Here is a 72,089-nt window from a genome sequence, read left to right as displayed (position 1 = left end):
AAGGGTACAGGAACACTAAATACTTTCATAATTCTACGTTATAGAATAGATCTAAGAATAGAATCACAAGTGTTAAAAATCAACAAGGAATCTTGACAAATAAACCTAGCAAAATAGCGGAGACCTTTGTCAATCATTTTCAAAATATTCTAAACAACCATGAAGGATCAAATAAATTAGCACAAGATAATCTCTTGAAAGCTATCCCTAAAATTATATCAAATGAAGATAATAAAAATTTAAGCAAACCTATTACTTTGGAAGAAGTTAAAAAGGTCGTATTTGAAATGGACCCAGATAAGTCTCTAGGACCTGATGGTTTTCAAGCCTTTTTCTTTCAAAAATGTTGGGATATTTTAGGAATTGATTTATGGAAGGCCATTGAAGCTTCCAAGAATGGAGGATCCCTTCTGGCTGAAATAAATCATTCCTTTATCACTCTTATCCCTAAAAAGTCAGACCCTGAAACGTCAGTAGATTACAAACCAATCGCTTTATGCAATATTGTTTATAAGGTCTTCTCTAAAGTTTTAGCAAATAGACTCAAAGATGTTCTTCCTAAAATTTTTGGTTTTATGCCAGGTAGGTCTATCCTAGATGGCATCATCACAAACAATTCACTCTGCTTTGTCCAATAAAGAAGCGTGCATGTTCATGAAATTAGACATACAAAAAGCATATGACATGGTCGATTGGAGATTTCTATGAAAGACTCTGGAAGCCTTTGGGTTCTCCAAACAATGGATCAATCTTATATTCAAATTTATCTCTACACCTAAGATATCTATTCTTATTAATGGATCGCCAGAAGGTTTTTTCAAAGTCTCTAGGGGTATCTGCCAAGGAGACCCCTTATCTCCCTCACTTTATGTTATCATGGTAGAAGCTTTTGGGAGAGCAGTGTCTGAAGCATACTTTAAGAGAAGGATCTCAGGTATCATTGTTACTAAGAATGTGCCTAACATCACTCATCAACAATTTGCTAATGACACGATATTACCTAGAAAGAGTTCTATCTAGGAGGCACGTAGTCTAAAAAATATTATTAAACTATATATGGAAGCATCTGGTTAGAAAGTTAATGAATCTAAATCTGAGATCTTTTATATTAACACACATCCATATATGGAACAAAAAATTTGTAAGTTGATGGGTTATAAAAAAGGTGCTTTCCCTTGTAAATACCTCAGGATTGCCCTTGAAAAAGGTTCTAGATCAAGTAAAGTTTCGTATAATACAATAGAGAAACTAGATAAAAAACTTAGCTATTGGAAGGAAAAATGGCTCATGAAAGCTAGTAAATGTACTAAGATATGTTCAGTTCTTTCAGCCATTCCTACCTTCCCTCTTTCTTGTCTATCACTCTCCAATCAGTTTCTCCATAAGCTCGAATAAAAAATGAGGAACTTTTTATGGAGGGACAAAGAAGTGGATAAAAAGCTACCACTAATTAAATGGAAGAGCATATGTAAACCAAAGGAATTGGGAGGCTTAGGGATAAAAAAATTTCAGTGGTAGAATTTTGCTCTCGGAGCTAAACTTATTTGGCATCTTTATCAAGATAGAGATTGTAAATGGGCCAAGATTATTTACAACAAATACCTTAAAGGGGATGATCCCCTATCTATTTTTAGAGTTATTAATCCCCCTAAGGGGTCTGAGACTTCAAACTTTATGATTAGTTGTCATGAGTTGATATGTAAGCATCTAACTTGGGATATTGGTCGGGGTGAGGAAGCCCTCTTCTGAGAGGACTCTTGGGATGGAAAACCCCATTAATTCAGAGCAATATCTCAATTGACCTCATTGAAAATCTTATTAATCTTTGGGGAAACAAAGTTTGAGATTATAAAATGCAAATTCTTGTAGATGGATCTCCCAAATGGGTATTGAAAACTCTGGATGGCCTAGGTCTAGATGCTAAATCTATCCAAGAGCTTGAAAATCTTCTTAAAGATAAGAAACCTAAACATTCAAGTAGGAGTGATGCCTTAATTTGGGTAGCATCAAATAATGGTATCTATAATGTGAAAGATGGCTATAGGGTTATTCTGGACTCATAGGATCTGGAGAGAGTTGATATTCCCTTAAAACTCTATTGGGATTTGGCTTGCCTCCCTAAAGCTAGTTTCTTCTTGTGGTTAGCCATCCAAAATAGGATTTTGACCATGGATAGGCTTTACATTTTTGGCATTCAAGGTCCTTCTAGATGTGTATTTTGTAAATGAAACTCTAAGGATGTGGATCACATCCTTTATAATTGTTCATATTCTCAAACCTGTTGGGAATGGCTTAGGCACATGTTGGGCTGGTCCACCCCACTCCCCAAGTCTTCATCGGATCTTCTTAGAAGTTGGCCCACAACTTTGGTCAAGGGTGTGTACAACAAGCTTTGGAATATCTCTCCTTCTATCATTATGTGGGAACTCTAGAAGGAAAGAAACCATCGTATTTTCCAAAATTTGGAATTCAAATCAATAGATCTAATTTCCAACATAGAAGTTAGTATAGTAGAAACCACTAATGCTTATCTTAGGAACATTCAGTTGGAGGAAGGCTCCTTCATGAATTGGGATGGGTTAATGAAGAACCATTGGTCTAAGTTGTTGAATCCTCCTCTGCTTTACAAGAGAACTAGTAAAGAGGCTAGGATGAACTGCAAATGGGAACCCCTACCTTATGGTTGGGTCAAACTTAATTTTCATGGAGCAACTCAAGGCAATCCTGGTATAGCTGGTATCAAATGCATCATTAATAATGCAGCTAGTCACTAAGTAGAAGAAAAAAAAGCAATGTCCATCAAACCTACTTCTAATAACTTGGCAGAATTAGAAGCGCTTTTTCATGGTCTGCAATTATGTCTCAGATTAAATCTTCACAATGTCATCATCGAAGGAGACTCTTAAATTGTGCTAAATGCCATCAGGAAACACTCTACCCCAAACTGGGTCCTCAATTTTCAATTGGAAGAAGTGTTAGCCCTTTTGGATTAGCTTGAGGAGTATAGAATTTGTCATATATATAGGGAAGGTAATCATATCACTGATAATCTAGCAAATTTAGGGGCTGATGGAGTGAACTTTCTATTTTTTAATGAAGGATATATTTGGGTTCATAATTTGAGGATATCTTTAAATTTTGTCTTTTGAGTTATTTGTCGCTTTTAATCTTTATTTATTACTCTTAGTTTATTCCTTCTTCGTTTTGGCCTTTATCATTTTCTGTTCTCTTGATTGTCTCTATGTTATTAGTGTTTATCATTGTGTTGCTATTTTCTTTTTGATTCCTTTTCTTTATTATGGTTAGTTATGGTTTTATATTAGCATCTTTAATTCATTATAATCTACAGTTCCCTCCGGCTGTAATTAGTTCATAGTATTTTAAATTTAATTCTTGTAGTTGTTAATTTTAACTTTTATAAATTTTCAAATTTATAATTTTCAATTTAATTGAAACCCTTCCCTAATTAACTTCCCATTTTTAAATCTATTGAAGGAGGGTTGTATTAATCATTTAAACCTTTCCATGTATAGACAAATTAACAAACATACTAAAAATTCACAAAATGAAACATCTGTCACAAGAATTATTTAGACAACCATTCAACAGACATGATGAAGACAGGAAAGAAAGAGCATAATAGATTGAGTGAATAATCACAAGCATCTACCTAGACGCTTATGCTAATTTCTATGCCCAAGAAGATTGAAGAGAAATCTCTCCTCACAGAACCTTCATTTTTGCAAAAATTCCTTCCTCTTCCAAAATTCATGGTCCTTCTCAAAACTTTTGTCCCTTGAAAATGAACCCTCGATTGGTGATAAGGAGTCCTCTCCTAAAATCGAGGCACTAATTGTGCGTTCACCCGAGAGGACTCCTTGCTCACTAGACTTTTAACTCTTTATTAACTTTTCTTGATCTTTTCTTAATCTTTTTCATGCATGTTTATGAATTATAAAATAACTTCATTTAATTTTTACTTGACTTCTCTTTTCAATTAATTTATTAAATTTAATCTCATGCAACCATGAGACTTTTAATAAATTAATTTCTTTTTCACTTTTAATTAATTTGTTATATTCTAATCTCATGCATTCCTTATATCTTTTCATGTTTTAATTTATTTTTGAAACGTTAATTGATCAAATATTTATTAACTTAAATAATAATAGTATTTAGCATTTATTTAAAAATGAACTCTAAATATATTAATATTAAATTAAATAAATATTATCATGTTCCAAAATTTAAACTTATAACTTTTATATTTTCATTTAATTCTTTTTATTTAATTTAATTTTCCAATTAATTAAATATCAAAATATCATAATAATTTCCCATTAAATTTAATCATTAATTAAATCTTTTAATTAGACTTAATTAATAGAAAATTTCACCAAAGACTCATAAAATAAAATATGAAAACCCATCATAGAAAAACACATACAAAATCCATCTAAAGGGTTATAATCACAAATTAACATCATTCGACGCATTCGAAGGGTAGTCAACTCAAATACTTGTCCTAATTTACTAGGACAAATGGCTTAAAGGTTTAGGATTTGGACTTAAGAATTTATCTCCCCTCTCTTACTATTGAGATAATGCGATAGGGTATGCTCATCTTGAAAATTTAGGGAAGTTGATACCTGGTACCTATAACTAGCATAAAATTCACGCATGTACAAACACAATATTCTAAGCTAAACAAGCAATGGCAGGAAGTGGTGCATCATGTAGATCCTAACTAGCAGGTGACTATGACTCTTTTCCTTAACCATATAAAAAATGTTATATATAAAGAAAACATACACGCACACCATACATATGCAGTATGGGGTAAGTATCCATAAGAAGACACATAATAATCCATCTAACTAATCATCATCAATAACTAAAATTACTAAATAATCATCATGCATACATGAAATATAGAGTACCAAGTAATCTCATTATAAATCAACTGAATATGAAACAATATCTAATAATCTCTAAACAATGCTACTAATCATCAAGCATTAAACTGGCCTAAAAGAGTTTGACAAAAATAACAAAATGCAAACTAGGGGCAGGCACTATAGTGAAGAACTTGTTAGAAAGGACAGGGTTGTCGTTGCACCAAAAGATTGACCTGTCAATGCCTAATACAACCTATAGTCTTATAGAACCATAGGAGTCAGTTCAACCATGTTGTGAATCCTATGAGGGACATTGGCTCACTACCAATGATCCCCCTCATAGCATCACTCATCATGGCTTGCAGGATTCAAACTTGTGACCAAGCTCTGATACCAATTATTAGAAAGAACAGGGTTGTTGTTGCACCAAAAGATCAACTTGTTAATGCCTAATACAACCAATAGTCTAATAGAATCATAGGAGGCAATTAAACCAAGTCATGAATCTTGTGAGGGACGTTGGCCCACTGCTAACACAACTAGTATCACTACTATTTTGAAAAATAAATACATGTTGTTTCTTTCTCTCTTTTGGAATCTATAATATTGCATAATTGAAGATATTAAAGACTTGTGTGCACTCCATCCTAGTGACTATTGGTCATTTTTAGCCCCTGTTCAACCCATCATTGATAATCGATTTGAGAAACATTCAATGGCTTGGATTCTTTGTTTTAGGTTAACATGTGCTTTAGTTGGTAGCTAACATTTCAGTTAGCTTGGTATCTTCATGGACCAAGTTGTCTCAGTTTCTTCATTGATCGAGCTTTCTCATTTTGTTTGTTGACCAAGCTGGCTCAATTTTTTCCTTGATCGAGTTGGCCCAGTTTATTCCTTGACTAAGTGAACTCAGTTTCCTATATTGTTGGGTTGTGGGTTAATGCGCATTTGAAGGGGTTAACATTTCATGTTAACCATTTTCGCTATTTCAGAGAGGCATTCTTTTGCCCTTTTTGAAATAGAAAAATTTATTATTTCAAAAATTCATTTTTTGGCTCTTTCTGAAATTTTAGAAAGCTTCATTTCTTGCTTCTGTGAAATGGTGATATCGAGTTTGCGACCAATGGGTTTGTGCCACATGGCAATGGGGAAACTTGCATGTTATCCCATTTTTTGCCATTTTGGAAAGCTCCACTTCTTGCTTCTACAAAATAGCTAAATTGATGTTGTCTCTTCCATAGTGCATTGGGGAATGTGCCAACTGTCATATTTTTGCCACATGGCAATTTATTCTTTTGTTGGGTTACTTTTGATCTGACGGTGCTCGTATTTTTGCATCATTGCTTGGGCCTCTTGCGAAGATGCGATGGTCATCTAATTTGGGTGCATCTTATGAGCCAAGAAGGTAGACCTATTGCTTATTTCAATGAGACTTTGAATGATGCCAAAAGAAAGTATTATTTTTATGATTAGAAATTTGATGCTATATTTCAAGAATTGAAGAAGTGGATGCACTATCTTCTTCCTAAGGAATTGATTTTGTATACTAATCAACAAGCTTTGCAATATTTAAATAGTCAAGGAAAATTAAACCAAAGGCATTTGAAGTGGGTTGAGTTTTTGCAAAGTTATACATTTTTTTTGAAACACAAGAGTAGGAAGTCTAAAAAAGTTGCAAATGCTCTTAGTAGAAGACAACTTTTGCTAACAAAAATAGAGATTGAGGTGGTTGGGTTCAAGGAACTCAATAATTTATATCCAAAGGATCTTGATTTTGGTGAAGTGTGGAAGGCTTCTATAGAACCTGTTACACTTGACAAGATGAAGTGGTTGGATTTCATCATCCAAGATGGTATGTTATTCAAAGGAAGCTAATTGTGCATTCCAAAAAGTTCAATGAGAGAGAATCTCATCAAGGAGAAGCATAGTAGAGGATTGGATGGACACTTTGATAGAGATAAAACCATTGCTTTAGTTATTGAGAACTATTATTGGCCATGGTTGCAGCAAGATGTCAAGAAGTTTGTATAGAGTTGTAGAGTATGTTAGATGGCAAAAGGAGTGAACCAGAATATGAGGTTGTATCAACCATTACCTGTACTAGAGAAGCTATGGAAGGATGTCAGTATGGATTTCATTCTTGGATTACCAAGGACTCAACAAGAGAATGATTTTATTTTTGTCGTGGTTGACAAGTTTTTGAAGATGACACATTTCATTCCTTGACAAAAGACTAGTGATGTTGTTCATGTGGCATAGTTATTTTTTAGAGAAGTGGTTATACTACATGATTTGCCAAAGAGTATACTTTCAGATGAAGATACCAAATTTCTTGGGTATTTTTGGCATACATTGTGGAAGAAATTGATGACAGATTTGAAGTTTAGTTCATCACATCATCCATAGATTGATGGACAGACAAAAGTTGTGAATCATAGTTTGTGAAACTTGTTGAGATGTTTGGTTGGAGATAAACCAAAAGGATGAGATCTGATTTTACCATAGATAGAGTTTGCATATAATAATTTTTTCAATAGGAGTACTAGTAAATCACCATTCCAAATTGTGTATGGGAGCAGTCCCAAAAATACTTTTGAATTTGGGCAGTCGGATAAATGAGAAATAAGTAGTGTTGAAGTAGAAGAATTTGCTAAACATTTGAAAAATATCCATACAGAGGTGAGGAAACACATTATTAAGATGACTACATAGTATAAAGCTAAGGAAGATGTGAGAAGGAGGTATAAGGAATTCTAGATTAGAGATGAAGTCATGGTTCATTTGAGAAATACACATTTCTAGTGGGTACATAAAAAGCTAAAAATAAAGAAGTTTGGACCGTGCAAGATAGTGAAAAGGCATGATTCTGGAAATGCCTATGAAGTTGAGTTTCCTACGAAATTGAATATTTCACTAGTATTTAACATTTCAAATTTGATAGAATATTAAGAAGGAGGTGATGGAGATGAAGTTGCAGACGTTCAATGGAGTATTCCAATAGCTAGTTTGGATACAAAGGAGATTGAGGGGATACTAGATAGTCATGTTGGAAAAAGCACAAGGAACAAAACTTATGAAGAATACCTAGTCAAATAGAAAGGGAGGCCAGTAGAAGATTCATCATGGTTAGCAAGGGAGGATGTTAACCATCTTGGTTTTCCTCTAAATATTTGAGATGTGATGGGGTCACTTCTCAAATTACCCTAGGTGTTTGAGAGCATCCCAGGTGTAAGAGAAATATTGCATCACCCAAAAATATTTCATTTTTGTTTCTTGAATAATGGTTGTCTTAGTGTAGAGTTGTTTTTTTTGGAGACTTTCTACTTAGTAAGTCAGTCATATGAGCTCAAAATGTCCTAATTTTAGAGGTGGACGTTCATCTTGGATATATTAGCCTACTAGTTGAGTCTTAGTGCCATATCATGAGTATTCATGGATTTATTGCATATTTTTAGTGTGCAATTTTGGTATGAAAACTTCAGGCTCACCATTGAAGGCTTAAAAGTGCACGAATGAGGCTTGAAAACTTGATGAATTAGTGCTTGCACCTATTCAAGCATGTATATCAGAAGTTGATGATTCTGAAAAGTGGTGATAATAGCCCATTAGAGTAACGGTTTGAAAGTTATGGCCTTTCAAATTTGGGCCGACCAAAACTTCCAAAACAAATGCCAAAAATGTATTTGGTTGACTCTATATGTATTGTTAGGGTATGTTAGCCCTAGGTATTAAGTTTGAGTGTCTAGAACCTTCCCGAGTTGCATAAAATTACCTATTTAAGAAATGCTAGTACATGGTCTAGGATAGTTCTGGGTGATAGTTTGTACCTTTGTCTTGGAGATTACTATAATGAAGGCACCCAAGTGGGTTAGCATATTGTAATTCTAAATTCTATAATTCTACATTTACAACAATAATAAGAAGCCCATATTAAGTTCTCACAATTTTTTGTTATTTCTTTGTTTCTATTATGTGTTTAAGGTATTAAGTGGAGCACCTTTCATCATGTTTCCTGAAAAAGCTAATTGTTGCTTCATAATGATGATCAATGAAATTTGATTCCATTGCACTCTACCCTCTATAGGCTTTGTAGATTAATTTTTTATTTAATGTTTCTCACAACTAGCCTCTTTTTAAAATTCCTTAGCTCTAGAAAATCACTTGAGATAAATACACCTTACTTCACCCATCCTATCAAACTTAACTCCTTTTCAAGTCATTATTGATTGCACACCCTAATAGTGTACTCTGGCAATCTTCACTCCATTTGAAACCATGAGATTTTCAAAATACTCTATTATAATATTTACATTGAATGACACTTCCCATTTGAGAAAGGAATCCACCGCCTCATTGGCCACTTAATATATTTGGGATGAATTACAAGCCTAAAAAGTGTTTAGTGAATCATGAAGTATTTTAGTATATTTATTCAATCTCTAATCAAGAGCCTCCATGCAATCACTAAATTTTTTTCAAAATGGATCAAATTATCTATCGATCAATACCACTTCTAGGGTTGCCTATTCTTTTGCTACGTTATTTGATCTATTTGACAACTTCTTTGCACCAATTTCTACCACATCCTCCTTATAATCTCTCCCAAAAATCCTACATAAAAGGGCCTGAGTTTCCTTCATATGAGCTCCATCAAAGTTCACAATTAGAAGTCCTTCCTCTAGACCCTACTACTTTACTTTTTTGTTCTATGATCAAACTAGATTAGCCTAGATATGCCCATTAGTAGGCTATCTCCTCCTCAATAAATCTTGATAGATAGGTTTGATAGAACATTCTTTTAAGAATTTTGTTACTTTATTCTACATATCTTTTCAAGTTTTGTACTCATTACATTTAAGTACTCAACTTAAAAGTTATTAACTTTGGGAATGCTTAAGATAAATAACACGTTCTTATATAAGGTTCACTATTCATAAAGAAAATACAGAAATCACAATAGCTTAACTTCAAATGTTAAGAATGATCGAAGTTGTTTGTCTTAATTTGACATAGCTATAAGTGTCATTGATTGTTTAAATCTTGTGTTGCTTCCACTAGTTACCAAAATTAAGACAATTCCAATGATGCACTTGAAAGATTTTCAGTTTAAAATGTACCATTGAACTCTAAGTTGTTGATATGGTTATGTTTCTCCTTGTGACATTGGAAACCTTCAAAATGAATTAGAGTTCAATGAAGATTACGATGTATATATAACTCTATGATAATGTGGCAGGGTAACTTGCTTAAATGCCAAATCATTTTAAGTTGCTATTTGGTTATTTAAAGTGAAATATTTATATGTATTTTACTAATTAGACTAGTTTTATTTGTCATGTTATTCATTAAGAATATGATGTTAATCTAAATAACCATGGTTTGGGATATCTTGTAGATTTAACATTTTTTGGACATAGGTTGAATGATATAAGGAACATGAATTAGTATTCATATATTTCATTACAAAATAATATTGAATAATATTTTGTAATTTTTATCTAATTATTAGTCCCTTCCTATGTGTTTGTGCACATGCGCAAGGGGACTAATATTTTCCTTAGCACATGTTTATTAATTTGTAAAATAAAAAAATGATCTAAAATTCTAAGGTTTGGGGAACTTTAAAAATCTACTTCTATGTATTAATTCCTCTTTTCTTATTGGTTGATAATATTTTCCCCAAAGTTTAATAATTTTTTTTACATAGAAAATCCTAAAAATGAAATTCTAGGGCTTTATATTTGTATCTTCTTATGACATTGAGGCTGACAGTAACTATTTCATCTCTTCCTCCCCACAACAGACTCATGGTTCTCTTGCTACAAAATAATACTTAGCCAATAAGGTGTTGTGTTCTTGCCATCTCCTCTTATGACCAATTGTTTAGCGCACAAGGTTTCTTAGATTCATAGATAAACTAAGAAACTATTTGTCGTTGCCTCACTCCAAATGTTGTGTAGTTGACTTTGAAGAATGCTTTGGCATATACATCTTGTTGGAAAGGCTGTGCCAAAAAAACCATTGCCACTAATCAACCCAAAACTAGGCAAAACTTACTGAAATTGACGATTTACTGCCAAAATGAATAGTAAGAATGCATCTGGTATAAGAAAATTTGTAGAGATTCTTTGAGGAAAAAACCCCATCTTGTGCTGCAAATTTTCGAGAAGAGAAGAATCCAATCCATATGATTCATGCACCATCCAAAAATGCTTTGCAAGAGGTTTCCTTTTAAGTAGTCCCATAAAAAACTAAAGTGCTATTAAGGGATCTATGACTTCAAAAACTTATCTTTGGGGAGTTCATGAGCTATCAATCTTTTTAGTAACGACTTGAGAGAAGATAACTAAAACTTTATATTTTTACATTGATGAAGATATTTACAAATTCTACTTTTCAATAGCTTCAATTTTTAGGTACAAAATATCTTCTTTCTTAACCTAACATCTTTTCTTATTATACTAAACTAATTTTAGTGTTGTTATTTTAATTCTTTAGTCCTTCCTATAATAATTTGGTTTTTAAATTATTTTTTAATAACATAATATTATCAGATTAAATTAAGAAATTTGAATTTATATATATTATAATTTAAAATTAATCTTAATCATATTCTTTTTATAATCATATCTATTTAGAATTATTAAATTATAAAATGTAATTGAACTCTTAGAACATATGAGACTATATTATTATACATTCTCAAAATGCAAAATGAATAGTGTTCACTAATTGTTTATTAAATTTGATAATATTACAATTAATTGATCTCATATGCTGCAAAAGTTCTATTACATTTAATAATTTAATAATTTTAAATAGATACGATTATTAAAAAAATTTGTTAAAATTTATTTTAAATTATAATATACATAAATTAAAATTTCTTAACTTAATTTAATAATATTATATTATTAGGAAATAACTTAACTATCAAATTAAATTATTCTAGGAGAATATTAGTATAACAATATAAAAATTAGTTTAATTGTAAACAAAATAGTTTAATAAAATTAAAAAATAAATCTTACATAAAATGATATTAATATTAAAATTAAATATTTTTTAAAATCTAAAGAAAATTTAATATTGTTGTAAAAATTTTAACTGATTTTTACATGTATGAAGAAAAAAAATATTTATCTAAGATTTTGTGTGCTTCTTGATAACATCACATACATGGTTGGAGTTTATTATAACACTTGTCTCATCTACCTTTTAACCCAACTCTTATTTTTAAATTGTATATACTTATTTTCGGAGAGTAGTTTTAATAGCTAAATTGGTGCATTCTAAGCTTGTCCACACTAAACGTAAATATCGTGAGATATTTTGCACCCAAAAAAATGATCATTACAAAATGTCATATAAAACATTACTTCTGTTAGCCTACTACCCATTTTATAAATGACAACCTTTTTAATCATTTATTTAATACACAAATATCACCAAGAATCCTACACAATAAATGCCTAAAAAAACAAGAGACACAAAGCGTCAAAGTTCCTACCAACATTGTTATGCATCGAGAGTTAAGATTGGCTAAGATCCGTGGATTAATACATTACCAATTAAGTTGGAATGCATGATGGAAATGTTTTGATAAAATAATGTGTTGAGTAGGATTATGTTTGACAATTTTCCAGGTTTTTCTAAGTTTGAGAGTGAAAATTTTGCACTTCTAAAAAAGAGGCATTTTGCATTCACCCAACATTTATGGTTTTTCCACTAACTACAACTAGAAATTCCATCAGGAAAACTACTTTGTGTCTTACCAAAGTCCGCATTTTGGTGTGCTAGACCATCTAATACATTTCCCATAGAGTGTCATTTTCCCAAAAAGCATTCCATGAAGTACAAAATCCAGATCCTTTTCAGATTAATTATAGAATAGGAGAGGCAAGTCTCACAATGACAATTATGCCATGCATTTATGCAAAGTTCTCTAATATGTTACACAATTTAAATACCAAAAGGGCTTGGAACCAAGCCGATGTCATGATGTGCAACAATGTAATTGCAATAATCTTTTGGTAAGGAATGGTGTCAAGAGACATGCATTAGTTTTTTTTGTCACATGGATTAGGTGTTGTAATGTGTTGTTTTCTTTCATTTCATTTCCCTTTTATCATCTTAATGGTGGATCACTGAATGTGATCCAAATTGTACATGTAAAAAATATAAACATATTATCCTTTATTCCAAAGGCATACTCTATTACTTAACCTTAAGAACTCAAACAATGCATAAATTTACTCAAAATGTTGCACCATTGATCTTAAAAATCTTGTCAAAACATTTTGGGCAGAGTAAGAAACAACCACTATTTGAGGACTTACAAACTCAACATGGGAAGATATCTCTCATTCCACAAGACTAGTGCTTGCACCACATAACATGCAATGTGTTGGCCAATTGAGACATACATAGTAAATATCCATTTCTAAAGAGGGTGTTGAACATTTTTAGAAAATGTTCGTAGAGTTGGTGTATGAGAACATGAGGTAATGATAGGGTGAGAGACAACTATTTGTAACAAATAAAGTAGAATCAGAATCTAAATTTCTACAAGAATCTTATTGATATCCAACACTATCATATATGGATATCTATTCAATTTTCTTGTATAATAGAATTACTTAATATTAGATAAATTCATTATTAAAAATATTTTTTAGGTTAAATTTTACTTTCAAATATTGTATTCTTATATTTAATTTATATAATTTTTGAAAGACCTTAGTTCAAATCTCAAGAGGGGTATCTTTGTGGAATTCTAGGTTGTGACAATTGGTCTTGTATTGATTGTAAATATCTCATTGTAAAAGGTGGATCATAAGTTATGACTCTTGGTCTTCCAATTTTTATTTTTTGTGTGATTGCTTGTAAGGAGCTTGAATATGCTTGTATGTGTCATGTTGTTGCTCAAATGAACAAAAGATTTGAGATCTTCAATATTAAAAATGAGAATCATCTTTAGCAAAAAGAGAGGTAAAAATTTATTAAGACAGAAAGGAATACAACAAGGAGAGCTCAACAAGGAGCTCGATCCTAAGCAACAAGATCATCAAATTCTTGCACCATCTCAAAGGACAGTTGCCCCCTATCCCTAATATTCCAACCCGGATCATGACTAGAAGCCCATTTGGCTAAACAATCAGCAGGTCTATTCCATTCTCGCGGAATATACTTGAACCTAATGAACTGAAAAGAGGAAGAGAAGAAAAGAATCTGCTTAACAATAGTGGCTAGCTGCCAACTAACATCCTCAAGCTCTTGCGAAGAAAGCATGTTCACCACCACCTGGGAATCAGACTCACAAATAATCTTACTCCATCCCCTCAAGCAACACTGTTCCACAGCATATAAAATAGCCTGAGCTTCCATGAGATTGTTAGTATAATCACCCTTATGAATTGAGAAGAAAAATTTAACATTCCCAGAACTACAACGAGCCACTCCACCAATACCAGCCGGACCAGGATTCCCACGAGAAGAACCATCAGTGTTAATTTTCAGAACTCCACAGGGAGGAGGAGTCCAGTGCCCATCTCGGTTAACCCGACCCTTCCTCTGATGGTGAAGCTGCCTGGACATAGAAGGAAACCTATGAGCCGCAACCCCATCCTGCAGATGAAAATTGAGGCGATTACAGATAGCAAGATCAACCGGATCCATACCCCCATCAAGCTCACACTTCACAAGAATAGTTTCCTGGAGAGAATGTGATATTTTCCACCAAAGATGCAAAACACCAAGCCGAACATCTTGGAATATGCGACGATTCCTCTCCAACTAGATATGCCAAAGCATGAAAGATGGGCCAGCAATCCAAGCAGTATGGAGAGAAGAAGACTTGGAGGGAGCACTACCCAAGCGAGCCCAGAACTCAGGCAAAGAGGAAGCATGCCGACAAGAGCAACCCCAAGCGCTCCACCAAAGGTGCCATATCTGAGTAGAATAGGAGCAATGGAAGAACAGATGGGAGACAGACTCCTCTCCATTACCACACAAAACACAATAAGAGGGGCCCTGAAATCCACGTTTACAAAGATTATCCCAGGTAAGACAACAGTTGTGAGCCACCAGCCACATGAAAAAATTGCACTTGGACCAAGAAACTTTATTCCAAACTTGCTTCCACCAAGGGACCTCAGCATCCCCAAATAATTGTCTAGTTATCTCCTGATACCCAGCAGAGACATGATATTTACCAGACAAGGTACCGCCCCAAGCCAATACATCTGGACCAAGCAAAGAGGAACACTCTCTAGAGGCCAGAATTTGAGAAAGCTCCTGACGATCCATGTCTGTACCTCCAAGAGGCCAATCAGAGGAATGCTTCCATCTATAACCAACAACAAGTCCCAATTGATAAGGAGTTTTGTAATGAGCCACTTTATCCCATCCAGCGGCCAGAAAAGAGTCACAAAGAGGCTGAAGATGAGGGTTTATGGATAAAATGGAAGGGAATCCATCCCAAGCATCAGACCAAAACAAAGCCTGAGAACCTCCTTTACATATCCAGAACAGACCCCTCTTCACCAACATCGCACCTGTCTTCAAAGTATGCCAAACCATTGAGCCACGACCTTCAAGAGGAAGTGCAGAAACAGAGCAAGGATCAGCACCATGAAAATATTTATGAGTGATAATACGAGCCCAAAGTTGATGTTGTCTAGAGCACCATCGCCAATAAAGTTTAGCAGCCAAAGCTTGTCTACTCAATAGAGCAGAACGAAGACCAAGACCACCCTCCTTTTTAGGCCTACAAATAGTTGCCCAATTAACCAAGCTCCATTTAGTACTACGCAAATTACCACTCCAAAGGAATTGTCGAGAAAGAGCATCAAACTCCTTGAGAAAGTAAATAGGTGCAGCATGAACCATGCTTCTATAAGTAGGAAGAGCTTGGATAACAGCTTGAAGAAGAGTAACCCAGGTAGCAGTAGAAAGCCATCTATGAGTCCAATGATTTACCTTATCCTGAAGCTTGGTAATCAAATTTTGCCAGAAGAGACGTGGCTGCCTGGAAACAGCAATAGGAATGCCAAGATAAGTCAAAGGAAGTGAACCTATCTGAAACCGTAGGATACCAACAATCCTGTGCTGAATAGAATCAGGAGTGTTAAAAAAGTAAATGAAAGATTTGTGCTCATTAACTTTCTGGCCTGAAGCTGCCAAATAAACGTCCAAAGCATGTCGAAAGGCTTCAGCTTCCTTGATCCTAGCAAGACCGGCAAGAGCAGAATCATCAACAAATTGAAGATGGGAAAGAGAAGGTAAGCCATTACCCCACCGCCAGCCTTGAATAGAATTCTGGGACACCTGATGCTTAATGAATCTGCCCAAGCCTTCAGCCATGATGATGAATAGATATGGGGAGAGAGGGTCACCCTGGCGGAGGCCTCTAGAAGCACCAAATAGTTATGAAGGTTGACCATTAATAAGAATAGAAAAAGAGGCAGAAGTAACGCAACTCATAATCCAACTCACCCAGCCAGAGCTAAATCCAAAAGAAAGAAGAATACTCCTTAGGAAGCTCCATTTAACTCTATCATAGGCCTTAGCCATATCCAGCTTAACAAACATGGCTCTCTCCCTTGAAGTAGCCATAGAGTGAATAGCCTCAGTAGTAATAACCACCCCATCCAAAAAATTTCTTCTAGCAACAAAACCACCTTGTTCTTCTGAGATAAAATTGGGAAGCCACCTTTTCAATCTCTCAGCAATCAGCTTAGTAATAACTTTGTAGACCACATTACATAAGGCAATTGGTCTAAAAAACTCCAATTGATTAGCACCCTCTCTCTTAGGAATAAGAGTCAAGAATGTAGAGTTCAAAGCTCGAAGCATCTGCTTGCTAGCATAGGATTCTTTAACCACCTCCAACAAATCATGATTAATGATGTCCCAAAATTCTTGAAAGAATTCAACTGGAAAACCATCAGGACCAGGAGCCTTCCCCTTAGGCATGCCAAAGACCACTGCCTCCAACTCTTCCAAAGAGATAGGATGCATGAGATAATCATTCATTTCCTGAGTGATAAGGGAAGGAATACAGGACAAAATAATATTTTCTTCATTATCAACAGGAGGAGAGTCCTCAGAGAAGAGGGTAGAGAAGTACGAAATAGCCTCCTAGAACAAAGCTGGCAAGGAATTCAGTTGGATACCTTGAGAATTAACCAAAGAAGAGATAGTGCTCTGATTTCGGTGAGATTGCACTGTTTTATGGAAAAAGGCAGTATTTCGATCACCTTCCTGGAGCCAATCAACTCGAGCCTTTTGCTTCCAAAAAATTTCCTCTCGAAGTTCCCATTCTTCTAGAGCTCTAGAAGCAAGGGATTCCGCCTGGCCAAGATCCTCCAAGAAACCTCGATCTCTAATCTCCCTTGTGATGACATCAAGATTTTCTTGAGCAAGCCTCTTCATAAAGTGAAGATTCCCAAAGCATTCCCTATTCCATATCTTGAGCTGCCTTTTAACATATTGAAGCCTTTTAGAAAATGAGAACATTGCAGTACCATATGCAGGGGCACCATCTTTCCACCAACAAAAAACAAAATCATGAAGAGAGGAGTCACGAAGCCACATCAACTGGAACTTAAAAGGAGGATGCTTCGAAACATAAGCCCCTATAGCAGAAAATTTGATTGGCCAATGATTTGAACCCCTCCAATCAAGGATTTCTGAAGAGATAGTAAGGGTGCCACTAAGCCAGAAGCAAGAAACAAGAAATCTATCCAGGCGTTCTAAGATAGCAGCAACACCGGTCCTGCGATTATTCCAGGTATAGAGGCCATTAGAAGGCTTAACATCAGAGAGATGCAAAAGAGATATGTGTTGCCGAAGAAGAGCAGAAGAAGGCCCCAATCTAGCCAAACCACCATGCTTCTCTTCCAGACTTAAAACTGAATTGAAGTCCCCTGCTAACACCCAAGGATGATAAGGATGACAATTTCTAACATATTGAATATGTTCCCAAAGTTCCTCCTTTCCCACAAGATCAACAGGTGCATACACATTAGTAACCATGATTACCTCTCCTGAGTCTAGAGCAGAAGCTACCATAGAGAGAGCTGAGCAAGAAGACATCCAACCAAGAGGAGAAATTTTTTGAGGATCTCAAAATATAGCTAAACCACCAGCACTGCCTATTGCCCCAACACACTGGCATTGGCCACGAGACCAAATACTAGAGGCATGTTGGACCATAGACTCCACAGAGAGCTTAGTCTCTTGGATACAAAAAACATCAGGACTATGATCAACCACCAAGTTATGAATAGCCTTTTGTCTAGGGATGCTATTCAACCCCCTTACATTCCATGAGAGAATAATCATCATTGGGTAGATTTGGGAAAATGAGAATCCAAAGGTTTCACTGAACCAGACTCAATCAATATATCTCCTGTGAGTTTAATCTTCTCTTGGTCTATTTTGCGCCCACTCCTTAGAGGGGGAGAAGAAGAAGCCCGCTTAAAGGGTCGAGGCAGCAACCCCAAGGGGAGAGGAGATCCCTTGCCCTTACCTGATGGTAGCACATCCTTAACCAAGTCAGCCAGAACAACATCATCATCTTCCAACACTGCAGGAGTCACCAGAGCCACGGTCACAGGAGCTATAGGAACCTCACAATTCTGATATACTACAACTTGAGATGCCCCACAAGCATCATTAGGAACATATCTCTCATCTGGGCAAGCTGGATCAGAAGAGATAGGAGGAGGAATACCCTCCTCTAGAACCATACTATCCAGCACCTCAAAACGGTTAAAACCTGAATCAGATAATCTTTCTTTCAAAGGCCTCTTTTGACCACGTCCCTTAGCTCGAGGACAAACAGGGGTAAATCCATCCTTATCCTGCATTGGAGCCTTACCCTTACCTGTAGCATCTTGTGGATTCATCCCCTTGGTAGTATTAACCATTTGAGATTGTCCTTTCCCTGTAGTATCTGCCAAACCACCAGCATTTCCAGCTGTAGATCGATCCACTCCTTTGAAACTCGAGTTACCGGGGCACTGCCGCAGTAAATGACCATACTCATGACAAATCCGGCAACGGAAAGGGAGGGATTCATAATCTAACTGCTACACCCAAGAAGAATCCCCCAGACAAATTTCCAAAGAATCTGGTAATGGGTTATTCAAATTAATTTCAACACAAATTCTAGCAAAAGAAATAACCTTTTTATCGAGGGTTTGATGTGCGATCGCAATTGGCTTCCCCAACAAAGCAGCAATTTGTCGAAGGATGTCTTCACGCCAAAATTCCAAGGGAAGACGAGGCAAGCGAACCCAAACTGGCACTGTTGAAGGGAGATCCTCAGTAGAATTAAAACCTGAATGCCAAGGTTTGACAAATAACCCCACATTGTTGTAGAAATAAGGGCCTCCTTCAAAAACACGATCACGATCAGACATGCAAGAGAATACAACAAAAAAATAACTATTCCCTGCCAACATAATCTCCATATCGCCTTCCACCTGCCAAGAGTGGCGGATCCATGCCTCAAGAGTGGATAGGGAAATCCGAATTCCAAGAAATTTGCATATCAAAGCATGCTTGGTCCAATAATCAATGTCCTCCATTACAGCCGTTGGGGGAATAACCAGAATAGGGCGATCATGGCTACGTGGAAGACAACCATTAACTTTTTTCAGCTTGGAGCTCTCCCCTGAATAAAACGATTCAGATCGCATTGCATGCATAGTTGGAGAAGAACCATCTGTTCTCACCAACGGAGAAGAAATCCCAGGCCCTGCCATGCAAACAATAAAACCCCCAATCCAAAATTGACTGCAGAAGATCTCCAAAAACATCGACGCAAATTATGTCCAGTAGCTAACAATCCAAACAGAACAGAAAAATAGTAAAGATCAAACACCAAGAACAAGCTAGGGGAAAAACCCTAGCCCAGCCGGCAGCCAACGCTTCTTAGAGACTCCATCCCAAAAACCAGTCCATTCAATTTTCTTATTTGAGTAGCCATAATGCTTTAAAATTTAAAAGGGCTTGTGGTAAACCTAGTGTGACTCGAACCGGAGTTGATGCGTAGCACCGGGATCATTAGCCTAACACTACGCCTCACGACTCACCTTCACACCAACTCGGCTACTCACTCACCCTTAAAAGGGTTTGTGGTAAACCTAGTGTGACTCGAATCGGAGTTGATGCGTAGCACCGAGATCATTAGCCTAACACTACGCCTCACGACTCGCCTTCACACCAACTCGGCTATTCACTCACCCTTTAAAGGGTTTGTGGTAAACCTAGTGTGACTCGAACCGGAGTTGATGCGTAGCACCGGGATCATTAGCCTAACACTACGCCTCACGACTCGCCTTCACACCAACTCGGCTACTCACTCACCCTTAAAAGGGTTTATGGTAAACCTAGTGTGACTGGAACCGGAGTTGATGCGTAGCTCCGGGATCATTAGCCTAACACTACGCCTCACGACTCGCTTTCACACCAACTCGGCTACTCACTCACCCTTCAAAAGGGTTTGTGGTAAACCTAGTGTGACTCGAACCGGAGTTGATGCGTAGCACCGGGATCATTAGCCTAACACTATGCCTCACGACTCGCATTCACACCAACTCGGCTATTCACTCACCCTTAAAAGGGTTTGTGGTAAACCTAGTGTGACTTGAACCAGAGTTGATGCGTAGCACCGGGATCATTAGCCTAACACTACGCCTCACGACTCGCCTTCACACCAACTCGGCTACTCACTCACCCTTAAAAGGGTTTGTGGTAAACCTAGTGTGACTTGAACCGGAGTTGATGCGTAGCACCGGGATCATTAGCCTAACACTACGCCTCACGACTCGCCTTCACACCAACTCGGCTACTCACTCACCCTTTAAAAAGGGTTTGTGGTAAACCTAGTGTGACTCAAACCGGAGTTGATGCGTAGCACTGGGATCATTAGCCTAACACTACGCCTCACGACTCGCCTTCACACCAACTCGGCTACTCACTCACCCTTAAAAGGGTTTGTGGTAAACCTAGTGTGATTCGAACCGGAGTTGATGCATAGCATCGGGATCATTAGCCTAACACTACGCCTCATGACTCGCCTTCACACCAACTCGGCTATTCACTCACCCTTAAAGGGTTTGTGGTAAACCTAGTGTGACTCGAACCGGAGTTGATGCGTAGCACCAGGATCATTAGCCTAACACTACGCCTCGCCTTCACACCAACTCGGCTACTCACTCACCCTTAAAAGGGTTTGTGGTAAACCTAGTGTGACTCGAACCGGAGTTGATGCGTAGCACCGGGATCATTAGCCTAACACTACGCCTCACGACTCGCCTTCACACCAACTCGGCTACTCACTCACCCTTAAAAGGGTTTGCGGTAAACCTAGTGTGACTCGAACTGGAGTTGATGCGTAGCACCGAGATCATTAGCCTAACACTATGCCTCACGACTCGCCTTCACACCAACTCGGCTACTCACTCACCCTTAAAAGGGTTTGTGGTAAACCTAGTGTGACTCGAACCGGAGTTGATGCGTAGCACCGAGATCATTAGCCTAACACTACGCCTCACGACTCGCCTTCACACCAACTCGGCTACTCACTCACCCTTAAAAGGGTTTGTGGTAAACCTAGTGTGACTCGAAACGGAGTTGATGCGTAGCATCGAGATCATTAGCCTAACACTACGCCTCACGACTCGCCTTCACACCAACTCGGCTACTCACTCACCCTTAAAAGGGTTTGTGGTAAACCTAGTGTGACTCGAACCGGAGTTGATGCGTAGCACCGGGATCATTAGCCTAACACTACGCCTCACGACTCGCCTTCACACCAACTCAGCTACTCACTCAAAAGGGTTTGTGGTAAACCTAGTGTGACTCAAACCAGAGTTGATGCGTAGCACCGGGATCATTAGCCTAACACTACGCCTCACGACTCGCCTTCACACCAACTCGGCTACTCACTCACCCTTAAAAGGGTTTGTGGTAAACCTAGTGTGACTCGAATCGGAGTTGATGCGTGGCACTGAGATCATTAGCCTAACACTACGCCTCACGACTCACCTTCACACCAACTCGGCTACTCACTCACCCTTTAAAGGATTTGTGGTAAACCTAGTGTGACTCGAATCAGAGTTGATGCGTAGCACCGGGATCATTAGCCTAACACTACGCCTCACGACTCGCCTTCACACCAACTCGGCTACTCACTCACCCTTAAAAGGGTTTGTGGTAAACCTAGTGTGACTCGAACCGGAGTTGATGCGTAGCACCGGGATCATTAGCCTAACACTACGCCTCACGACTCGCCTTCACACCAACTCAGCTACTCACTCACCCTTAAAAGGGTTTGTGGTAAACCTAGTGTGACTTGAACCGGAGTTGATGCGTAGCACCGGGATCATTAGCCTAACACTACGCCTCACGACTCGCCTGCACACCAACTCGGCTACTCACTCACCCTTAAAAGGGTTTGTGGTAAACCTAGTGTGACTCGAACCGGAGTTGATGCGTAGCACCGGGATCATTAGCCTAACACTACGCCTCACGACTCGCCTGCACACCAACTCGGCTACTCACTCACCCTTAAAAGGGTTTGTGGTAAACCTAGTGTGACTCGAACCGGAGTTGATGCGTAGCACCGGGATCATTAGCCTAACACTACGCCTCACGACTCGCCTGCACACCAACTCGGCTACTCACTCACCCTTAAAAGGGTTTGTGGTAAACCTAGTGTGACTCGAATCGGAGTTGATGCGTAGCACCGGGATCATTAGCCTAACACTACGCCTCACGACTCGCCTTCACACCAACTTGGCTACTCACTCACCCTTAAAAGGGTTTGTGGTAAACCTAGTGTGACTCGAATCGGAGTTGATGCGTAGCACCGGGATCATTAGCCTAACACTACGCCTCACGACTTGCCTTCACACCAACTCGGCTACTCACTCACCCTTAAAAGGGTTTGTGGTAAACCTAGTGTGACTCGAACCAGAGTTGATGCGTAGCACCGGGATCATTAGCCTAACACTACGCCTCACGACTCGCCTTCACACCAACTCGGCTACTCACTCACCCTTTAAAGGGTTTGTGGTAAACCTAGTGTGACTCGAACCGGAGTTGATGCGTAGCACTAGGATCATTAGCCTAACACTACGCCTCACGACTCGCCTTCACACCAACTCGGCTACTCACTCACCCTTTAAAGGGTTTGTGGTAAACCTAGTGTGACTCGAACCGGAGTTGATGCGTAGCACCGGGATCATTAGCCTAACACTACGCCTCACGACTCACCTTCACACCAACTCGGCTACTCACTCACCCTTAAAAGGGTTTGTGGTAAACCTAGTGTGACTCGAACTGGAGTTGATGCGTAGCACCGGGATCATTAGCCTAACACTACGCCTCACGACTCACCTTCACACCAACTCGGCTACTCACTCACCCTTGCAAGGGTTTGTGGTAAACCTAGTGTGACTCGAACCGGAGTTGATGCGTAGCACCGGGATCATTAGCCGAACACTACGCCTCACGACTCGCCTTCACACCAACTCGGCTACTCACTCACCCTTTAAATTAAAAGGGTTTGTGGTAAACTTAGTGTGACTCGAACCGGAGTTGATGCGTAGCACCGAGATCATTAGCCTAACACTACGCCTCACGACTCGCCTTCACACCAACTCGGCTACTCACTCACCCTTGCAAGGGTTTGTGGTAAACTTAGTGTGACTCGAACCGGAGTTGATGCGTAGCACCGGGATCATTAGCCTAACACTACGCCTCACGACTCGCATTCACACCAACTCGGCTACTCACTCACCCTTAAAGGGTTTGTGGTAAACCTAGTGTGACTCGAACCGGAGTTGATGCGTAGCACCGGGATCATTAGCCTAACACTACGCCTCACGACTCGCCTTCACACCAACTCGGCTACTCACTCACCCTTCAAAAGGGTTTGTGGTAAACCTAGTGTGACTCGAACCGGAGTTGATGCATAGCACCGGGATCATTAGCCTAACACTACGCCTCATGACTCGCCTTCACACCAACTCGGCTATTCACTCACCCTTAAAAGGGTTTGTGGTAAACCTAGTGTGACTCGAACCGGAGTTGATGCGTAGCACCAGGATCATTAGCCTAACACTACGCCTCACGAATTATTTTTTGTGTGTTGAGCGAATTCGAACCTAAGACCTTCCACATGAGAGGCTCACAAGCTACCGCTGTGTTGTAGGCTCATGCCTTTTAGGTTTACATAGTTATATATGGTTTAAGCTAAATTCAAATTAATAAATATAAAGTAATTATTTAACTTTTGATTATATGCTATCTTATTGATTAGATTATTTGACTATTACATAGATAATTAGATTATATGTTGTCTTCACTTCAAATAAAAAAATCTAAATATACCTACCTTAATATACCTAAAATATTAATTATTAAAAAAAATTTGTATTTTATAAAATATAAAATTGTAATACTTTTAAAATTTATAAATATTAAAAAATAATAGTTTTAAACTAATTATTTGAAAATTACTATAATTTCAAAAAATAATTAGTAAATTATATTTTTTTAACATTTTTTTCAATCCTCATATTTCATGAACACAAGCTTTTATATTGAAAAATGGGAAACTATGATGCATGTTGCATATGCAATATTTTTCCCTTCTAAACGAACATGACAAATAAAAGTGGGCATAATGATCTAGGTCGTTGGTGGGCTGCATAATAAAAGCTGGTGCTATTGCTACTAATAAATGTTATTTTCACACAATAATGCACATTTAATGCTAAGTACATGTGATAATAATACTTCTTTTCTAATTTTTGTTTCTAAAAAAATATTTTTCTTTTGCCTTTTTCTCTCAAACTAATTGGAATTTGAATAAATAGTTTATTATTTATTTAAAAAATAAATAAAATTTACAAATTTTATAATATATTTAAAATATAAAATAATTCTAAAATATGATTGGTTGAATGAAAGCAATCGTTTACCTACCAAGGAACTAATAAAATTATACCCTTCATAGCATTTGATGAAGATTAATTAAAACATAAATGATAACTCTTAAAAAAGAAATTAATAGTAAAAGTAAAGCCCACATTCCTTCAAATGCCTAATCAAGAGGAGTGCCTAGTTAACACATCCCAACGCATTCATTTACTACTGTAGCTGATAAAATTATACCCTTCGTAGCATTTGATGAAGATTAATTAAATCATAAATGATAACTCTTAAAAAAGAAATTAATAGTAAAAGTAAAGCCCACATTTCTTCAAATGCCTAGTCAAGAGGAGTGCCTAGTTAACACATCCCAGCGCATTCATTTACTACCGTAGAATGTTGTTACTCCTTGTCTTAAATAAGGTAAGGAACTAATGTTCCCCTTAGCCCCCAAATTCTCACCGACATTAATTTTTGCACAGAAAAACTAATGTCTTTTATGAAACTTTGCAACATTTGATTTTTTAAATCAATTATGGCTCTCTAATTCTGATTTTTTGATTAGACGAACAGGAATTTCCTAAGGTTTATATGAATTTTTGTGGCTAAAAAATCATAAAGTTTGAACGAGTAATAAATGAGTTTCATTTATTATTAGTTAGGCACTAACATACCTGTCATCTATTGCAACTTCATTTAGTGGACGATTATTCTTTTTATGGTGGCAATAAATCAAGCCCTACATTGTGACTAATTTCACTTGTTCCAATTTATTATTATTATTTTGAATACAATGATCAAGAGAAATATAAAATAAGTTTTTTAATGAGACACAATATAACATTCGAAAAATAATTATTACATAAATCTATAAATCAATAATATATGATTAAGTAATAAGTTATTAATAAACACTTATTTATAAAAAAATAAATATAAATATATAGTTGAAGATGATTATATATATATTTGATAAGTAGATTTGAAATTTTAAAGGATTATTTAACTATCATATCATAATTTATATATCTTTAATATTTGTATATAAAAACATAATTTCTTTGATTAACATTAATTTTTTAATTTTTTAGCCTTTCACAATTTTTAAATTTTAAGGCATTATTATGATTTGAAGCTTAATATAAAGACTATTAAATTTTTTTTTACTTATAAATAATATAATATTGATATTGTATTAATAATATTATTATTTTATAAATATAATATTTATCAATTATTTATATATACAATCAGAACTATAAGCAAATTTCTAGCAAATCTCTATTCTATCTCACCCAAAACAGTTCGGCAAGAGCTCTTGTTAGACAACGTTACAGTCGAGTCTCTTTTCAAGTCTGGTAAGCTTCATCAATAAACCATAACCCCTGTTATAAGTTTGAATCTGACGCGCTTACAAGAGAAATCGAATGGAATGCGATGAAAATACACTGAGAGAGCTTGCCCACTCTATTACAGATCACCCACCTTCAGATTTCAGCGCAATCCTGCAATTCTTCGTATCTTCTTCTCGCTCAGATGTCCACAGAAAGAAGTTACCAGTCTCCCCATTTCTTAACTGTCTTTCCTCCCTCACTGAGGTCTCTAACCATGAGAAGACGGAATCCTATAAACTCACCTGCACGGTTTTAAAGGTACTAAGAAACCTCTGCGCTGGAGAAATAAAAAACCAAACTTCCTTTATTTACGACGGGGGTTTAGGAATCACAGGTTCTCTTTCCAAACAATTAATATCACAGTACATTCGTAACACTGGTTGTGAGGAAAATTCGTCATGGGAAGGTTCAGATGTTTGCCGGATGATTTTGCAGTTGCTGGGGAATGTTTGCTTGGCAGGAGAGGAGCAACAATCTGCAGTATGGCAGGCATTTTTTCCTCAAATGTTTGCAGGTTTTGCATCAATTCAAAATGATAAAATATATGAGCCTTTGTGTATGGTCATATGTACCTGTTGTAAGGACAGCCGGGGACGTCTCAAGGATATCTGTGGAAATGATGGATGCCCAATTTTCGCTGGCTTTTTGAAGACATCACAGGAAGGTATTGCCCTCTTTACTGAGCGTCTTTGATTAAATTTATCTGTTTTAGCCCACTTGCTCTTCCTTTTTACATCTTAATGAACTGTATTTCCTTGACATCATTTTTTTTTGGGAAAACTAGCTTCTCCTGCAATTTAGGGTTCTAATAAGCAGGGTATTAAAGTCAAAATTTGAATTCAATGTTTTTCCCCGTTTAATCATTTTTTCGGATCTACCTCTGTTATTCCAACAACAAAAAATCTATTTATATATAGCCTATACAACGTTGATCCCTAAAATTATATGGAGCTGCCTGACCAGATACAGTTTAGCTTAATTCAGTAGCGTTGCCCTCATATTTTTTGACTAAGTTGCATCAGTATTCGGAGAGAATCTACGCAGTCCCCAAACTTGGAATGCTATGTTTTCTATATCTCTCCAAAAATATATTCAGAGATACACAGGGATTAATAGCAGAATTCGATGATTGATACCTGGAAAAGAATTAAGCTCAGCACGTAGTGGCATTTATATCAGTGTTACACCGGCGCAGGGCTGCGGCGTTGGGGGGTGTCGGGATGAGTTTTGGGTGTGGGAAAAAAAGGGCCTCAATTTGGGGACGGTGGGGGGGGGGGGGTTGCATAGTATATATATATATATATGATTGAAAATGCAAATTATGAAATGACACTTCAATATATTATATAACATGCCAAATATAGTTGAATAGAGATGTTGGTAAACAGATTTGTCACTATAAAAATGGCTCAGCAGAGTGTATGTGGCAAACTGTTCACAACAGTTGGATAGGCTCTTGATATGTGGCCTTCCTCTGCGTTTAGAGTGGCAGCTCCCTTGTATGATATAATTTTGAAGTTTTTCAAATAAAGATGAAATCAAACTTTACAAGATAAATAGAAAGCCATTGATGACGAATGCACCACACGAATTCAAAGCTTTTCCGAATTGACTTAAAACCGCTAATAACAACAATCGAGATTTACACTTGAGAACTATTACTAGCACAATGCTGATCCAAAGATTCATAAACATTTGCACAATACTGTAAGAATGCTCACTGCAAAGAGAATCAATATTTCTAACAATTTAGATTTGAAAGAAGAGAACTCAAATTGCACGTTCATTTATTTTCTTGCACCAAGAACACAAGAGGAATTTTTGATTACAAAGAAAAAATTTGTACAAACTTTCCAAATATTATCTTCTAATCAAAATTTAGCACAGTGTTCCTCTTTTCCAAAGTCCAAAAAGTCCCTTACAAAGCCAAAAATGACTCCTTTTATAGACATAGAGGTTAAGAACTACCCTTTCTTGGTTAATAACTACCTCCAAAATACGTAATTTTGGAGAGGTTAATTAACCTTGCTAAAATTAACTAGAGTGACTCTAGAGACAAACATTTTGAAAAGAGCGCTGAATACTTGATCTTGATGGTAGCCATTGGATCTTCTCCTTCAACAATGTGCAAATGGTAGGTTTTCAAGATCTTCGAGCAACCATTCACAATTAAAATCTGTGTCCTCTTCAGAACCTGGATTATAATCGTGATCTAGTGGAAGATTAGATGCAAATTCTAGTCCTTTTCCAAAGTCTATGTCTGCTTCTCTTATTGCTAACATGTTCTCATTTGATATTGTGTCTATAATATTCTCCATGCCTTGTGAAGCCAAAATGCTCTCATTGATTTTAGGAGTAATTTCAGCTATCATGCTTAATATATTATTCTCTATACCTTTTGAAACCAGATTATTATTCTCCTCAGAATGGGTACAAGATGTCTGCAATGGAAGTTGAGGTTCATCATCCACCATCTTCATCTCCATCTTTGTCTTCATCTTCATCTCTTGTTCTTTTATTTCAGCCATGTTTGCATTCTTCATAGCTTGCGAAATGATTTTTCCACCTCCACCTTCACTAGATTGTAACTTTGCTTCATTGGTACTTGCTGATGAATTGCTCTGTTTTGATTCAGTTGCTTTCATACCTCTAAGTTGACACCTCAGCATGTTCTTGCTAATATATCACTCTCTGTCGCACTCCATTTGAGGGATTCCTTTTTTATATTTTTCCACGTGCTTTGAATGCCCAGGCATTGTCTTTTCTGAGGTATTGTGTCAGATAGTTCACGTGCTTTGTCTACGCTTTTATATCGTGCATGCATATCCGCCCATATGTCTTCCTTCATGAGCAAGGAGAATGAGAAGTGTGACTTATTTAACATTGTGACTTATTTAACATTCTTGTCATTAGTTTAAGAAGATCTATATTATGAACTAGATGGAGGCGATGGTCTTACTCATACGCTGTGCTCATCGCAATCAGTTGATATATTTGGTTTGATCATATGAGTACACTGGTCTTGAATATATTCACTCCATCATTTTGCCAACTCTTTGAACCAATTAGTTACATTGAAGCCTTTCTATGGACACCGTGGGGAGGGAGAGCCGGAGGTCACCTGTGTGTTGGAGATTGAAGAATTGTGTCAAACAGTTCAGTCACATTCTAATTGCGCATTCCATCAAACAAGTCAGATCCACCGCCTTTTTTGCTGTTTCTACTTCGATGTTTATGCTCTTTTTAAATGTTTTGGATTAGAAATGAATCTCTCCTTTGCGCATTGAGTTTGAAAGACTTCAAATCATGTATTTAGACCAATTCATGAAATATGGTGACTACATGAACCTTTTGTTAGATCACATATGTTGCATTTGCATTGAATGTTGCGGGTTGGGGGATGGAGGAAAGCTGCAGGCAGGTGGATTGAATCATTTAGAAATTTGAACCAATGGATTGTTGATTGCTTAGGCTTTTTTAATTTATTTGTATTAGCACAATTCTCATTTACCATATTAAACACTCCTTATGCACAAACTCAAGTAATTGAATCAATGACATGGTGGGGACTGGGAGTTGTCCATGATCACCATGTTTATTTGCATATTTGAGTATTATCAAAGTGATATGTCAATGATCTGTTGCCAACCAAACTCATGAGAAGTATGTGTTAATCATCTCCTTCAATAATGTAATGTGTTGCAGGCTAAAACATCAAATTCATGGCAAAACTGGGTTGTTGACCTTCCTTAATCATGGTATATGTCGTGACTCCACATCTTCAAACTAGTGATTCCATACCTTCATGTCTGAAACGCATATTCCATCTTACATATGCTTTTGAGATGATCCTGCTTCTGATTCTTAACCTTTATCAGCTGACAAAAAGGTTAAGATTTCAAAGTGAAACATGTATTTTGGACCCCGAACCTTAACCTTTTTAAAGGTTAAGAAGTTAAGGTTAATGGTTCGGATTACGTGTTTTAAAATTTTATCTTAACCTCTTTTTGATGGAGAGGTTAAGATTTCAAAGTGAAACACGTGTTTTGGACCCCGAACCTTAACCTTTTTAAAGGTTAATGGTTAAGATTTTGATTGAAATTACGTATTTTGGTTCCTTCCATTAACTTGTGACAACTTTTGATTTGGAAGCTGGATTTTAAAAATTTAAAGTGCTGGACGGAGTTGGGAACGAGCTAGAGATATTTGAAGGGTGAAATTTCTCAAAAAATTTGAGAGCAAGTGACCATTTTAATGCTTAAAATGAGGCATATTCTAAGAATAACCATAGCTCAAAAAGGTAGGAATTGAGGCAATTTTGAGGCAATTTTGATATCCATGCAACAAGAGAAAATTGAAATGCAATTCATAAACCTTAAGTTCAAACTTAAAACCTGAAACTTCATAACCATTACCAATGACCATTTAACTTAGTTCAAGATGCAAGATTCAAAATTCATTCTCCAAATACGAATATTGTGTATGATTATATCATAAAGATGCTCATGATGACAATGAACCGAGTAGCATGAAATCGTGAAATGAAATAATGTATCATAGCCATATCAAATAATCAAAGTGAGTATAATCAGCAAAATGACATAATGTCAATAGTGAGAATGGAATCTCGAATCATCCCAAGTGCTCTCTATTCATCCCCTATACCAAAGTCCTCTATCACTGGAACTACCAGACTCCTCGTGGGTAAGATCCCAATTCTCTAAAGGAACATCAACTAGCTCTACATTGGCTTTTTCTGCATCGTCATCCTCATCAATCTGAGTTGGATCCTTTGGCTCCACATTCCATCGTGATGTAGGGCTCTCCTTGTACTCGCGTATCTTGCGATCTTTGCGCTGCAAGAAACCATGTACAACAACAAACTTCTCTGCTCTCTTAGACGTAAGTCTATTCCTCTTAACAGAGTGGATGAAGCTATAGGTGGACTAGTTCCTCTTTGTAGTTGAGGAGCTAGACACCTAAGATAACAAAGTTGAGAGCTACAACTTACAAACAAACGTTCATACAATTTGTAACAAATGCAAAATGGTAAATCATTGAATCATAAATTAAAATCAGTAAAGTAAAACTCTTAAGATTATAAAGGGGTGGAATTACAAACTTGAGAAAGTAGTCGGATGGCTAGCAAGGTGATCTTTGACTTCTGTGACCCATGACATTTCCACCACAAAATGAGATTCTTTTATGCCATAGTTTTGAGATTCACCTTTGCAATATCCGAGTATCCTACAAATTTACAACATAATATTAAAATAACTTAAGTAAAGTTATAAGTAACAATTAATAGAACTTATAATTATAAAGAGTTTAGAGCACTGAATCAAGATTTAAGGATTACCTGAAAGACTAGCAAATTTGGACCACTCGGTGCGAATCTTGCTAATAGCCTCAATATCATACATCCTGGCAATGCATCAAAAGAACCCATTCTTCACCGCATCATCCTAAAGTGGTGCGACTCTACTAGGCCTAGGTATGTACCACTTTGGGTTCAATGCATAGGCAACCATGTGCAAAGGAGTGTTCAGCTTCTCCTACCTATGGAAAATGATAGGCTCAATGTGCTCCATATAGAATACTAGAGTGAGGTCTCTCTCATGCACAACCCTCATCTGCCCAAGCATGGAATCAATGCACTCATAAACCTCTCCAAGGCTAGGTGAATCTGCATCTTCATATCTGATCACTTGAAACATTGGAGTAATGGTGGGGTGTCATGTCCCCTTTTCAAATAATTAAAAAATAATAATCTTTGCTAAGGCAGGCAGGCCCAAGAAAGTGAAGTTTCGGAAAAAGGGGGTTAATCTTTGGAAACCGTTGGACTAATAAATGAAAATTATTATTAAAATATGTTTCATTAACCTCTTTTGGACGTGAGTTACAGTTATGCCCTCTTTTAAGGGGTTTGGAGGCATTTTGGGCAGATGGGAGAACTTGATTTTTGCTCATTCTTTGTTATTCTTCAGAGGCTGCCAAACCTGTGGAGAAGGAGACCCAAGAACGGGAGTTTGCAGGTTTCCAGGGAGACCCAAGAACGGGAGTTTGCAGGTTTCCAAGAAGGCTAAGGACGGGAGTTTGAAGCCATTCCATGTGCATGCTCATACAGAGTTTGCCTTTGTGCTGAACAGTGCAGATTTGTGGGTTTTCGGGTGTGTTTTTTGTATGAGTTTGGTGTTTTCAGTTGAGTATTTCATATCAGTTTGGGTTGCTGCTGTATTTCAGACTTTAAGGTGTTAAAATAGAGCTGAATATATGTATTGGGACGTGATTAAACTTTTGAGATAGATTATTAGTGTTTTTATGGTGTTTTCGAGCATTTTTGTGTTAATTTCGGGAGCCCGATGAGCATAGTTTTTGTCCTACATTTGAGAACTGTTGTGTAAAGGCTATACGGATCTGGAAATGTCATTTTGTAAGTTGTTATGCTGCTGAAATTTCTGTAAAAATGTCCACTTTCAGATTTATTAATAATAGGTGAAGCTGTGAAGCTTTTGGCACAATTTTTGGCATACCCGATTTGGGGTTTCTTGAGAAATTTGGTGGATCTTTGTGATATTAGTTGTTTGATCTTGAAAATCTGATTACAGGTTGGGAATATCATATAAAATCAGAAAAGGGACATTTCAGTGGTATCAGAGCCATGATCTTGCCAGCCTGAGGGTTTGTAGAAGTTGCATGTCAGTTTTGACAACTACCCAGATCTTGCATTTCAGTTTTTAGAACTACCCAAATCTTGCATGTCATAATTTATGGTTGCATGTTGCTTCTAATCAGCTGCATGTCAAAATTTATGGTTGCATGCTACTTCTAATCATTTTCATGTTAGTTCTTGGTGAATTTGGTGGTTGTAGAAGTTTGCATGTCAGTTTTGACAACTACCCAGATCTTGCATTTTTGACAACTACCCAGATTTTGCATGTCATAATTGATGATTGCATGTTGCTTCTAATCAGCTACATGAAAAATTTATGGTTGCATGCTACTTCTAATCATTGCATGTTAGTTCTTGGTGAATTTGGTGGTTGCATGTTGCTTCTAATCAGTTGCATGTCAAAATCTATGGTTGCATGCTACTTCTAATCATTTGCATGTTAGTTCTTGGTGTTTGAAGAAGTTATATCCTATTGGGGTTACACTCTACTTTATCCAGAATGGACAGGTATAGTATAGAGTCTCAGAGGACACGATCTTGGACAATTGATATCCAGAGCCAAAACAATAGAAAGGATGGTTATTTAGACATTCGAGATAAACTTATGAAAATAAGCCATGACATGTCTGAATAGTTGGTTGAGCACCACCGTATAATGAATGACATGTTGTCCGACCCAGCTAAGGTGGATAAGTTGACTGGATTTCTATTTGGCAGATTTTCTCACAGGACAGATGACACAATTCCCAATAACTTGCATGAGGAGTTTGAGAAACTAGCTGATAGCCAGGTAGAGGCCTCAGATTCTACTCTACCACAGGAGGTGGTGGGAAAGGATATTGCATAGATTGATAGTAATAGTTAACTCGATACTCAAATTGAGACAATTGTTTACAGGTCGTCAAAGGGTGATGCCACAGGTATTCAGGATGGTATAGTTACAACAGGCAGTGACTACAGTGTAGTGGGTTAAGATGATGATTATGAGGATGTTGTTGTGCAGGATGGTGAGAATCCTGGTAGAGATGAGCAGACATTGAGCATTCATGACTTTGCTGAGAAAGAGTACCAGGCATAGTTAGATGGTTCATCACATGAGGTTGAGGCTGGTAGTACTTCACATGATTTGTCCAGCCAGCTGAAGGTGAACAAAGATAGTATTGTGACTTGATTATCTCATCATGACAGGTATGTGGAGTTAGTTGGTATTGGTCATATTACTCAGGTGAGGAGTTTGCTTGAGTTACCAATTGATTCTAGTTTACGAATACCAATTGATTCTAGTTTAGGAATATCCACTCGAGATTGTTATATTGGCGTTTGGGATTCAGTTGACTGGAGATCTTTAACACTTTTTGGTAGCAGTGATTGTTTGGGTGCTATCATGGATTTGATTAGCAGATTGCACGGTGTTGTCTTTTCTTGTGCCAGGAGCTTATCCGATGTTGGTATTAGTTTTTATACACCGGTGTTGGGCTTTGTTCATATATCCAGTCGACCATACTTGCTGGAATGTGTTGATGATATTTCATATTTGGTAGTGTGTACAGATGAGTCCCAGGATCATATTGGCATTGATGACATCCAGGAGGATGCAGTGGGCAGTTTTGAAGACATAGTTTCCTTGGGTATAGAGGAGTTGGACAGCAGTGCTAATGTTTTTGATACTCCGTATGTTGATATGAGCTTTAGATTTGATTCACAGGATATGGATGGTAATACTCTAGAGATTAGTAACTTTGAGGATACTCCTTTAGATAGTGCATCAGAGGAGGTTTGTAGGAGACAGTCAAGCCAGTGCCATCATGTGTCTAATCAGTTGAGAGTTAGTGACCGAGACATTGCTGTCACTTGCCAGCATTTCGATATTGCTCGTCAGTTGTTAACAGTTTATGGATGGGGTTCTCCTACTAGTGATGAGCAGGAAGGCAGTTATCTTTCCTTGATAGAGATCCACTCTTTATGGGAGGCTATTCAGATTTTGAGACAGAATTATATGCAGTTGGTAGCCGATAGAGATTATCTTATGGAGTGGGGCAGTACAACATATGATGCATTGTTGGCCAATGAAGATAAGGTGAGTGAGCTTACTGAGCAGCTTGAGGTGACTTCTGAGATTCTTGAGAGTACACAGTTGGCTTTCAAGGAGTCACAGTTTCATTTGGCTAAGGTGACCATGGAGTTAGAGCGGCTACAGTCTTTACCTGATTCTATACAGTCACAAGCTGTGGTGTTTGGTGATTCGAGGATGTCCATGGCCGAGATTGTCAGAGACAGTGGAGATGGGGATGCATCCATCCTTGATACTAACATTGGCATATCAGGTTCATTCCCACTAGAGTTAGGTTCAGTTGAGTTGGGTGTTGTAGCAGATTGTTGTATGCCTGACATGGTGGTGGCCTCTAGTACTAATGGCACAGAGACTAGAGATGTATCAAAGATCGTGTGTGATGTTGGTGAGTCGACAGTTGGCATGGTTCCTGCTAGTAATACTACTCCCTTGGTGATATCTTTGGAGGTAGTAGTCAGTTCCAACATGGTTAATGATCAATTGCAGTTAGTTTCATCTGGATTACAGTCTGAGCCATCGACTGAGATTGGCGCATTCTATCGGCATTACACTGTGAGGTATGCTCATCAATTTACCTTTGATGACCATGTTGATGAGATTATGATACAGAGATGTACTTTGGTTCCTAGTGCTTATCATCAGTTATGGAATAGTCTGATGCCTCGGGATGAGAGTTGTGATGGGCACGACATGGCGATAGGTCCTGCAGTTGATAGCTTGATAATACATGACTTAGAGCAGGAGTTTTGGAGTGATGCTTCAACAGGTGTTGTTATTGATTCTACTCCTTTGGCTATGACATCTTTTGACTTAGCTAGTGATCAGTCGCAGTGGGTTATATCACTTGTTCATGGTGAGCTGTTGACTGAGGTTGGTTTTTTTAATCAACATTATATTGCAGGGTATGTACATCAGTTAGCAATTGATCCTTGTGTTGAGGAGTTGATGGCAGGAAAATTTGGTTTGGGTTCCATTTCTTGTTGTTTATCTCGTGATGGCTTTTCACCATCAGGGGTGCATGGGAGTTATGGTTATGAGACAGTGGCCAATGATCTACAGAGTTGTGTTGATTGCAGGAGTTGTACAGTGTGTGGATTCTCCATACTTGGTATAGTTTCATTTGAGAGCATTCACCATTGTTGCAGAGTTGGATTGTACATTCTGTATAGGCCAGTGGAATGCATTGATGGTATTTACTGTGTTGGTAGTCCACTTTACTTGGGTTTTGATGTTCTAAGAGTTTGTGTCTCGTGGGTTTCTGACTGTGTAAGTTGTGATTTTGGAGTTTGGTTGAGCTATAATTGTCAGTTTGATTATGGATTCCTCTTGGTCATATTGCAGAGGATATTGTAGGAGCCTGTGTTAATTGGTAGTAGTATAGTTCATGACTATATTTGGGATCCAGGTGGATTGATTGGTTTATTGTTCAGCCATTGCTTGAGGACAAGCAATGTTTGGGAGGGGAAGACTTGTCATGTCCCATTTTCAAATAATTAAAAAATAATAATCTTTGCTAAGGCAGGCAGGCCCAAGAAAGTGAAGTTTCGGAAAAAGGGGGTTAATCTTTGGAAACCGTTGGACTAATAAATGAAAATTATTATTAAAATATGTTTCATTAACCTCTCTTGGACGTGAGTTACAGTTATGCCCTCTTTTAAGGGGTTTGGAGGCATTTTGGGCAGATGGGAGAACTTGATTTTTGCTCATTCTTTGTTATTCTTCAGAGGCTGCCAAACCTGTGGAGAAGGAGACCCAAGAACGGGAGTTTGCAAGTTTCCAGGGAGACCCAAGAACGGGAGTTTGCAGGTTTCCAAGAAGGCTAAGGACGAGAGTTTGAAGCCATTCCATGTGCATGCTCATACAGAGTTTGCCTTTGTGCTGAACAGTGCAGATTTGTGGATTTTCGGGTGTGTTTTTTGTATGAGTTTGGTGTTTTCAGTTGAGTATTTCATATCAGTTTGGGTTGCTGCTGTATTTCAGACTTTAAGGTGTTAAAATAGAGCTGAATATATGTATTGGGACGTGATTAAACTTCTGAGATAGATTATTAGTGTTTTTGTGGTGTTTCCGAGCATTTTTGTGTTAATTTCGGGAGCCCGATGAGCATAGTTTTTGTCCTACATTTGAGAACTGTTGTGTAAAGGCTATACGGATCTGGAAATGTCATTTTGTAGGCTGTTATGCTGCTGAAATTTCTGTAAAAATGTCCACTTTCAGATCTATTAATAATAGGTGAAGCTGTGAAGCTTTTGGCACAATTTTTGGCATACCCGATTTGGGGTTTCTTGAGAAATTTGGTGGATCTTTGTGATATTAGTTGTTTGATCTTGAAAATCTGATTACAGGTTGGGAATATCATATAAAATCAGAAAAGGGACATTTCATGGGGACTATGCATTTTGCATCACTCCAAAACTGATCACTCTTCACTGTCTCCTTTACCCTCTTTCCTTGCTTTGTTATGGACTCAGGCCATCGATTCCATTCTTGTGTCATAACCATGAGTTGCAATGGCTCTTGCAACTCAATCACTCTTCAAGAGAATATAATATGATGCTTACCTAGTTTCAATTGGTTTCAGGAATTCCTTCTTTGCGAAGCTCTTGAAAAGTGCATGTGATGTATGGTGATTGTAGATAAACATTTGCACCTCTCTCCCATCATTAACCACCTGTCTAATCTAGTCAATTTTTCCCATGTCTTTGAGTGCATTGTTCATGGCATGCACACAACATGGAGTCCACCAAATATGCCTATAGGCTGCCTCAACAAGCCTCCTTGCAGCTTTGCACACGTGTTGCATTTGTCACAACTTGGACCACATTTTGTGGCCCAACCTCCTCAATGGCTTCCCTAAGCACATGAAACTTAAAATAAGCATCTTTACGATGCCTTGAACAATCAATTGCCTTCAAAAAGTATGGGCCCTTGATGCATTTAACCATAATGTTGATGAGTGGACAATGACTAATGTCTGTCCACCCATCCATGATAATGTTGCAGCCTGAATCCATCCAACATGCCTTCATCTGCTCCATCAAGATCCCAACCTTGTCATAGGCTCTATCCAACATTGTGGTCCTCAACTTGTGGTCCCCTGGTGGCACATATGATGGCTCTACCTCTTTTACTGCCATGGACATCATTCTCACAAAATAGGGAGATCGAGCCACGTGTAGGGATGACATTGGTAAAGAAGAAATCATCAGCAACATCATCTAACTGGTCCCTTGCACGCATGTTAAATAAATGAGCAATGGGGTTACTACTATGACGACTTGTAGTTGCTTTCCGTTTCCCCCTACTGTTATCCCTTGCTGAACTATGTGTAGGTGAGGAAAATGATGGTGTAGGTGACATAGTCCCCGCTCTCTGATGCAAGGTAGGAGTAGATGTATCTTGCTGCCCTTGTAACTGCTGTATACTCTGTACCTATTGCCTAGCAACCAAAGATCGAGGCACTAGGACTTCAATATCATTAGAAATGCCCCATAGTTTGTTCACTTCAATTTTGTATTTCACATTCTCAGTATTTGCCAAGAATATGCATGGGCTCACGCCATAACCAGTCCAAAAAAGAAGGTGTGCATTAACTCTTGTAATGCTGTCAAACCATTCTGCACTACATATATTACACTTCCATTTACATGTGCCACCACCTGTAGGTGTAGAGCATGTAATTTTCACAGCAAACTGTTTTAGAGGGGACTTTGGATCATAAGGATCCCTAGCATACAGTGCCAAAATCTTTTAAGGGCAATCAATAGAAGGCACCTCTGGTGCAACATAAGGAGGCTCTTCCTCAAATTGACCGTCTACATTAGCCCCATGATCACTTCCCTCGCGCTCAGGCTCATAATCAGATGCACTTCCCTCATTAATTTCTCTGTCTTCTGCACTTTGGCCGGATCTAGATGTCATTTATAAAATTGCATTTTACAAAATGAAAGTAAAATTATAAAAATGATTATGAATCATGATACATTTCAGCCCAAGTAATCAATAAGTTACAGGTTATAACAAACTAGTTTCAGCCTACATAAAACTTTACTACTAGTATTTAATTTTAGCATTTACTATTTAAAAATATTATATATATAAAAAAGAAGCTAAATAGTAAATACGTTTCAGTATATTTTAAGAACAAAAATTAATATAGATAATAAAAATCATAGAACTATCAACTATCTACTATCAACAAGATTCAAGAATGAAACATACAAAAATTTAAAGCTGAAAGTAAAGCTAAATACAAAAAATATAAATTGATTTCTAAAACCAAAAAAAGTTGTAAAATAAAAAAAACCTACCTTGAACTTGACAAGGCACTTGCCAAATCAAATCTTCTTGCTCCTCTTGCTCCTCTTGGTCTTGCAATCCCTCACCCACTAAGCTCTCACAAACTCCTTCAAATTCTTTTGCTCACTTTGCTCCTTGTTGCTCCAAAACAGTGAAATGGTGAAATGAAAATGAGGTGTATTGGCCTTATTAAACCTTAAAATAGACCACATGGGACCCACACCCAATTGGGGTTAGCTTGCTTTAAAAACAAATGCAAGAAAGTCTTTTTAAAACTTTTTTTTTGACCATTCTGCTGGCCACACCCTGTGCGCACCCTAGTAGCACCCCGCGCACCCCCACACCAGTGACGCACCCACGTCTCGCATCCCACCTAGGTGCTCGATCGATGCGGTTGAGGTGTGGCTGTGCTTTTTCGGCCGATGAGGGTACTCAAGTGTGCAATGCACCCACACCAGGGACGTATGCACACCCAGTGCTTTGGGGTTTTGGCCTTGGTGCGTGCACCCCGGTTACACTGGTTTGCACCCACGTTACACTGGTTTATATGCATAAATTAGTAAGATTTGTGGTGATAAGAACAAATACCTCTATTTAGATATCACTAATTGATGGATAGAAGAGCTATGATTTTTCGCACTTTACCTACCTATTATCTTCTTCGTGGAAGTTTGATAAACTAAACAAATCACAAGGCATTTCCTTGAAAGCTAATTAAATGCTCTTTTCCAGAAATCATGCTTTTATTCCCCATTTTCTCTATCCATCACAACTGCTAGTTATGGAACCTTTTGAGCATCAAGATATTTCTAGGGGCTTTCTTGTGCCCTAAAATTCTATATCCCATTCCTTCCGAGTGTTGGAGTCTCTTGCACAATTCCCCGCGCTCAAAAGATTTTCAATCCCACCAAATTATGTCTCATGTACCAACATGATAGAAAAGCTAAGTAAATAGATTTGAATCACCTTGTAAATGGAAACATACAGAACGCATACATGCAGCTAGCAAAGCCATTAAGCGATATTAACTCAGCTCGAGTGGTGCATTACTGATTTTCAGGTTAAATAAATGACTATCCAATGATCTATGACACCATTTATGCTGATATGATATTTAACTTTTGAGCTATTTTCCACCAAGTTTTAGAGACGGGGACGCCAGGGAACAGTGGGATGTGTTTCTGGTACATAGGTATTTTCAGGGCAATTTTAGGGGATGGCAAGGAACAGCTGTTCAAAAAATAAGGGGATTTTTTTAAAGTATGGAGAAATTTCAAATATTCATATCATAGCATCGATAAAGCATTCATCATAGACATTATAGAAGCTTAATACATTTACAAGGATCTAGAAAAGTGATTCATTACTGTAGAAACTTTCATTGTCAATTTGCATATGTATTATATTCTAATTATAACACAAAATGCCCAAAGAGTCCAAGTTGCAACTGTGAAATGAGAAAAATGGTAGATGATAAACATGGAACTAAGAAAACGTAATAATATATTGGTGTCTGTAGTTAACAGATGGCAGGTCTAAGAGTTTTAATCAAGTAGATTTGATGTGTGTTAGTAAACAGGTTCGTCACTTTAAAGTTTATAAAAAATGTCCAACGGAAGAGTGACAAACTGAATATAACAGTTGGATAGATCACATTAAGGGTGTGATCTTTCTCTGCATTTGGAGGGGCAGCTCGCTTGTATGATATGGGTATTTGGTATTTTGGGGTTTTAAAAGAGCAAAGATATATGTGAAAGAGAGATGGGAAAGAAAGTAAGAAATATTCTATACTCAAAAAGATTCAACACATCTTCTTTTAGATACCAAAAAGAGGATAAGTTAAATCGATCCATATAAGACATTCAAGAAAGCAAGATTTATTGCCAATGAGTATAGAATCATCAGTACTAACACTTGAGAACTCCTTTGAAGCACTTCCAAAATGTTCCTTTATTGCTTTGCTTGAAAACACCATTCAAGTTTCTTTACAATGTCTTTTTGTGAGAAAAGTATGGAACCCTTTTTACAATAAGTCTCTTCATATATATAGGAAATGAGTGGTATAACTACTTAACCACTTTGAATAACTGCCTAACCACTTTTCATAACTATGTGAGATAGCCAACTAACTACCTTTGGTAACTACTTGAGGTAACTAATTAACTACCTTTCGTTACTACTTGGTAGTTATTTGAAACAAATTTCCTAGAGTAACTGACTGAGACATTTCCAAAACTACTTGCTTGAAATAAGTTTTGAAGTTAGAATAACTACTTTTAGAAGAAGTTAGGATAAGCCTAACTTGTACAAAACATGGGTTCAAACAAAGCCTTTAGAAATAGACAAGAAAGAGAAGAAGACGAAGAACAAGTCATATGGGATATTTACAACTAGCCAAAAATATGACTTTTTTGCAACTCAAAATTCAAAAAATAATACACAATTCAACACACACTCTTTTTACCGATCCTTATCCTTTGCTGTTGAAATTTTGGAAGAAGAGCCTGGTGTTGAAAATTGCTCTGGTTGGAGAGGGGATCTTTCTGTGAATATCCTGCAAGCTTTAATGGTAGGGATAATCACCTTGCTTCTTGGAATGACGACAATGGTCATCCTCGTCTTCCAAGTCCTCAAACTTTTATGTATTCTGTGTAGCTCAAATTGGAGATCTTGCACCCAAGCTTCTGAAGCTCTGAGAAATTTAGAGATGTCAGACAACTTACCCATAGTATCATCACTCAAAGCTTCCATTGCCTGTAGCGTAAAAACTTTCCTGCATTATTTGAATATCTTCTAATATTGATGCTGTAGGATGAATGGTGGAGAGCTCATTTTGGATTTTGATTTTTAATATATTACAATTAGCTGCCAATTTTTCTTGCTCAGCAGAAACCTGATTGATGATTATCAACTTCCATTCTATAGCTTTGAGCCAAGGGGCAATGTAATTTTCATTTGCATTTGGAAAAATATTTTCTGTAATCAAGGTGTTAATATCCATTCCTACCATTTCACTAAGGTCTTTCATGATATCTTTACATAACACCTCTTCTTTTCTGATGTTTCCTAGTTCTTTTTCAACCACTTGTTTTTTTATCTTTGCCTTATCAGAGATAGTGTTAACTTTAGTAAGGAAGTGGGAGGCATGTGCTTTGATCCTATCCACCCATTTTCTGGTCTTCCTTCCATAGGACTGATATTTTTTATGAATGTTTTCAAGTGCCCGAGTATCAATCTCCCCTTGTGGTGCTGTGGTGCTAGACGAGTGATCAATACTCAATGGCAGAGTGGAAGTATCTGTGAGAGATTTCACATAAGGAGTAAGATATTCTAGTTGCTGCCTGTATCTTTCTTTTGCAAGTCTTTCTTTCTCTACCTTTTGTAGTAGGTTCTCAGCGACCACCTGGAAGTTCTATATATCTCCTTTGTGGAAGTTCTATATTCTAGTTGCTGCTTGTATCTTTCTTTTGCAAGTCTTTCTTTCTCTACCTTTTGTGGATGGCCTCAAGTTGAACCTTGTCGTAACAAAATGAGAAGGTGTTGCTTTCTCCACATTCTTCTCTGAGATAAGTTGCGCTATTTCAACACACATTCCCAGTTGTTGAGTCTGCTTTTAGCCTTGAAGCTACTTTTATTTTCTTTTGCTTCTCAGGGCTTTGAAATAAGTTCGAGACTGTGCTGAAATGAGGGATGATTAATTCCATCATTTTCCCTTTCCATTTTAAAACTCTGTTCTATCCTTGAAGAAGAAAAAGGTTGTGATGATTCTGGCACTTCATTTTTTTGAGCATTCTATTGCATTGATGGTGTAGAAATTATCCCTTTGTGAGCAACCTTTGAGGGAGGAGCCATTTCTGACAAGGGAGGAGGAGGAGCCTCTATGGTTAGATCTGGAGCCTTCAGTAGGATGGAATCCATTAGGACTGAGGGTGACATGGTATTCCTTCATTAATATCAGGATTATCCTGGATTTCAATTGGGCTTTTTCCCTTATACTTTTGTACAAATTCATTTTCCTTTTCCTTTGGTTTTGCCTTATAACTCCTTGATTACTCTGTATTTGAGAGCCTGATTGCATTTGGCATTTTGGGTGAAGCAAATGAGGAAGAACCACCTTGATGATCCATTTTATTGGTTCCCAAAATCGTAGATTGGAAATCCAAGAGCTTGCCACTTCTCCTATAAGATTCTGCAATTAGTTCTGGCGAACGAACAAGAATACTTCTTGATTCTCCTGCACTTCAGGCTCCGCTACACCTAAGCAGGTAGACCTTCTCCTCGAATCTGATCACCGGGTTCAATTTGCTTTTCTAAAGCCAATTGAAGCTTTGGAGTTCTCCGTCTGGCAAGGTCCTCGAACTCTATTAAAATGAAAACTGGATGCTGAGTGTTTGAATGTTTTGTATAAGGTTTGTTAATAATGAATTTGATGCTTGTAGGAAGGAAGTTATAGATTTTCTGACTTCAATAATAAAAAGACCAGTGCCTCTGCTCATCTGGTCAATAGAGTCAACTTCAGTAAATTTTCACGTACAACTTATAATGTTTTACACACTTTACTGCTAACAATTAAATAATCAAGATGCCACAGATCAAATATATACGCAATCTTAAATTAGTCTAGATTGAACTTTAACTCCTCTAGTAGGGAGACAAACTGGACACAGATGTGGAAACAATTTTATATTTCACAATATTTGTGATGATCAAATTTAAAATGCTAAATGACCATGTCCACTTATCCGACAGTAAAATTGTATACAGAATTCCAAAAATAATTACAAAGAATGATTCATCTGCAGTTTAAATCTCCACGTTTTTAATAATAAACAAAGAACATTTTATTTTATTATTAAAATAAAATGATAGAATTTATATTAGAAAAGCCATATTAAGCTCCTTACCCCTCCATACAAAATAATATAAAATGCTTCTTCTTTGAGAATATGAATCTGAATGTTTTCGAATATGTTTCTTTCTTCAAAAATCAAATAAGTTTTATATCTTATCCTTTGTAAGATACGACTTTTCAAATTAAAAGTCATGTCCCATATCAGTATTCTCTAAGTTATATCAGCACCTCTTCATTCATAGTATTTTAATAAATTTAATTTACTTTTGATAAGTAATGATTTGAATATTATTCTATCGGTTGTTAATTTCATATATCTTTGCAGCCCTTTTATTATAACTTCCTTTATTGTCGTCGACGCCTATTAATGCTTTACTCAACACCCTTCAGATAATTATATTCTGGCAATGATTAAATAAGACATCTTTTGTTTTGTTTCATCCATTTCACGGCTGACTAGCTACTTGCGTTGATTGCTCACCATCCAACAGGATTACTATTCTCAATTTTAATTATTTTGTTTGCATGTGAAACTGCTTCTTACACCATATATTCCTCCCTAGCAAACTACACATTTTCCGGCAATTATCAAATATTTGTTTCATTGCAACAAAGATCCTTGACAACGTCCCCCTGGTGATTCGAAGGCTATTCTATCTCTTTATTTCTATATTTGATGGCTCCTTATGATTCTCTTTCTAAAGACATGGTGTCTTTCTTTGTTGATAAAATGTCTTTGTTCATTGTTCTGCATATAAATGTTCACGATACCTTTAGTCAATCTGTAGAAGCCTTCTGATTCAATCTTCCAATATTATCGGGCTCTCAACATTCGTTGCCATCACTTTCTATTGCTCTTTGTCAGCAATAGCACCTTTTGGTTGTAGCTTTTTTAGCTGGAGTCCTCATCAGATACTTCATGTCTTGTCTACTTGAGCATCGATTTCATGATTCATGTCTCTGTTATAGTCGTAAATGAAGATGAGTTAGCTGGAAATTATGGTATCCTCAGCTTTTTCTTTGGCAAAATAAGTACTGCATTACTATCATGAATCTCCCTATCCTTTCTGACTTACATTTGTTACATCTTTGCCCATCCATTCTGGGGAAGCCTTCAAATTCAAATCCTTATTGTTTTCAGTCTGTGACCGTATGGTCATGTCTTTCTAAAGGCAGCATTGATTTGAAACAAATAATGAAGTACAACTTTCTAAACGGTCTGTTTCTATAACTTCCAAACCTCATGTTTCAATTATCATGGTCAATAATGGAGATTAAATTTTAGGCTCCATCACGTTCTTCTCCTTGGAGTTTCTTTGCTAGGTGGCGTCGTTGCTGTCATCTCAGCTATCTTCTTCCTAACCCAGGCTTCTGAACATTTGATTACCATCACAGTTCTTTCATTGATTTTTCTGGTTTCCGGATCTCTCCAATTAATATTTCGGAGATTCTGAGTCTGAATTTTTTCAAAATAGATTGGATCTACCATCCTCTTCTATGCCATCTATGATCAAGTCCATCTTGAAATCTCTCATGTGTTGCATTGTGAATTTTTATCATTCTCGCCTTCTGACCTCATATGCATCATTGCAGTCTTCCCAGTAATCTTCAATGTTAGAGAAATGCAAATAACCAAGGCTCAATTGGAGATGATCCCTCACACATCTCTTACTATCAAAATGAAACCTCATTTTGTAACCAACAAGATCAATTTTGACCAGTTCTGTTTCGATATTTGATGCATCCAACAAAGTCTTGAAGCAATAGTGGCCAAGAGTGATAGGAAAGGGGATACTGGTTTTCTTCTTGGTTGAACGCCTTTTATTTAAGTGCACCCACCTGTCGACAAACTACAATCAATATAAGTCTGTCATCCACATATCTTGGTAGTTTGAGTGGATAGCCATTGAATGCCCCTATCAGCAAATAGGTGAACCTTGGAAATTGAGTAAAGAAATTACCATACTTTTGGATCAGTGCCACTGCTTCCAGTGATGTTCTCTGTGCCAAATTACCCTGAAGCTTCTTCACTGTGAGCATGGTGAATGCATCATTCACTCTTCATAAATGTTTGTGGTTCTCCTCTAAGTCCAGCTGAGTGTAATATTTATGTGTGTGTTTTTTGACCGAGTGTTCCCCTAGTACTGAGTCTTGGCCAAGAGCTTGGGTAGGCAATAGCATATTACCAAATACAAAGACATGAAAATGTCAATTAGTTCTAAACTGAACTAGTTGATCATGCAAGCTATCACTAAAGAGACTGCCCCAGTAAGTAAATTGCTTCTCGGTTGAGATGATGATAATGAAGAGATACATCCATACTACAAATTCAGAAGTTTCTGTACTGCCCATTAATCGGTGAAGTAATATTATTAAGTTTGAAACATCACCAATGACAAGAGACTGATGAAGGGTTTTAGAAAGCTGAAACTTTCCACCCTTTGATACCTGTAGCCATTTCTTTGCCAAATTATTCAGACACTGAAGTATTGAAAATTGAAATGCATTCTGTTTACTGATATGCCTGTACTGCTTCCTGTATGGCAATCTAAGAACGATTCCCATAGAAATCACATCAATTATAGACATCAAACGGACATCAATTGTTCTAATCTCTCTTGGTTCAGGATTATAGCCCTTCATGCTCTCGATCACCAAATCCACAATACAAAGACATGGAAATGTCAATTAGTTCCAAATGAACTAGTTGATGATGCAAGCTATCACTAAAGAGACTGCCCCAGTAAGTAAATTGCTTCTCGGCTGAGATGATGATAATGAAGAGATACATCCATACTTCAAATTCAGAAGATTCTGCACTGCCCATTAATTAGTGAAGTAATATTATTGAAGTTTGAAACATCACCAATGACGAGAGACTGATGAAGGGTTTTAGGAAGCTGAGACTTTCCACCCCTTGATACCTGTAGCCATTTCTTTGCCAAATTATTCAGACATTTACTGCTATTTTCACTGAAGTACTGAAATGCATTGTGTTTACTGATATGCCTGTACTGCTTCCTGTATGGCAATCCAAGAGCGATTCCCATAGAAATCCCATCAATTATAGACATCAAACAGTCATCAATTGTTCTAATCTCTCTGGGTTCAGGATTATAGCCCTTCATGCTCTCGATCACCAAATCTACACATTGAACTGCCACCAGAAAACCAGCTGCATGAGCTAACCTGTTTTCAACAGTTCTACTGGCTAATGCGGATGCATCTTCTTCTGTTATTGATCTCCAGAAATCTTTGAGGCTAACGCAACCTAGCTTTGTATGACAAATTTCTGGTTGAGAGGATTGTATCATTGGGGCATAATCATATCCCAGGTAGTTGTAGTTTGTGATGAAGATTCTTTGATATCATAAGCTGTTATGGTGTTAATGATCAATGCTGAAAATTACTGTCGGATCCATTTTTCAAACTGGGTTTTGGTTCTTGTCAAGGCTCATGCAATTTATTTCAGTTATGACAGGCAGGTGATTGTTATGGAGTTAATGATCGGTGCTGAAAATTACTGCAGGATCCACTTTTGAAAGTGCCTTCTGATTCTCGTCAAGGCTCATGCAACTTATTTCTAGTCCCGTTATGGGCAAAGCAATTATTTTAGGTTTCCTTGTGTCCACTTTATATGTATACAAGTTTGCAGAGATCTTAAACAGATATGTCACATGTATTCCTCAAGCATTGGACTAAGTCCCTCAGCTGAGCAGTCAATCGCCACAACATCTTCACTCATCAGAGATATGGAAAGAAAAACTTGCAATTTTGAAATAAAGATCCATGATTTATCCAATTTACTTTATGTCCACCTTCTCCCTCAAAATAACATCATTCGATCTGTAATTTCAATAGCTGACGACTATGTCACTATTTTGACTATTTGTTCAAGTCTCTCTTTGTAGCACATGTAGGGAGGAGTTGGTGAAAATTTGAAATGTGCCTCACATCCGCTTGAATATTTGAGAGTATTCTGAATAGAAAACCTTTTAAAAAGCGTGCATTGTTATGATCTCACAAGATATATTGCATGCATGTTGATTTGAATTTCATGGAAACTGATAAGGATGGATCATGGTGGCATGTCAAGAAGTTATGACAGGGAGGTGACTGACTGTGATAGTTTGCGAGCTTCGTCCACAGCTTCAGACATGCCCATTGGAGAAATTTCCAAACTCATAATTATTTTCTATATCATTCCCAAATCTTTCTCATCCAACCATTTTGTTGCAAATCTCGTTTTCCTCCAAAATGTGCATTTCCAAATAAGGATTTATCTGCTTTAAATGCTTTGAGGAATGCCAAGAATGATAACTCAGGCAGAGAGGCGGCTGTTTATAACAAAGTGTGACAGTCTTTTATTCCACATATCACATGCATTTTTACCCAAGAGCTTTCGAGTCTACACTTGCTGCTACAGTTTGATGCTAGCTTTGTCTTTGCTTTGAGGAGTGTCTAAACGAGTTTTAATTGAGTCCAGATGTGGATACAAGGGATGCTGGCCATAACAGGCTATGAGCTTTATTCAACCCGCTTTCTGTCACTTTCCCAAAACTCACATATGAGAACCCATAATAGAGGAGGAATCATTTGGACAAATTTTCTGTGTATCACCCAACCAACATTGTACGTCACCCTATGAATGGAGGAGGCGGCTTTCTATACCAAGCCGTGCGCTTTAGTGAGCCTTCAAAAAGCTGCATGCATGGCATTTTCCTCCCACTCTCATAAGCTCAACAAAGCAATTTCAGCTATGATGTCTAGCCAAACCCTATAGCAGAAGAAGTGGCTTTCACATTGAAGGAGACGATATTGAGCATTTCAAACTTGCAGTTTACTCCCAAGAATGATAGCCGATCAGGTAATAAAGATAAAGAGAGTGGAGAAAACGGTTATGATATCTGTTTTTGAACACATCACTATGCATTTATCAGAGATTTCAATTTCTTTTGAACTTTTGAAAGTTTCCCATAAAGTGCTGCCACCTTTTCGGATCCTTTAACAACTTTTGAAGTCTGAAAGTTTCCAATAACATTCTCTCCACATGTCATGAATATCTTGAACATGCTGCCAATGTTGTCGCCAACTTTGCAATGCACGTCACCATCTTTTCAAATGCTTCTCATAGGGGATTTTAATCAGTTTTGCAAATTGTCAATAGTGCCCATAGGATTGGTGATTGGCTTTTTGAAAAAGTCATGCAAGTCTTTAAATTGCTTAATGAAAGTCAAATGACCTTTTTGAGCTGCCACCTCTCGTACATGTGTCGCCCCCTTTACAATTATCGGCAATTAAGGCACCTTTGAATTTTTCATTGAACTAAACATGCTGATGGAAACCCCTTATTCATATGATGATTTTGTCCCTTTCACTTTTGTTATCATATTTCAGGTCATCAGGCTTTTTAGCAATTATAACAACCTTTACAATTGGTGACTTTAATTGCATCATTGAGTTTGAATCGAACCTTTCAACAACTTTTGCAAGTTTTGGAACAAGCCGATGATACATTTATTTTGATCATCTTCCCATGCTTGGGGAACACCTAGGCGCTTCATCACATTTGATCGACACTTGAGAGGGATTTTAGAACTTTATTAAAATACTGATTGATTTCCCCTTCTTTCACCTTTAAAATATATATTTTGAATAAAATCACCAATCATGGGAGGGGAAAACAAACATTTTCCCTCTTTTGAATCATGAACTCATAATCACAAGGTGGCCATGATGGTATTTTAAATTCTATAAGATTCCATGTTCTTAGCACATTTGCTTGTGACATTCAATGCCTTTTGGGGACATAGTTGACCATGAATGTTTATGAGGCAATTGTTCAACCATACTTTTCACATCCTTGGTATACAAGGTGGACACTGGAGAATTTCATGCATGCATTGCACTAGGAGAAGAGCACACAATTATATTGGGGTGGGGGGGAGTGTTAAATCAGTTTGATAACTACTTTTGCACTTTAAAACTTTTATCCACACAATAACTTCAAATATTGAAATAAACAATTATGCACATGCACAAAGTGACACAATGATATACGTGGGAACCCAAAGTGGGACAAAACTGCGGAAAAATAGTTGCTTTTATATAAACTTGTTCTTTTACAAAGATTTGTAGGCTCTGGCCTACTAGAGGCTCCAACCCCTATGTTTATGAGCACCAACTCACTAGGAGCTCTAACTCCAACACTTCATAGGTACCGGCCTACTGGAATCACCAACCCCGCTGCTGTCTTCATGAGCACCAACCAATTGCACAAATAACTGTTCTTCCACCTTGCTGATGTTGCTTGCTCAACTGATGATGGACAATTATATTTTATGAATTCTTCTTTAATTTGATACTTATTTCTGCATTTATTTATCTTTTATGTTTGCCTTAAATCTCCATAATATATAACACACTTCTTTAATCTCCTTTATTCTCTCCTTTTTATTCTCATTCTCTCCTCTACTCTATGATCTGCATTACACTCTTTTCACTCTTCAATACTTCTGTATATATATATCTATATTTAGCAGATTAAAAATCTGATTATAGTTTATACACATTTTCCTGTACTGCTCTTCTTATTCATCTCTTACTCTTTCTCACATTTATTGTTGTGCTTTTATTTATTACATATCTGTATATCTTTTCAATGATCTTTTATTTCTTTTTCACACCCTTACACACTGCTCTGTTCTTTTCTCCACGTACTTTTTGAATTTTCTTCCTTATCACTTTTTACCACTGCTTTTGTAAGCAATTCATTCTTTATTTATATCTTACTTATCAAAGAATGAACTTTCAAAATGAAAAGTCATTTCCCTTTATTCTTAAATGGCACGTTCTTTAGGAATTTGTATTTGATATTTTTAACACAATATTTGTTGGCTACAATATCTTAATCGCACTCTTTTACACTTATTAGTTTTAAGTCTGTTGGCACAAAATGAATTAATCCTTTCTTCTATTGGGCTCCTCTCTTTACGGTTCCTAATTTGTCATTGTATTAATTCTTCCATCCTTCTGATGTATGCACCTTTAAGCACATCAAACATATTAAAAAATTGCCTTAAGATTGATTATGTTATGCATCTTAGGCGGACTGTTAGAACCGACGACACCTCTGTATTTTCCCATCTTGATCCATTGGACTTATCACCGCCTTCTACAGACTTCCTCTATATTGCTGTTTACAAACATATATCATTGTCTTCGTATCATACCTACCATGTTCAGGAATTTCTTTTCTGTATGTGTTCCTTGAGCATTTCCTATGTGCCGATCAATACCAATAAGTTTGACTTGGAGCATTTCCTATGCGTTGATCAATACCAATAAGTATGACTTGTCTTTGAATCTTTATCGCTGCTGTTGATATAAACTCCATCGGGATTTCTTGCAGACCTGTCTACAAGTTTGTGTCCATTTAAATCCTTGTTTCCGTCACTACTGTCACTCTTTCTCATTATTTACGACCAATATTGTAATTCCTGTTCATCATTTGATGGTATCGATATCCCTGCTGCTCACGTGATGATAATTGCAACTTAGCATCAACAGCTTTGATTGTATATGAGTTTTGAATGCTGAAACTATCTTTACTTAGCATCAACGGCTTTGATTGTATATGAGTTTTGAATGCTGAAACTATCTTTAATCTGTCGCTGTCATCTAAACAGATCCTATGTCCTGTGTGTCACTTCCTTAACACTGAAAATATATTGTTTATAAACATTTTAATACAACTGACCACTGTCTTATAGTCTTGGTCTTGACGCCATTGTCTGACTTTGCAAACTTGCTCTTTGTATGACTATAAATATGTATTTATTATTTTTATTTTCATTTACTTCGTAGGCTGTTGGCTAGATTCTTTTGGTCTTCGTCTATACTGTTAATATATTAAAATTAATGTATTTTTATTCATATGAACCTTGATTTAAGTGTTTTTCTTTCATGTATGTCTTCCATTATACTAGTCTTTAGTTTCGGTCATTTAATCTTCATATTTGGACATTCATCGAGTATTGTTTGTCGTTCGATCTTTATCTCATTTTGAGACATTGCTGCAGTATAATATGTGAAATCACACAGATCTCTTTAGGGTAATTACTTGGTGTTGATCACAAATCTGCCAGCACAGTTCTATGTAACTACTTCATACATCTCTTCTCCATTCAGTTTTGTCAGTCTGAAACCTTTCAGCATTAAACTTCATTCCTTTCATTAGATCTTTAACATTGATGGTGTTTACACTTAGTTTGTCCATCTTGTATGTGTTCATTCTCATGAGTTCCTTTGACATTAATGACAATTCTTTCATCACTAGGTGATCAAAACTTGTGAAATTTTCAAAGTCAGGACATCAATGAAGTCAGAGTGTACATTCATTGATGAATTCGGGATAATAAATGACAATGATTCTTGATTTGAAATTTTTTGGCCATGTTTGCAAAACAGAGTAACATTACCCCAACCTTCTCCTCCGGCTATCTCTGCTTCTCTTCCTGCTCCTCCTCCTTTGCAAATGTGAAAACAAAATTCTTTTCCTTCTTTTGGTAATTTATGCTTCGATTAGGTTTTGGTATCATTTATGTGGTTTTGGTGTCTTTGTGGGCCTGCTCAGCCTTTTTTTTCAAATTAAATAATTTTGTTGTTTTTTCAAACTGCCTGTTCAAAAGTAGTCTGGGCATAGGGGACTATGAGTAAACCCTAGGACAGAGGGGACTCCTCGGACATACCCTTTCTGTCCCCTATGCGCCAGAACAATTACTGAAATTCTGGAAAGATTGGGGATGGGCAGGGTACTTCTGAACAACGTCCTTGCTTCTTGGTACCATCCCTCAGGAATAGGGGTGCCAGCATATGGGATGCATCTTCACGGAGCACAACTTTTGATTCTTTCACAATTCCATTGTGTCCCTGGATATCCCTTCATGCATTAACTTTGGATGTTGTGTATTATGTTGCAGGATTCGGTGTGTTTGTTTGGTTTATTGTCTCTGGGTTTGTCATATTGATGCCTTGAGATGATGTTTGGGGCTTTTGAGGCCTTTGGCAAGTCTGTCAAAAATGATTCTACTGATTATTTTTCATATCATATCAGTTTTAATTTTATTTCTTTGCTTTTGTTATTCTTGTTTAAATTATGATTTTGTATCAATGAATAAAATATGGGTTATATTTTTATTTTTCTTTTCTTTTTTGATATCTTTCTTGGTTTGTTTTCTTATGGGGCAGATAACAAGGCTTTCTAGAAATATGGGGTGTTAAATAGTGTGTAAATATATATATTAGTAATTTATGATGATTCAGATTTGATTTAGTAACTTCTCTAATTAGAGTTTTTTTAGCAGTTAGAATTGAAATATGATTTAATATGTTTTTGTTGTGCCTTGGATACAGTTGGGATCGAAGGCAATTGGCTGGAGCTCCTCCTTACAAAGATATGCTTTGTTGAACCAGTTTTTGTACAGTTATTTACTGGTTTAAGTTCAGCAGAAGTTTCTTCAGCCAGGGTTGGAGATGGAAGTGAAATCTTTTGTTCAGAACAGGCATATCTCTTATACATCATTGCCAATTTTGTGAATCACCAAATGGAAGAATTCTCACTGTTAGTGAATTCAAAGGAATGCAAATCTGTTGTGAGGGAATTTGTAACATTTATTGTGGGTATTGCACGGAATTCCAAGGGAAGCATCAATTTTAAATCTGTGAATCCTCCAACACTTCCAACTGGATCTCCTGCTATTGATGTCTTGGGCTATTCTTTAAATATACTCAAAGATATCTATGCATGTGAGGATTCTCCTTCCTCCTGTGCAGACATACACCAAAATCAAAATAATGGAAAATCATATCTGGAAAACTCTCTGGTTTCATCTGATCTTATACAACTGATGATAGGTATGCTTCAGGAGCTTGGTCCTCCTGAGGCTGTAAAGAAAGCCACAAGGCAAGAAAACACAGGAAGTTCAAATCCTTGCCTGACAGTTCCCAAAAAGTTTAAAGAAATGACATGCGAGACTCCTAGTAAAATCATGACAAGCACTTCAGCAGATATGTGTGAAGAATCTTGTTTGTTTCATGAAGGCGACAAAGAGAGGGCAGTTCATGCTCATCAAACAGGGGAATTGTGCCCTTATAAAGGTTATCGGCGAGACATAGTATCGGTCCTTGCTAATGCCAGCTTTCGGAGAAAGCATGTCCAAGATCAGATTCGAGAATGTGGTGGTTTATTTATTATTTTGCAACATTGTGTAGTTGATCAGAAAAATCCATTCTTACGAGAATGGGGTTTATGGGCTGTAAGAAATTTACTAGAAGACAATAGAGAGAACCAGCGAGAAGTTGCAGAGCTGGAGCTGCAAAATTCTGTAAATACATTGGCAATTGAAGAAATGGGCCTGAGAGTAGAGATTGATCCAAATTCAAGAAAGCCAAGGCTCTTTAATTTAACTAACTAGTTTATAAATGTAGGGTACACTGCAAATATATGCAGTTGATACCCTGGTATAAGAAGAGTTTCAAAGCACTGGTCACATCTACATAGTCTTCTATGTGTGCTTTAACTGGGTATGTACCCAAAGAATTTGCATAAAATCTGAAAGATGTTTAAAATAAATCTGTTTCAGAGATGATGAAATAGATTCTTGTTGAGATGGGATAGTCTACAACTGTTAGCGCTTTATTTATTTTTCAAAATTTTAGAATGCATATATTTGCCTCGGTGTTTTTTCTTAAGATTGCTTACTACAATGACTTGTTAAGGTCCTCCTGGCCAAAATTTTCTGGAGGACCTATCAGTCTTTGTTTACATGTTTAGACGATTGTTATGAAGCATTCATCTTTAACTTAGGGTCCCCAAGATTTGTTTGATTGTCTTGATAAAAGAATTCATGTATTAGCTTATGACTACCTATAATTTTGTTGTTCCTTCCTAAGATCATTGTTGTCGGTAAATTCTATATTGTAGCCGACAGGTAGAATTGTATCTGAATGGATGTGTGACGGTTGAGTCACCCCTTCGGGAAAGTATATGTACACGGTCCGGAAGGGACTTTGAATCATAATTGTAAGCAGCAAAATAATTGTAATGTGCATATTGTGTATATGAATAAAATATCTGTTTTGTGTTATATCTTATTGTACCACATGCGATAAGTTTTAATTTTAGCACAACAGAAAAAATGCAGGCAGAAGCTTCAACAAATTGCCAACGGGCACCGAGGGGGTGGAGCACAAATGGAGGGAGTGCATTCACCTAGTAGACCGACGAGTGATGAGGAATTCTTCGAAGAGAGTCAACAGCGATTGAATTTGGTGGAAGAAATAAGGGAGGAGTTCCTTAACTTGTATGCACCGAGGGTAGCTCATCGAAACGGAAGGGAAGCAACTCGCATGACTTGAACTGAGCACGAGCGTGGAGTGAACTCTTTGTTCTCGATAGACCCAACGAATGGATATTGGCAGGGAATCGAACAACTTCGCTTGAGGAAGATCTTCTTTCACTAGGTAATGTAGTTGTTGGAAGCAATGCAGTTGTGCAGAAAAACGCGAGTGCTCAGAACAATGTGAGTGCTCAGAACAGCGTGGGTGCTTACAAGTACCACAGAATCAAAAGAAAGTAGCAATGGTAGGACCCGAGGAGAAATTGCTGAAGTTTAATGGTGATAGAACAACAGATCCGATTAGACATTGCGAGACGTGTGAAACAATATGGACAACAAATGGTGTAAGAGATGAGGATGATTGGGTTCAATAGTTTCCAGCAACCCTGCAGGGTGTGGCAATTGATTGGTTCGCGGATGCCGACTCTTAGAAATTGACTACATGTGCAAATGTTAGAAAAGAGTTCATAGCAGAGTTCTGACTGCTACGGGACGATAACGAAATTGTAGTAGAGATATACAACACAAAGCGAGGAAAGAATGAAATGATCCATGCCTATGCAAGACGGTTGAAAGAGCTGGTGGGGAAGATGGAGAGTCAATCGGCCGACGGATTGAAGAAATGATGATTTGTTGAGGGGCTACGACTGGCTCTGAAGAAGAAAATGAAGATTGTACTTCTAGCATCGTACACAAATGCATATAATTGGGGGATGGATTTGGAGAGTAAATAGAAAACAAGCAAGAAGCACAAATCCTTGAATTTAGACTATTCATCATTCGAAAATAGCAGCAATGATGAAGAATCAAGCAAGAAAGCTTGAGCATTATAGAAGGATATGCTATGGACGATGAAAGAATTTAAAAATTTGAAAAAGAATCTTGACTCGGTGAAGGGGGAATTGTGGTGTACAAAATGTAATGAGGAAGGCCACACAAAGGGCTCATGCCCGAAGAAACAATTTTGTGATATTTGCCAGGTTGTGAGACATTCCATAAAGGAGTGCTTGTTTAATATGAAGTCAAAAGGACATCAACAAGTATTATTGGTGCAGGAAGTGTTTGCCAAAACAAACATAGACAATGATGCAACCTTAGGGGGTTATCGCAACAATAATCGATGCGGAATGGGCAGCAATAATAATAACAATAATAACAATAATAACAATAATAACAATGGAGTCCAGAGTCAGATACAATACGATGCGAGTGGACGGCCAATGATACAGTGCTGTGCGTGCAACCTTTGGGGGCACTTAGCCAGAGATTGTACCAAGGAGACGTCACAGCTATTATGCAGATGGTGTGGTTCGGGAGACCATGAAGATTCAAAATGCCCGAAGCAGGGGTGAATTTGTTAAGCATTGAAGCATGTGATGAGAAAATACTAGTCATTACACGTGAGCAAGCTAAGAAGGAAAAGTACCTTGATGCAGAGGAAGAAAAGGAGAGGTTGCAGTAAGCACGAACAAAGTTGGAAAGACAGATGAAAACAGGGAAGTTGCAAGTAAAAGACATTGTCGATATACCTCGAAGAGGAACTTAGCTGAACAAAACATGATAAGGCAAGTAATGCAAATAGAAGTCCCTATAAAATTAAAAGACCTTATAATGCCCCAGTTATGGACGACCATTTTGAATATGACACCACTTTCGAAAGCGACAGAGGAAACAGGAAAGGACGGTAATGGAACAACAACAACAGACCCTATGCTACTGGCACTCACAATAGGAAGGCATTCGATAGTAGTTGAGATGGGCATTTTGGGAACTATACTTATAGACACAATTGTGGATGGAGGGTCAGGTGTGAATGTGTTACTAGAAGATATATGAAAAAAGTTAGGACAACCTACGTTGTGGCCACCTACATTCCAGTTAATCATGACGGATCAGCACAGAATCAAATTGTTGGGAACCTTGATGGCATTTTCGGTAACTATTGGAACGCAACTATTTTAATTAGATTTTGTGGTCATTCTACTGAAAAGAAGAGGATATGATGCTATCCTTGGACAGGGTTGGTTGGTACAAGCAAAAGTGAAACATGAGTGGAAATAAAATACCCTATTCATGGAATGTGGAGGTAGACGATTCATAATCGACCTACCACATAAATGGTAGGGGAGGAGACAACGTTGTCAGACTCAGAAGGTGGAGGCGAGAGTGATGATGAAGGAAAGAAGGGAATGGAACCAGAAGGAGTATTGAGATTAGGAGGGTCATATGATGACGACCTAGACTCAGTGAACGAACTACTCCATTGGTAGATGGAGGATTACGAGCTCTTCTCGAGCTATAACATGTCGGCTGTTGAGGAGGGAAAATAAGGGAACAAGTTTCCAAAGGAGTATAGCAAAATAAAGGAGGGAGAAGCATAGGTGGATGAGACGTTGGCCCACATGTTTACCAAAGACAAACCTATAAAGTATGAAGAGCCTATTGTGAAAACAATGAACTTGAGAGATGAGGCTAATCCAAAAAATATTCTTGTAGGAGATGATTGGAATCCAGTTTTGAAGACAACAATGTTCAAAATATTTATGGAGTACAAGGACATCTTTGCTTGGACGTATAAAGACTTAAAAGGAGTGCGACCAGAGTTATGTGTCCACTGGATACCATTGATTAAAGATGTAGTACCCGTACAAAAGTAGTTGTACTGAATGAACAAAAACTATGCCACACGAATCACAGAGGAGATCAATCAATGTTGGAAGCAAGAATTATTTTCGGAGTACAAACGAGTGAATGGGTGTCACCAATTGTGATATCTTTGAAAAAGGACACCACTCAGATAAGAATATGCGTAGACTTCCGATGCCTAAATGTGGTAACAATTAAAGATCCATTTCCGATGCCATTCACGGATAGCATTTTGGAGGAAGTTGCGGGGCATGAAATTTATTGATTCATGGATGGGTTCTCGGGGTACAATTAGATATCCATCATCAAAGAAGACAAATTAAAAACAACATTCATCGTGGAAGATGGAGTATACACCTACAACAGGATGCCGTTCGGACTGTGCAATGCTTCGGCAATGTTCTAGAGAATTATCCTACACATTTGACAAAATGTTTGTTGGAAGTTTTAAAGCATTTCTAGATGATTGGTTAGTTTTTAGCACAGAGGATAAACACATAACAACGCTTCGAGAATGCATGGAGAGGTGTAGACAGGCGAGATTGGCATTGGATTTGAAGAAGTGCAGATTCATGGTACCACAAGGGAAGCTGCTCGGACACAGTCTGCAACGTAGGGCTAAAGACGGATCCGGACAAGGTTTGCGTAATTTTGGATATGCCACCATTGACGGATGTATCTGAAGTAAAGCCATTCCTCGGATACATTGGATATTACCGGAGATTTATTAAGTAATTTTCGAAGATTTCTTACCCGTTGGACAAACTCACCTACAAGGGCGAACCTTACAAATGGGAAGCAAAACAGAATGAAGCTTTTGAGGGATTAGAAACGAGGTTGGCCACGACACTGATTCTAGCCTATCCGAATTGGGATTAGGAATTTCATGTTCATGTAGATGCATTGAATTATGCCATTGGAGCAACACTGGCATAGACAGGTGACCACAGATTGGACCATCTAATGTATTTTGCAAGTAGATTATTATCTAAGGCGGAGAAAAACTACAGTATGACGCAGTGAGAGGCACTAGGGATGGTGTACACAGTACAAAAATTTAGACATTATTTGTTGGTGACACCATTTTTATTCTATGTAGATCATCAGGCACTGATATATCTGGTAAATTAGCTAATTGTTTAGGGAAGAATAAGTTGGTGGCTATTATTATTGTAGTAGTTCACATTTAAGATTGTGGTGCAGCTAGGGAAAAGTCATGTAAGTGCAGACCACTTGTCAAGGATAAAATCTGGAGAGCCACCAGAGGGTCAATGATGATTGTCTTGACGTGTAGCTATTTCAAGTTGCAGTACTACCATCCTGGTATCACGTATTGGGGAATATCTATTGACTGGATAGTTTCCTAGCGAGATGTCGCCGAATGAGAGAATGAAATTGGTGCTAAGGAGCTGAACATTTTAGTTGATCAACGGGCTATTGTACAAAATGGGACTCGATCAGAGTCTAAGGCGGTGCGTCCTAGAGAAGGAAATTTTGAAGGTATTGAAGTGCATGAGGAACCAACAAGAGGACACATGGGGCTTGACACAACTGCGCGGAAGATACTTTTGGTAGGGTTATGGTGGCCAACCGTACATGACACCAAAGAGTGGGTTGTTACATGCCACACATGTCAGCAAGTTGGAAAAGTATTGAAGAGAGACTTCATGCCTTTGAATCCTTCGCACGTGCAGGAGCTTTTTGAAAGATGGGGATTGGACTTTGTTAGACCCCTGAAGGTAAGAAAAACTAGAAGGTGCAGATACATTGTGGTGGTGACAGAGTACATGACCAAGTGGGTGGAGGCACACACACTACTGGACAACTCTATGGTGAGCACAACGAGATTTATTTATGAGAAAATCATCACCAGATACGAGATTCCATTGTAGTTGACAAGTGATCGGGGAGGACACTTTGTTAATCATGTCATTTGACTACTCACTACCAAATTTTGAATTTATCATTTACTATTGAGCCCGTACTACCCGAGAGCTAACGGACAAGCCGAAGCCACAAATAAAATCCTGGTCAGAGTGATTTATTAGTCTTGTGCAATTGAGGGAGAAGATTGGGAAGAAAAGCTACCATCAGCATTATGGGTGTATTGTATTGCATATAAAGTAACTGCCGGACACACTCTGTTTGAGCTGATGTATGAACAAGAGGCACTGGTACCGATAGAATTCATGGTGCCGAGTTTGAGAATAGCAATCGAGAACAAATTGGGCGACATGGAAAGCCTAAGGGAGAGATTGTACAACTTAATAAACTAGATGAGTAACGAGTGTAGGCACAATGAGCCACATAAGTTGCACAAAATAGGTGGAAAGCATGGCATGATAAGCATATAAAATTAAATAAGTTTCAACTAGGCTAGTTAATTTTGAAGTATAATAGGTGGAATGAGATTAGGCAAGGAAAGTTCAAAGTTAAATGGGTCCGACCATACAAGATATGGGAAGTTGGCGCTAATGGGGCAATCAAGTTATGGATGCTAGATGGGAAGGAAGTACCTGACACAGTGAATGGGTCAAAGTTGAAAATCTATCACGAAAGAAGTAATGTGCCCCCGCGAACAAACAATTGAGAGTAGATAATGAATATTAATGTATATATGTAAAATAAGTGTTATAAAAAAAAGGACACTATAAATGTTGTTGAACAGAGAAAGATAACACTCGTTGGAGAACAAAGAGTAATTTGAGCAATGTACAATTGGAAGGCACCGTACGATCGTACTGAGGAAGAAAGGACCATACGACACACTGAGGAACAACAAATGTCATGTCATACGACCTGTATGAAAGTCACTAGGAGTAGGCAGTGACTGTATGGACATAAATAAAGCCATGAACAAGTTACAAACAACTCTGATCGTATGACCAAGTGTAGGAAAGAAGGTTAGCCTTACGAATGTACGGTAAAAGGAAGTACAATTGCCATCAATAAAGTGCTATATGTGTATGAAAGCAATCATTGCCAACAAAGGAAAGAGGACCGTATGGCCACTAGAGAACATAGAGAAGTACGTAGCAAAGGGAAAGAGGACCGTACGACCACTAGAGGATAGGGAGAATGTTGCATAGGAAATCATACAAGGAACAAATCAGGATACACTACATGGATGGGAAGTTGCAGGAAGAGACCCATAGGTGCCCCGTATGACCATACAACTAGATTGATTGGAGGTTGGGTGACTATATGGTGAAGAAGAAGAGACAACACAACAAACTTGTACATACATTGGCAGCTGAAGAACTATGTTGCACGGTCCATATGGAAGCAACGGTTAGAGTGGGAAGACCATACGGTAGCAAGGATATATAACATCAGACAATTAAGTACTCAGAGCCATTCCGTATGGCAAGAACTTGGAGAAAGAAAAACCATATGACCATCACAAGCACATCTTGGTTTTGTTGTACGATATACGACCAAGAGGATTACAAGAGGATAGTCACCATACATTGTGCGGACCTTGGGTTGTTTGAAATATTAGAAGTCACCATCTGTACAAATCTCAGAAGGAGAAAAGATAGTAGCTGTACAACAGATAGAGTTGGGAAAGAAGAAGTTGTACGCAAGCACTAGGAAATTGCACAGAGAGGTAATTGACCTAACAGATTTTGTTGTATTCAAGCAAAACGACAAAAAAATGATAGTTATGCATTCAGCTAGCAAGAGAGCTTGAAAAAAGAAATTGGAAGAGGATTTAGTGACAACTACAACGATGAACAAGAATGTAAAAACTTTTCCATTTGGAGTCCGTGTAGCAGGAGGAACTAGTACAAGACTGAGCAAAAAGGAAGTGAAGCAACCAACACAGTTGACTGCGACGAATATTCTCATAGCACAGAATGTTGCATTTGAAGGATTGAATGGAGCAAAATGCTGGAAGTGGTGGTAGGAGACACTTGATAACCATCCCGTGAAGGCCAACATTCGGAAAGCACAAGTTGAATGGGTGATACAAATGCCAATGTTTTGTATCAAAGATTATGAAGGGTTTCTATGCATCATGATAGAAATGTATGATAGGTTCTCTTGACTAGTACGTTTTCTTACTTTGGTTGCAACTTGGTGGTATCATTCAAAACCGCCAACTTCACATGAGTATTCGAGATACCTGACCATGCTCAGGGGGAAGGAAAATAGAAAGAAAACCCAAAATGATGAGCCAATAAGTAAAAATATAGTTGATACAGCTAGCGTGTGGAGACCCAATGCAGGTGGACCAAGAGACTCTCTTGGACACATCAAGGGGCTGAGGGTTGAAGAAATCCAATGTGCATGAAGGTCATTAGCGTTGTTTGATGGACATTGTGAAGAGTTTCCTCATAGGCTCTAGCCGCACCTCAGATATTTCATTTCCACATGTGGTGATGATGAACATGATTCTGCGCGGTAGGCTATATAGGCCACATTGTTGGCCGAACGAATGTATGAATTCATGACATTACAACACAAGACATTCTACATGCCACATTATGCCATCGACCTATTCTTAGAGGCAATAATGTAGGTGATCCTCAATGATATACTGGAGGCCAAATCAGGACCACTCGTGCCAGGCGAACCACCGATTATGTAGTGGAGAAATCTTGATGCACTTGGCACTAAGACCATCAGGCATAATCGATTGAGACCAGACGAAGGAAATATTGATAGTGTTCAAGAGGAGACTTCTTTTGAGGAAAGTGGAACTGATGGGGAGGAGGTAGAGGTAATTATAAATACACCATTGATATTCCCACAGCCTGCACTTTCAGCTACGACACATTTGACTCCTATTGGTATACATGGCATTCCAAGTTTTGGTCAGCTTAGGCAACCAATAGTGATGATGCTGACTTCAGTTGTGGTGCAACCCATTGCGGAGACACGAGCCATACCTGAGGCATTAGCAGAGGCACATCCATCACCAACAAAGATAGCTGCTTGGTAGGTAATGATGGAGCCTTCTCGTGAGGCTTTACCAAAGGCTGGGGATGAGGTACTTGTACCTAATACAGAGATGGACACATAGGTAGGAGTAATGGAGATATTGACAGGTGAGGGTTTGAGGGTGCCAGGTGTCCAATTGGACATAGTAGGTTCAGATGCTATGGTTACGATGGTTACGACATTGTTAGCATCACCTAAGGGAGACCGAGAAAGAAAAACCTAGAAGTTAAGCATGTACCTGAGTAAGTGGTTCCACCGTACCCCAACACCTCAAGTGGCATACCTGCAAACACCTACACAAGAAGCAATTTTGGAGGAAAACCCTTTGCAGGCATAGGAGGTGGAGCAAACACAAGATGAGGGATTACTACATAACACTATATAGCAGATGGTAGAAGCAATAGAGAGCGCTATGGGTGTGCAGTAGGAGCATCTAGTAGTGCTGGAAGCAATGATGAGAGGGACATTCTTCGCAGATATAGGAGCTTTAGCGACTCGGGCTCGCTAGGTGGTGGCCTCTACAGAGATTCAAGCTTTGGACTCAATAGTGAAAGAACTAGAGGGAGTAGTATCCTTCATGAGATTAGGATGCCTAATTGCCTTTACAATCTATTTTGAAGAGTGAGGATGACTGGATGTGGGACTGTAGAGATGTGACAGGATTGGGCCATAACAAGAGGTCCTGGTAAAGAGAGCCAAGTAGAGGCTGTGACTCACGAGATAGTGGAGATACACAAGGAGGCATATTACACTCTTTGGAGGAGCCACACAGATCAAGTAGCAGCTGAGAGGGCTCAGGAGGAGTCAATTGCCAAGTTAGCCATGGAGAGGGCAGCCTAGGAATTCGAGAGGGAAGCCCTATTAGACATATAGAGTCAGCTACAAAAATTGATAGCGGAGAAGGAACAAATAGCAATAGAAAAAGAGAGTAGTAGATGAGAAGGAGAAGGAGCTGGGAGAGATAGCTGGGATGATGCAGTCAACTTTAGAGCTACAGATGGAAGTGGAAGCGGAATTGAAAGTTAGGAAGGAGCAAGTCTACAAGCTATGGGCAAAGCTGAATGAATCGAGGGCGCGAATGACCACTACACCAAGGATGCATCTCTTTATTTAGTATCTATGCATTGATGTAATTAGTTGTTTATTTTGAGTTTTGTTGTATCATCATCTGGAGACAACTTTACTTTTTGGGGGAGATGATGTTGTCGGTAAATTCTATATTGTAGCTGATGGGTAGAATTGTATCCGAACGGATGCGTGATGATTGAGTCACCCCTTTGGGAAAGTATATGTACACCATCTGGAAGGGACTTTGAATCATAATTGTAAGCAACAGAATAATCGTAATGTGCATATTGCGTATATGAATAAAGTATCTGTTCGGTGTTATATTTTACTGTACTAGATGCGATAAGTATCCTTTTACCCTATATGGTAAAAAATCATTAATTTCTTAATCAACCTTCCTAAGATCATTATTAATAAACCCCAAACATTTGTTTTATCTTCCATTGCTAGTTTCATTTTGCGCTTCATTTCAATTACATGTTACACACTATGTTTCTCTTTTGTTTTTGGAAGTTAACATTAACAATGCGGTTCATGTGTTTAGACAAATACTAGTCTTAAAGTCTAGGCATTAGAAAGTCTTTAGTGTTCTTATGTTTCAGATGTATATAAAATAGTAGCGTGGAGATATAGGTTCTTGATGTTCCTTTTCTATCTATAGTCATTTCAATCGAGGGATTTGTGCAATTCAAGAACTAATCATTGATTTCTTGTATCAAGTGGTGGGCAAGAACACCTCCTTGCTGGTGCCAAAGAAATTGTTTTGTTGTCTATTATATTGAAACACTATGAATATGTCTGTGGAGCATTTATATGTTTGATATAACTATGTTGTAACTGATTGTCATTATTGTTTTCCTATCTTTAGCAATGCCATTGAAACAATGTGAATATTCTCATTCTTCATCTATTTGTATGATATTACTTTGGTGTAACTAATGTTAGTGGTCTGTTGAAAACAAATGTTACTTTAAACTTAAATGCCAATAATAGGTTAGTGATGGCTCTAAACTTTAAGGATCAGGAGGATGAACTATTATTTTTCTATAGATGTTAGTTTCTTGGTACAATAAGCAAGTAGTCTTAATAAATATTGGCGGTGGCAAATTTAATAATACTTTTTCTAGTTCTTTTTGTTACATGTTATATATTTTAATATTTTAAAGATTATAATATTTGATGTACAATTGGGTTAGGAGTTACATTTTAACTTCTATAAGAGGAGGCTTGATAAACTTGAAAATTAGAGAAGTGTGTGTGGGTTAATAATAGTTTAGGAGAAAAAAATTAATCTATACCATTATCACTAGATTGATATGTGCTATTAATTTTTCTAAAAGTGTGGGTGGCATGACGACTGGAAGTTCTAATTGGGATGTATGTAAAGTACATAATTTTTATTGAAATACATATGCTGACAAAAAATATATCTTGGATATATAAAGTAGTAACAATAGATTTAATCTTATACATTTTCTATATTTTTTAATATATAATACATAGAAAAAATATGCATGGCTATAAAGTAGTTACATACCCAAACTCCTAAAGAAAATTCACGCTCTCATGTACTGGTTCAAGCCGTGCTTGCACTTGACCCTTCACTTGTCCATCAAAGTTATCAAAATCAACGATGAAGACACAATTGAAGATTAAATTTACAGCAAGAAATTTCAGCGAAGTCAGAATAGGACAGAATGGGTTGTTATATGAAAAGTTACATGAGGTGATATAAATTTTATTTCCTATTTCACCTTGGACACAGATCTGTTAGTCTAGATACCAAAACAACTATTTCAATTTCAATGTACAAGTATCCAAAAAAAATCCTTTAAGGTTCAATTTTATTATTATTTAAATATGATAGCATCTATTGATTCTTATATATCAAAATAATTAAAATTTCATAATAGCAAAAATCATTTGGGGAAAAATCAGCAAACCAAAAGTATAAGACTTTTAGAAAGAACAAAGAAAAGAAGAAGGAAAGTTTAGATTTTCCAAGAAATCGAAAAAAATGGAGAAAATGTGGAAAAGAGATAAAAATTACTTTCTATGAAAATTGGGGGTATTTCCATAGTATAGAGATATAATGAGCAAATGACATAGAGTTTAACTATGAATTGTGTAAAATAGATTTGTTGTTTATATTCATATTGCTGATTACATTGGCAAATATTTAGTTAACTTTTTAAGAGGGCACTCACCAAATAGTTGTCTATGTCTGAGATCAATTTTTAGCCAAATCTTGAAGTATTTGGGATCAAAATCAATCAGTATTTAAGTATGAGATCGAATATAGTTAGGAATTTAGTAAAAGTGGAGCTCATATTGAAGTGATCCAAGACTTTCATTGTGATTAAGACAAGTTTTCTAGGGGTAAATCAATATTTGGGAAAGCTTACCAAATTATATCTACAATTGCAATGCTTTAGATTCTATAATGGCAATTGGCAGATCTTTATACGAGTATAATTCAATGACACATTTGTTTACTTGAAGTAAAAGATTAACATGCCATTGATTTTGACAATACATAGCTTGAAACAGTTCTAAATGAAAGAAAGATGAAGATAATATTATTTTGTTCAATATTCCCTCCCTTATTACCTAGGAAATGAATGATCATCTCATGTGACCATTCTCTTCGACTGAGTTGGAGGAGGTGGTCTTTGGTATGCCTAAGGGAAAAGGTATTGGCCCTAATGGCTCTCTTGTTGAATTAAATGGAATTAATTCCAATTAAATGAAATTCAACTACGACAAAGCTGTCTGGAATAGAAATAATTAAATCAAATATAAAATTCCCAAAACTATTAAATCACAATATTCCTTAATAACGTTCGTGACAAATGTCAAGCTAAATGCACAGACACGCTCACAAGTCTAATCACATAATGCAAATGAGTCCAAAATTATTAAATCACTAAAGGGTTTAATTAATCAATTAATTAGGATACGTCGACCATACATGGATGACATTTGCTAGGTAAGAGTAGTCGAATCACTAACTCCATGTGCCACTGTCGGGGATATAAATCTTGCACACTACACAATCAAGTGCAATTGCATATAATAATATAGCAGAAGCAATAAATGCATTAAATCACATTAATAACATTTATTTATCACATTAAAATAATTTATTTAAATCACTCACTGCATCATAAAAAATCCCAAAGAAAGAATGAAGTAAATAACTGTAGGATCAAATCAAAGCATCTAGAATCCAGTAAGTCCATCATATAACCATAAATAGAGTATATGTCCAGATACAAAATAATTAGATATCATCATAAAGCATAATGTTCACATCTGTTAGAAATGGAAAAAGAAATATGTAAATAAGCAATACCAGGAAAGAATCTAAGTGAGTAAATGCGTGAAAAGATATTACCATAAAATAGGAGAGAGAAAGCTTCAAGCTCCAACACCATGAGACAAGATATTTGGAAAGGGGAAAGCAAAGAAAACCCCTTGTGACATTATGAATGAGGCATGAAAAGCCTAAGAAGGAAGAGAGAGAGAGATAGAGAGCAATGCTCATACAATAATTGAGAAGAGGAAGAAACCTCATTGTTAAATGAGAGAAGAGGGTCATCTCTTAAATAGAGATGAGAGAGAGGAGTTAGAATGTAACTCCCATGTCTATGAATGCCACCATTCATAAGTGTGTGAGGCCAAGTGTGAGATTCCTCTTAAGGAGGAATAATCTAAAATTAGAAATTACAATATATATTTGTCCTCACATATTCCACTAGATGACAAAATAAGATGTAGTGGAAAAAGGACAAAAAAGAAATATATTAGGATACCTTGGCTTATATCCTAATATATTACAACAATAAAGAAAGGAGTTCTAACCTTGGTTTATAAATACACCAAGGAAAGATTACAACTTCTAACAACATCAATAACCATCATCATGTAGATGTGATCAAACTGAACAACATAGCATCTAACATCTATGATATTGGCAATCAAAATCTAGTATTTGACCATCAGGTCATCTTGAATGTCATCCAAAATGGGTATCAAAGTATCTCTCAAAACCCAAATATAACAAGGTATAGAATGCAAACATGAGAGGCACTACACAGTGTATGGATGATAGAAAAAACACCTATGGTGGAGCATTTTTCTTAGGAGGAAGATTGGTTTCTTGGCTTAGCAAGAAATAAGATTGTATTTCATAGAGTATAGTTGAAGAAGAGAATGTAGTTGCAGTAACTAATTATAATCATGTCATGTGGATGAAGTAGATGTTGAAAGATATTGGGATAGAATTCTAAAAACCTATTTTCATACATTTTGATAACACAAGTACAGTGAGTATGTCTAAGAATCTTGTATTACATTCTAAGACTAAACAAATATCTATTAAGTATCATGTTTTGAGAGAGAAAGTAGCAGAGAAAGAAATCAAATTGCATATATCTTTACAAAGTGTTTGCCTAAAGATACATTTGAGTACTTGAGAGGTATGCTTGTGGTTATGCCCCTGACTGCTTTTGAGTAGATGATGCATAGATTGCATCAGTCGAGTGGTACAAAGCACTATTGTTTGACTAGATTGAATGCTGATGCTTCCTATATGGGGGAGTATCTAAAATGAGAAGAGTCTTCTAGGACTCTTTGTAATTAGTCTTGAAAAGTGTCTTTGGACAATTGAGCTGATTGAAAATTTGAAACTAATGATTGACATAATGAATCCTTTGTTATTGATGTCAATAGGGGAGAGAAGTGTGCATGAAAAAAATCTCCTAAATATGAATGGGGGAGAATAGAAGTATGCATGGAAAAACACCTCTTAAGTATGTATGTGGGAAAATATCCTCTAATGGGGGAGATATTGATGTATGAGGGAGAAGTTGAGAGGATTTTAGTATGAACAACTATTGTCGATCCTAAATAAAGAGATGCAAAACAGAGTTGTGTTCCAAAGCATTTTAGATTTGATTGATGAAGAGGATTTGAAAAGTTGAGAACAACCGTTGCATCAGAGTGTTGTTTTGGTATTTTTGGAACTTAAGATGTTTTTCATATATATTGTGATCAATGCCAAATGGGGAGATTGTTAGCATGAATGCTGATGGTATTCCTTTGTTAGAAATGCTAACTGGGGGGGGGGGGGGGGGGGGGGCGTGAATCAGTTATTCAGGGTCCAACATGTCCAATTCAAATTTTTCACTAAGTATAGTGAGCCCATTCAACCATTCATTCATCCAAGCTTTAACTTTCCTAACCAACAAGTTACTATAAAATAACATGCAAGTATAACACATGAAAAGATCAACACATAACACAGTGATTTACGTGGAAACCCAATTTGAAAAAAACCACCAGTAACATGATACTCAATTCTCACTCTTCTGAAGTGATGCCCTATGAAAGGCTTGCCCTGTTAAAGGCTTAAAACACACTGTTAAATGTGACCTTGTTAGAGAATTTAACCACCTTGTTCAAAGTGGGCCTAGTAAGAGGACTTTAGAATATTCACTTGGAACGCCATCTTGTTAAAGGATTTACAAATGGCTATTAGACCAACCTAAGTCCATAGGATTTCCCTTCAATCCTAACTGATACAATTGCTAAAGAGTAACAATTAGGGGTTTTGACCTGATTACATAATACAACTCAACTTGCAAATTTTAGATCACCATTCAACTCTTCTTCATTTGCCTGGCTTTCAGTCTCTGCAATTCTTGATAGCTTGCCCTCCTTTCAAGCTTAGTCTCCTTGAATCTTCATGCTCACTGTACCAGTGCAATCATCTTTTCTTGATAACCAGTAGAAGCAGAGACTCTGTGCTCTTTTCTTCCTTCTCCTAGATGTCTTCTCCTTGACACCCTTCTAACCACTTTGCAATTTGGCACTCCAGTAGCTCTTGCTTCTTGGTCTGTGACTCCTTAAATAAAAGTCTTGAAGTTCCTTTCCCACTTGGTTCTTCCCTCCTTTAATTTCAATTCGTATGGATTAGGTAGGATTCATTGTATCTAACCCATATTATTTTCTTTTGGAAACATTATGAAGAATCTTCTTGAATTTGCTAAAAAATGGTTCACATGGAATTCTGTGCCACCAGCTCATCATTCTTATCTTCCAATTGGTTCACAAAATTCAATGTAACAACTTTGTCAGCTTAGATTTGGCGAATCTTCGTTATTTAAAATAATGCAGCAGCTCAACATTATTCAAATCCTGATGCTCGGCACCTGATACTATGTTACTCGCCATCAACTGTGATTTTACTAATGCTCGACCCCTGATACTTTGCTCAACACTTGAACTTCACTCAGCACCTAAAGTTCACTTGGCGCACAATAGATTTTGCATTTTCTTGGCTCCAACTGAGAATTTGCTCAGCTTCAACTAGCTTTCTCAGCACCCACTAATGAACTTAGTTTAAGATTTTGCAGTTAATCTTGTTCTAACTTATACTTTTAATGTTTTTAAGTGTGGTCAGCCTCTATATCTTTGAGTATGCTATCAATACATTATTTAATCATTGTCTTAACTAATCCTTGCACTACATTACAAAACCATAACTCAACCTTTCCCTTAGGTACTCTTGTTACATCTTGTTGATCAAATCCTCTTCATCAATCAACTAAGTGATAGTACTTAGATCTTATAAGCAATTGTCATTCTTACAAATAGTAGGTTTGACATCAATGACAAAACAATGATTGAAAACATTCATTATCAACTAATCTTAATGATCTTTTCAATCATATTTCCAACAATCTCCCTCTTTGGTATTGATAGCAAACCAAACTGATCAACCATCATACTAAACTATTCAACCACATGCTAACTAGGTTAGAACAATAAGTCAAATGCCAAAAAGAAAATTGTGTTACCATCAATTTTCACATCTCCCTCCCTTGATCTACTATCCTGATTGCTTTATTTCTATTTCTCCCTCTTAGCTGTTGTATCCTTTTTTCTTTGTTTTCTCCATTCTTACATTTTTTCCCTCTATATGTATTGCTTATCTTCTGCTATTCTTTCTATGTTCTGATAAGCTTTTTCATCTTTTCCTTCAACTATTGGTCATTTCTGTCTATTTCTCCCTTAGTCTTCATTAGATCAATTTCTTCATTTTCTCCCTCTTTCTTCATTCTTTATCTTCTCAACAGTTGTTGATCAATTTCTTGACATTTCTCCCTCTTTGACAACAATGCCAAAGACATACCATTTCAACATCTTAATATGCAAGTGTAGCTTTTGCAAGTTTATTCAATTTCTCTCTCTGTCACCTTGCTTGTGATTGAACTCGAACTTTCAGTACTTCAATTACTTTAGGCATGTTCCTAAAGTAAACATCATCTGCATCAATGCGTAAAATTTTCAACAATCAACTCATTTGATGCAGGGCAGTCTTTCTTATTCTTAAGTAGCCTTGGCTAGGGGTGTTACCCCTAACTTACCTCTAAGATACTCAAAAACATCTTTAGGTAGTGCTTTTGTGAAGATGTCAACAATTTGTTCCTTTAAGCTAACATATTCCATCTTCACTTGCTTATCTTCTACCAATTCTCTTACTTAGTGATACTTGATTGCAATATGCTTAGTTTTAACATGTATTACAAGATTCTTTGATATGTTTGTTGATAGCACTTGTATTATCACAATAAAGTATCATAGGCTCATTTACCTCTTCCTTCATACCTTGCAACAAATGCTTGATCCATACAATATTGGTGCAATTTATAGCAGCTGCAACATATTCAGCTTTTGTAGTGGACTGTGAGGTACAACTTTGCTTTTTGCTGGTCCATGTAATCAATCTTTTCCTCAAGAAAAGTGCTTCTCCATTGGTTCTTTTTCTGTCATCAATATTGCCTCCCCAATCTACATTAGTGTAGGCTCTTAACTCAAACTTT

The 72,089-nt window shown here is 37.2% G+C and overlaps 1 protein-coding gene across 1 annotated transcript; it reads left to right on the top strand.

Moving 5' to 3' along the window:
* The first annotated feature begins 26,121 nt into the window (after positions 1–26,121).
* On the top strand, positions 26,122–54,892 carry LOC149565297 (uncharacterized). Its single transcript, XM_089818830.1, has 2 exons — positions 26,122–26,909; positions 53,555–54,892. The coding sequence occupies exons 1-2, from the start codon at positions 26,279–26,281 to the stop codon at positions 54,613–54,615; spliced, it is 1,692 nt and encodes a 563-aa protein (XP_089674956.1). The 5' UTR covers positions 26,122–26,278; the 3' UTR covers positions 54,616–54,892.
* Positions 54,893–72,089: the final 17,197 nt, after the last annotated feature.

Source organism: Cupressus sempervirens, chromosome 3 (genome assembly GCF_028749045.1).
Source record: "Cupressus sempervirens isolate cs-2001-9-10 chromosome 3, ASM2874904v1, whole genome shotgun sequence".
Lineage (NCBI taxonomy): Eukaryota > Viridiplantae > Streptophyta > Pinopsida > Cupressales > Cupressaceae > Cupressus > Cupressus sempervirens.
The sequence above is the reverse complement of the archived record's forward strand: the minus strand, read 5'-3'. Positions and strand labels throughout refer to the sequence as shown.

Excerpts from the sequence above, each read along its gene's own strand:
- LOC149565297 (XM_089818830.1), top strand. The coding sequence starts at position 26,279 with ATGGAATGCGATGAAAATACACTGAGAGAGCTTGCCCACTCTATTACA. Across the intron at positions 26,910-53,554 it reads TTTGAAGACATCACAGGAAG|TTGGGATCGAAGGCAATTGG; the intron begins GTATTGCCCTCT and ends CCTTGGATACAG.